This window comes from Microcebus murinus, chromosome 21 (assembly GCF_040939455.1).
Source record: "Microcebus murinus isolate Inina chromosome 21, M.murinus_Inina_mat1.0, whole genome shotgun sequence".
NCBI classification, from domain to species: Eukaryota; Metazoa; Chordata; class Mammalia; order Primates; family Cheirogaleidae; genus Microcebus; species Microcebus murinus.
Window position 1 is genome coordinate 36,734,902 of NC_134124.1, and position 72,089 is coordinate 36,806,990.

General features: G+C 44.3%; 1 protein-coding gene and 1 pseudogene across 1 annotated transcript; both read left to right on the top strand.

The window, feature by feature from the left end:
• Positions 1–28,992: 28,992 nt before the first annotated feature.
• LOC142863111 (polynucleotide 5'-hydroxyl-kinase NOL9 pseudogene) lies at positions 28,993–45,372 on the top strand (annotated as a pseudogene).
• An 18,039-nt stretch (positions 45,373–63,411) lies between these two features.
• LOC142861031 (MAP/microtubule affinity-regulating kinase 4-like) lies at positions 63,412–66,033 on the top strand. Its single transcript, XM_075996297.1, has 2 exons — positions 63,412–65,363; positions 65,794–66,033. The coding sequence occupies exon 1, from the start codon at positions 64,204–64,206 to the stop codon at positions 65,347–65,349; it is 1,146 nt and encodes a 381-aa protein (XP_075852412.1). The 5' UTR covers positions 63,412–64,203; the 3' UTR covers positions 65,350–65,363; positions 65,794–66,033.
• The last annotated feature ends 6,056 nt before the right edge of the window (positions 66,034–72,089 follow it).

Sequence of the window (72,089 nt, forward strand, 5' to 3'; positions counted from 1 at the left end):
ACAGATGAATGCAGTGCAACCCCTGCCCTCCAGGAGTGCCCAGTCGCCTGGTTAGAGGCAGAATGGAGAAGTGACTGAGGGCTTCCCCAAGGGATGACCATCCAGGTGAGACCTGAGTGATGAACAGGAGGCCAGCAGGTGAAGAGAGTATGACTACGTGCGGGTGCGGGGCAGTCTGGGGAGAGCACGCGTGGAGGGCAGGGAGGCACAAGACATTCCAGACTAGGGACCAGCAGCTGCAGACTCGGGGGCAGGAAGGCAGGGCCAGTGAGCTGGTGGAGACAGGTTGGGGATGAGGCCAGGGAGGAAGCAGGGGCCAGATGACACCAGCTTTGGGGGTCTTGGATCAGGAGCTTAGATTTTATTCTGTGTACAATGGAAGCTGCTAGAAGACTTTGAACAGGAGAGTGAAGTGCTCCAATCTAAGTTTTTCTCTGGTTTCTCTGGTAGTGGAGATCAGATCAGAGATGAGATAGGAGAGGTGGGGGGAAGTGGTTGTCATTAGCTGGGTAACAAGCGCTGTAGGCTCCGCCCATGGTACCAGCAAGGGAGATGCCAAAAAGCGGACAGATTTTTGGAGAAAGAGTGACCAACTATTCTGAGGAGATTGAGCTCAGAGGGTGAGTCCAGGAAAGCTCCACAAGGGAGGTGGTGCTAAGTAGGGTTTGGAAAACCGAATAAGAGTTTGCTCATCAAGTGAAGACTAAGGGGTTTCTCCCAATAGTGAGATCAGCATGTGTAAGGTCAAAGAAGAGTGACCCTGAGTGGCCGGGTAGTGCTGGAACACAGAGTAAAGGGACTGTGGCAGGAGGGGGAGCGTGGGAAGGGGCCATGGGGGGCACCCGATACCAGCCCAGCGCTGAGACTTTACTTCACGGACGTGGGAGCTGGAGGTGCCACATACTCAGTTAACACATTTACTTCCAATGAAAGGACTGGGAACCACTTTATAGGCAGAAGGCATGAATGAATGAGTCAAACGCACTGCAAAATCCATTTTGTAAAAATCAAGGGCTGGTGATGCCAGAAGGAGCAACCCTACTGTTTCCTGACTGCTCATTCTACTCGTTCCCTCCGTTGTCGGAGTCCCCGGGGCAGAGGCGGCAGCAGGAACCGAGGCAGGGCGAAAGCGCCACAGGGAGGAACAGGGAGATGAGCCCTGACGCTGCTCTTGCACCACACCCAGCCCGAAGGGGTGTCCTGACTGTCACAGGAACAGGCAGGCTGATCTTCCAACCTAACAATGACACATTTGAAAATTTAACACACACTTTTTTCTTAATATGTATATAAAAAAAATTAGCTCATCCTACTCATTGTTTTACATATGGTGCTGCTAAGATGGAGCAAAATTTAAATAAGTATACGGAATGAGTCAACCGAAACAGTAAGCAGAGATTGCAGAAGCAGCCGTTGACTGTAGCGTAAGGACTACAGTTCGGGAAGCACTGAGAACAACGAAGTCTCTGGGGCGAGGGGGATAAGGCTGCTGCAGAGCTGCATATCCGGGCGATGTGAAGAGGCTGGCATTTCTGCTTCATAAAGGGACAGAATGGGATGCCAACAGAGGACACTGGGATTCAGTGTAGCGATGAACTCCACCTTGCTCTCCGCAGCACGCTTCCGCGTGACATTCCTGCCCAAGGCTGCCCGTGCTGTGCGCTCACACCGCACGCCTTCCCCCAGGTGTAAACTCAGACACAGGAGGGTGCTGGGCTCTTTTCTCTGAGCTCCGTCTCCCAGTTGCTATTATGGGTTGGCACAGAGGCCCTTCTTACTGGTGAGGTGGGCACTTTTACTCTTTTTTTTTTTTTTTTTACAGACGAGAAAACTGAGGCTCAGCATGATGAGGTCAATTGCCCAAGGTCACGCAGCTGTGGCCTAGGCAGGATTTCAGCCCAAATCTGGCTGTTTCCAAAGCCTGGAGGTTGAATGAACAAGCTCAAGGGAGTCGTGCTGCAGCCTGGAGGCCAGGTTGGGCTGCAGATGTGTTTCACTGGCTGGTTCGGTGTTTAATTCTTTGCTAATTGGTTGGCAATGTCTAAGGACTGGAAATTCCATATGAAAACCAATTTTCCTGACTTCCCTTGAGCAGAGCAGGATGATCAGGCACCCTGGCCACACGGTGGGGCTGCCCCTGTAGCCAAGGCCTTTTCTTTGTGCTTTTCCACAGGCCCCACCAGTCCCTGTTGCCCCTCTCACCCACCCTCCTCGTCCAGAATCCACGGGGCAGGCATCGGAGTTGGAATGTCCACACTGCCTTGACCATGGTGGACAACAGGACAGCCCGGATGTCCCGTGCAGGAAAGGTCTGCTTTATTTATCTGCACTCAGCCTTGGGCTCTGCTCGCTGAAGCCTAAGCACAACGCACCCCTGCGTCTGCATCCTCAATGGGGAAACAGAGGCCCAAGAAAAGAAGGGATGCACTATTTCCCTATTGCTGCTGTAACATAACATGCATTTGCTACCATAAAACACCACACATTTATTTTTTGTAGTTCTGGAGGTCATAGGTACAAAATGGGCCTCACGGCTAAAGTAAGGTATCAGGAGGGCTGCCTTCCTTCCCGAGGCGCTAGGAGAGAACACACTTCCTTGCCTTTTCTAGTGTCCAGAGGCTGCCTGCACTCCTCCCTGCGGCTTCTCCCTCCATCTCCAAAGCGGGCAAGCACAGCATCTTCACATCCCTCTCCTGCCTCCCTTCGTTTTAAAGGCCCCTGTGATTACACTGGGCCCACCTGGATGGCCCAGGACAGTCTCCCCAGCACAAGATTCTCAACCACACCTGCAAAGCCCCTTCTACCACCAAGAGTAACATATTCCCAGATTCTGAGGGTTAGGACCTGCACGTCTTTGGGGCCTTTATTCAGCCTGTTGGACGGAACTTGCCCGAGGTACTGTGTGAGTAATAGGAACAGCAGGGAGCAAAACTCGGGGCCACATTTTTCTCGGTTTCTCTTCCAAATACTGTGCAGCCTCCATTAAAAGAGCAAGGATTTGGGGGAAAACTAAGTAAGGAGACCCCTAAATTGCAGGGAGCCAGGGGATGTGGGTCTTCAATGGTGGAGCACAAATGAGGCCCATAATAGGAACAAGAATGGACACAAGGAAGCTCTTTGGTCCTTGGTCGTGCTGCTGTGCTCACCCGGAAATCTCCCTGTGCCTGCCTCTCTCAGACCACAGCCTCCAATCATGCCCCTCCCATGAAATTTCCTGAAATGCAGATCTGAACTCTTCCCTCCAAACCTTCCATGGCTCCCACAATCAAATCCAAGTTCAGTGTCCAGACTTCAAAGGTCCCGCTACTCGGTCCCCATCACCATCTCCACCCTTCTGATCTGGAAGGAGCCCTGTCTTGGGGCCAGGAGCCCAGTGGCCCTCTTGCCTTGAATACGTCAGCACATCCCCACTTCACATACAAATTCTTGTCTACGTGACATAGAGACCTTGTGCGATCCTGTTTTACAAGTAAGGAAAAGTGCCCAGAGAAGTAAAGTAATTTTCCTGACAACACACAACTAGTAAGAAGCAGATCAGAGGTCTGAACTCAGCTCCTTTGCCTTCCGAGGCCACTCACTGGGCTCTGAGCCCAAGGCCTGGCCCGTGCTGTGGGCTTGACACATGTGCAAAGGGAATGAGGACTGCAGGCTCTCCTGAGCAGCTCAAAGCTCTGCATCCAGCAGCCTTCTGTTGGGAAGTCTCATAAATTAAAAGCCAGTGATGTCGCCAGGCTCTGACAGTTTCCCTGATGCTGGAGGAATAATTCATGGCATACGGCCGGCATTGTAGATGGCAAAGTCTGCTAGGATTCAGCTCTGGCCCGGCCCCGGGACGCAGTCTGCAGCCCTGGCAGCTGTGCAGGACTAGGCGGGGCGTGGCGGGTGGGGATCCTCTCCCCACTACCCACTGTGAGGTCAGGTGAGTGTTGTCTCCTCTCTGCACTGACCCTTCCTCTCCCTCCATGACTTCCCCGCAATCGTAAATGGGGACAATCTGGGCAAGCAACCTGAACGCATCCCAACAGGACAGTGTGCAAGAGGGCGCTGCAGCAGGCCCCGGCACCCCTAAGGGCTCGATAGCCACTGGTCAGAAGTCATTTCATGAGCAACCCAAGTTCACTGCAAACCCTCCCAGCCTTTCCCCTGGGTGCAGCTAGCACAGCTACAGTTGGCAAAGCCCCTCCATTGCTTTATTTGCTTGTAGCTTGCATTATTATTTTCATAAACCCATATACAGGAGGAGGGAGCCAACCAGGGCTGTCTGCACAGTGCCTGGACATTTAGCCTAAGCCTGGCTCTCTCCACTCGGTCAAGTCCAGCTGTGTTTGGCTCATGGAGCACCTATGGTAACAGGAGCATAAATTCTCCAAAGCCGCCTCCTTCCACCATCTTTGTTCTCGCGTAGTTCGCACAGAGATTTGTTTTGCCAAGTCAACTATTTTTGTCCATTCAATTTCTGTTAACATACGCCAAGTATTTGCAATATACATACATGTAATTTCATGTGGACAAACTCTTTCACCAAATACAGTTTGATAGACTTTTTGATTAATTTATATCACAAACTTTCCTTCTTTTTAGTAACAGCTCTAATTCTGAGTCTCAGATTCGTCCTCTGTAACATGGAGTGGTGATGGAGATGCTACTGCCTACCCCCAACGGGTGCTTTGGAAGTTTCAGCCATTCATTCAACACATTTCACTGAATATCTGGAATGCGTCAGGCAAAGTGCTAGGAGTCCGTGATAGGATGGTGAACAAAATTAGCATGGCTCCTGCTTGGATGAAGCTCAGAGCTGAGAAGGGGAGACAAGCAGTGGCAGTCATGAGAGTATACAACAACACACTGTGCCTCCTCTAAAGAAAGAGACTGGGGAGCTGCAGGGAGAGTGGGAGAATGCCATAGAATTCAAGGGCAGGAGAGGGGGATGGTGGTGGGCAGCTTCCAGGAAGAGGGCACAGCTCTGGGAGGCCTTCCAGGAGGTAGAATTTGTGCAAGTCCCTCCCCTGCTCTGGGCTCAATTTCCCCATCTGTGGAATGGGTGTGGCAGTGTTTCTACTTTGCAGGGCTTTTTGAGGATGAAAGGAGGAAATGCACCCAAGGACATTTTCCAGCTGGGAGGAACTGTTCAGTGCAGAGCAGGCACCACACTTGTCCCGTCCACACGTGAGCAGGGCCGGTAGGTGCAGGTAGGCTGGGTATGCAGCAGCCATGGGGGACACGGGCTGAGATCCCAGCTCTGTTGTTTGCCAGGTTGTCTGCCCGAGGCTCACCTTAGGTGGATAAGAACTCGCAGCACAGGCACCTCAGCTAGAGAGGAATGCAAGCCAGGCACTGCTGAGGGGGCCTCCAGGGCCGCAGAGCACCCGGGGGGACCCACACAGGGTTTGACCAGTGGACACTGAAATGGGCTTGGGGGCACAGCGGACACCTCGGTGTGTTCCCGGTGGAGCTTGCCCTCCTCCCTCGTGGGGCTGGTGAAAGATCCATAAACAGACCTTCCCAGCCCCTGAACAGCATGGGGACAAACACAGCCCTGGAGGCCCTCAGCCTCCGGATTTCCGGGGGCTTCTGGGCTCCATCTAGATGGCACTGAGCAGGGTCCTGTCGCCGGGCTGGACGCTGGGGAGTCTTTCCAGACACGGTGGGGGGGCCTTGGGGACCGAAGGGCTGTGGCTGGCCCTGGCGGAGAACGTGTCAGGCCGTATGTGCCAGTGACAGAGGGAAGGTCTCTGCGCCAGGCCCGGGGAGGGGAGAAGAGATTCGCGTCTCCCACGTGTACAGGGCTGGGAAAGCAGGGCGGAAGCACAGCGCCGGCATGGGCGGGCTCCTTGGGGCCGCGGGGGCGCGCGGGGACTGTGCCCTGACAAAGGCGGCCCGGCGCGTCCGTGGGCACGCGCTGCCCCCTGGTGGCGACGCCGCGCACGCAAGCGACTCCTTTGTCTCGCAGCTCCGGCTCTCCCAGGCTTGGGGACTTGCTGGAAGCCCAGGCTTCCAGACTCCAGCTGGCCGGCCACAGTGCCAGATCGAATCCCTGCACCGCCCGCTCAGAGCCTCAGTTTCCCTCTGTGTGAAATGTGGCGAGGAGCGCACCGACCCGGGATCGTGTGTGGGGGTGGGGAGTGTGTCACCTGTGCACAAGCGGCCCTCACGCTGCTCGAGGACTTCTTGCCACATGCCCCTCCGGGGCGCACACGTAGCAGCTCCCGCATCGGCTGACCGGGTCCTGCTCTCCCCCTGCCTCGCTTGTAGCCCCTGAGTGAGCACTGCTGAGGAGTCCACTCACACGCACCCTTTCTTGAGCTTGGGGACAATTTCCGAGATGTGGGGAGCGGGAGGCAGGCGCCCTCCCTTCTCTTCCCGCCCCTGGGCCTGGGCACACCGGGCCCAGCACGCCTTCCCCGGCCCTGAGGCTGTCGGTTTGCAGAGAATCACGAGTCGCGCGTTGTGCGGTGTTTCGGGACTTGGGCCTCGCCCCGACCCCAAACACGGTTCCGCGGCGAATTCCATGCGGCTCCTGGGAAGGGGCCGACGGGGGAATGGCCTCCCCTTGGGAAGATGTGGAGGGGACCTGTGTCCATTACCTCCCTTCTTGGCACAGGTCTGCCACAGACTCAGACTCACCCTGCAGCCACTGCTTCCTTCCTTCATTTGATCATTTTACCTCCCGCCCAGATCCAGGAAGAAGAGAGAGAGAGGAAAAGGATGGAGGGAAGAAAGACAGGAGGAAATAAAGCAGTTTGCCGGGGCTGTCACAATACCACAGACTGAGTGACTTAAATAACAGATGTCTGCTTTCCACAGTTCTGGAGGCTAAAAGTCTGACATGAGGGCGTGGCCTGGGTTGGTTTCTGCTGAGGCCACCCTCCTTGGCTTGCAAAAGGCCACTGTCTCCCTGTGTTTTGGGGTGGTCTTTCCCCAGTCCCTCTACATTCTAACATCTTCTTCTCATAAGGATTCTACGCACACTGGATTAGGGACCACCCTGATGACCTCATTTAACTTAATTACCTCTTTAAAGATCCTGTGTCCAAATACAGTCACATTCTGAAGTGCTAGGGGTTAGACTTTAACATGAATTTTGGAGAGACACAACTCAGCACGTAACAGAAAAAAAGAAAGCAAGAAACAGAAAATCAGCACTGTCTAGTATTATAGCTTGCCAGTATTTATATGAGGTAGTGACTAGACCATAGATTGTGGCTCTAGGACCAAACATCACCCATAAACATAACTGACAACATTTAAAAGTCCCATGAGTATCTAAACTTCTATCTCCTCCTGACAGTGGGACCCTGTGTCTCCATTCTCATTGCATGGAACCTGTTTTTGGCAGGGTGCTAGCTCTGTGGTCCCCCACACTGACCGCTGGCCCATCTCACTCCTCATTGCCACCTTTCTAAGACCATCAGGGAGTGAGCTTGAGATTCTTACTGTGGGAGAAAAGCATGTGTCACAGCCCCGGTGGGCTTGGCCAGGAAGGGCAGCCCTCCAGGGACTCAGGAATGTGCACTGGCAGTGGGGAAAGCTCGGATCTAGACAGATGTGGGGTCAATTCCAAGTTCTGCCATCTATATGCTGTGTGTGACTTTGGGCAAGTGGTTGCCCTTCTCTGAGCCTTAGTTTCCCCCCTCTGTGAAATGAGCATAGTAATGCCCATTTAGTAATGCCCATAGTAATGCCCAGGGCTGTGTTAGGACTAAATCAAATGAAGTAATTTTTGCCAAATGGCCTGGCACACAAAAGGCCCTCAGTAAATGCCAGTCTCCAAGCCCATCCAGGCCTCAGTAGATTTCTTCGAGTGTGGAGCTCACCAGGCACTAGCTCCTTTCTTCATCACCACCCCTGGTGCTAATCAGGGGACCTCTAGCTTCAGAGAGCCTTTAAAAGTCAACATATTTAGTGGGTGGCAGTGGGTGAGTTCTGGGCTCAGAGTCAGGAATTTGAGATTCATGCAGCTCCAGCTTTGCAAAACTGGCTCCATAACCTCGGGCAGGTCATTGTTTTCTCCTGCCCTCCACTCTCCTACAGGTGGACTGAGCTGGGAACATGGTTGCACGGTGGGGGTGGGGGGGTGGGGGGGATGAGATTTGCCCAATGTCCCCTGTGTGCTGGGTGCTATTCGTACACCTAGCCTATGGCAGCCTGTCCCCAAAAGGCTCAGTCCCTGCTTAAACATCCCAGCAATCCATGTATGTATGGTGGGATTGTGCCCCGTGTACATAAAGGGGGACTGAAGTTCAGGCAGGCTGAGTCCCACAGACTAGAGAAAGAATATCTGGAACTTTTACCCAGGACTGTCCCTGCAGAGCCTTTTATTTTCCCTCAACAAAGCTGCCTTCTGAGAGGGAGGACAGAGCTGCCCGAGGGCGCCATTTATGGGTGGTCAGTCGGGCAGTTTGAGTACTCTGACCCAACTCAAACCACCAGAGGGTCGGGAATGCGTGCAGGAGTAAGCTTTCTACATGTGTCTCTGGGCACAGGTGGGCCTGTTTCGGGAGGAATATGGGTCTGGAGAGGAAACCAATACGTATGGGTATTTGACCAAAATCCTTTGATTCTGAGCGAGTCTTCCAGAGTCCCATGGAAGCCTTTCCTTCACCCACTCGCTCATTCAATCCTCCATTTACTCCTTCATTCATTTGTTCGGGATATATTTACTGAGTGTGTACTAGCCGTGCCAGACCGAGGGCTAATGACTGGGGTTAGTGAGAACGAAACCAAGCCACTGCCTCCGTGGCGCTTACACATGTGAGGGACACAGTGAAAGCGTTAAACCTGCCATGTGGCTGTGAGCGCTCAAGGGACCAGACAGCAGGCTGAAGGAAGGGGAGTCTGGAGGAAGTGGAGAGAGGAAGCACCTTTATGAAACATGCAGGGAAGGGGCGGTTCTGTCCTGGTGGCCTTAGCACAGACTGAGCTGAATCAACAGGCCAGCCTCTGGCTATGTGGGGAAGGGTGTGATAGGCAGAGGGAACAGAAAGTGCAAAATCTTTGAAGAGTACACAATACGCAGACGGTGAACTGAGGGCCAGGAGAGGACTTTGGATTTGACTCCATTTGAGATGGAAGCCACTGGAGAACTCTGAGCAGGGGTGAGACAGGATCTGATTTTAAAAGGATCATGCCAGCAACTGTGTGGAGAGTGGAGCCAGGAGGTCCCCAGGCATGCTGATGATGTGGCTTGCACAGGAGGGATGTGATGGGGAGGCAGTGCTCAGGCTGGAGGCTGAGTGGCCACTTTTGCAACTGACTGGCTGTGGGACAGAAGAGACAGTGAAGGATGAGGCAGAGTCTGGGCCTGCAGGTGGAGGTTGAGTCTGGCCTGGCCTGTGCCCAGCACTCATGTCTGTCTCATTCAGTCCTCAGACCATTGCCATGTTCACATCGACCCTCCCACCAGCACTCACAGAGCTCTGGGCCCAGCAACATGCAGGACATCAGAAACTGGACATGGCCACTGAGCTTGGTTGCGTGATTGTGAACCCGAGCTGGTAGCCTCACTCCAAATAGGCAGCCTTAGACACCCAGAATTTTGCTCAGGCACAACCAACACCTAAGTCTGGGTAAGGCTGTCAATGCCCCTGATGTGGCTAGAATGGGACAGCCTCTTCCCAGATGGAACTCTTGGGTTCTTGTCACTCTGAGCCCCTGCCTGTTGGCATACAAGCACCACTGCTGCTGACTAACATGGAAGGGTGCTGCCCCACAAATGAAGAATCAACACCTCATTTTGAGTGTGTGCATGCCCGGTGCGTGGGGAGGGGAGGGATTGGGAGGCAGGAAAGGGGACTTGCCTGCCTCCCAAATGCCAGAGTCTGCCAGGTAGCAATGCTTATAGTCAGAGGGGGATACTGAGGCTCCATCAACCCTTCCTCCACAGACAGTGAGCTTATTTGGCAAGGCCTAGGGGTTTACTCAGCTCTGTTGCCCAGGACCTTGCGTACATTTGGAACGAAGCACATATGAGTTGAACAAAGAGATCAATGGACTGGTTCTTTGTTTTGAAGTACTCTGCATTCACTGTCTTCCCGAATCTCACAGTAACTCTGGGAGTGAGTGCCAGTCTCATGGTGTAGGGGCTCAGAGAGGGGGGTTCTGAGCTGGAGGCGTCCCCCAAGTAGAGGCAGGAGTGCAGTAGGGGTGGGCAGGGTGGCTCAGATCCTCCTCTGTCTCCATTCTGCAGCTGTGCTGGATGAGCGAGGAGCACCTCGTGGCACCATTTAGGCCAGGATTCAAGTCCCTACTTGTCCCTTCTCGCTGTGCAGCACTGCGACCGTCCCTCCCTTCTATGCCCCTCAATGTTAACTCTGTAAAGGGGAAAACAGCACACACCTGAGAGGCTGAGCACAGAAGTGGGATGAGACCTATACTTGCTGACGTTCCCGAGGGCTCACCAGGGACTAGACACCTTCCTCACTAGGTCTTTATAGGCATCATGTCACTAATCATCACAAATCCCTATGAAGTCGATGCTGTTATCCTGCCAGTTTTACAGATGAGGAAACTGAGGCTCACAGTAGTGTGGTAACTTGTCACTCTGACTGTAAGTATTGCAGCCACCTGGCCTAAATGGAAATGTGCTGAGTGTCTATTATCTTGAAATCAATGCTTTTTGGGTTTAAGGATACTAAGGTTTGATTCTTTCCTCTCCTCATCTCCACCCCCAGGGGAGGGGCCCAGGGCCTGGGCGGCTGCCAGCTCCCTGCTGAGGCTGGCAGCTCTGTCCCCACTATGCCTGGCTGTGTGGTGCTGTGGCTGTGGCAACACTGCCCTCGAGTGGCCAGATGCAGCATAGACCTCATGCACTGGCTGGGGCTGCAGACCACAGAATCCTCTGCAAAGGATAGTGTCTCTGGGAGGAGCCAGAGGCCCCTGAATAATTATTGCTGAAAAGTCTCCCACGGGCCAAATCTAGCCTGCTACCTGTTTTTGTAAATGACATATTTTTGGAATCTAACCCTGGGGACCATCCATGGTGGCTTTCACACTACATCAGCTGACTTGAGTGGTTGCCACAGACAGTGTATGTCCCTGAAAGCCTAAAATATTTACCATCTGACCCCCTGCAGAAGGAGTGTGCTGACCTCCTGCATGCATAGGAATCTGCTCTAAGACAGCAGGGTTCAGCTGGCGGCCTCCCAGAGACCACTCTGCTCAATCCGGTGTCCTCTCTGATGTCCCTCCCTCCAGGCTTTTGCACACACTTGCTCTTCGCTCGGCTTCAACCCTTTCACGCAGGTCTGTATGACCCACTCCCTCACCCCTCCAGGTCTCTGCTCAAATTCACCTTCTCAGTATGGCTGGAAGTGAAATTTCACCCCTCTTCCCTATGTAGCACTCCTCATCCATCCTTTCCCTGGCTTGATTTTTTCCCCACAGCCTTGTCTCCTTGTGCTACGCGATCTTCATTTTTCTTATTTACTGCTAGCTATAAAATGCTAAATGTGAGCAAGGACATCTGTCTGTTGTGTTCACTGCTGAATGCCCAGCGCCCAGAACCATGCCTGGCATATGCCAACATTCCATCAATGCCTGAACTGGTACATGTGAGCTCACCACCATCCGTACACATTTTGCTCCCAATATGCTTGTATCTGTGCACGAATTTGCTGTCTTGAGGCAACCCACAGAGAGCGGATTGTGGCCAGGGAGGTGTGTGTGCCTTCTCATCCCCTATCTCGACAAAGCACTGAGATGCTCAACAGAGCACATTCCCCATCTACTTAACTCTTCCTGGCCACAGGCGGGCCCTGCAGAAAGGGAATGGCAGAGAACTGACCACTGGCCTGTGCAGCGCTTTATGTTCCAAGACAAGCATGTGACTATGCACAGGACAGAGGGGCAGCCAAACCAAATCATGAAACCATTACACAAAAGAGGAGCGACAGGTTTAGATCATGCATGAAGTGAGGAGAAGTACATCTTACAAGGGGCAAAATGATGACATATTTGGGGCTGAGATAGGTGTCCCATACCCAGGACGAGAGGAATCAATAAGGGATCATGAATCAAAACTGGCAGTGAAGGCCTGCCATGTGCCAGTGCCACAGCAGGTCCCTTAACTGTCATTCAGGGTAAGGTGAAGGATGAAGAAACGGATTTGGAGAGGGCACTTGCCCAGGATCACAACACACAGGGATACGTCTGGGTGTGCCTGTCTTCAAAGCCCATGAGCTTTCCAGGAAATGCTATGTATGCTGAAGAGCTTAAAACAGTGCTTAGCTTATAGTAAGATGCCTGAGTCAGTCCTGTGTTCATTAGGAAGACCTGCTACCTTCGATGAAGAAACGATGATAACTAAGGAAGGATGGGTATTGCCCTTGACTCGCCAAAAGAAGACTGTAGCTTCACATCTGTCCCACCAAGCCCTCCGTCCTGACCCTTTCTGTCATTACCTCCTTCTCTCCCCAGCCCCTCCCTCTTTCTCTGCCTAATTTGAAGTGAAGGACTATCCTCCCAGGGGTGGAGAATCTACAGCCTTCTGATTTCAAAATTGTTATTTTTTAAGTGCCGAAGGAGGCAAGAAAAGCCTCATCTTTCTCTGCTGCACCCTTTTAATAAAAGGATTTTTTTCTGTAAAATTTGGATTCCGTCCAAAGGCTGCACTCAAGGATCCAGAAGGCCATGTGTGAACCGTCATCCCTCAAGATGGTGCTGCTGCCACCAACCTCGCATCCTTTCAGAGACTCCCATCTGATCCAACCCCAGAGATGGGTGGTGTTTTCTGAGCACTGCATTTAAGATCACAGAAGCAGGTGGGAAAATGACAACTAAGCTTATTAGAAGATGACTTTAAATGCTCAAGAAAAAACTAAACATCTCCTTCAACTCCCTGGAGAAATTTCAAAAACTCTGGAGTGGCTCTGAGCACTACACATGAGCTACACATAAAACATCTCATGTCGAACACACTCTCATTAAGAGATCAAAGCTGGAGGGTGCTTTTAGGGGATTGAGAGGAGGCAGTGAAGTGACACAAATTAAACTCTGTAGTGAGGCCTTTCACATACACCACAGCAAGGAAAAGGGTTCCACATAAACCAGGTGGCAAAACAGGGCTTCTAAGAGGGAGGAACTACTCCTGTCCTTCAAGACACAGGTCTCCCTGTCTCTGTCCCAGAGAAAACTCAATGGCACTCTCTGAATCAGGCTCAAAAGAAACAAAACACTCAAAAGCCTGCAAAAAATGTGAGAAAATAAAATCAGAAAGTGTAAAATTATATATTGCTAGTTTACAGTCTCTAAATTTTCACACTTCAAGCAGAGGAGGTGTAAAGCGACAATAAGGATCTATTTCTGAGTCACCAAAGAGAGTAGGTTTGATCACAGATCCTGAAATCTTCTAAAGAATAGTGCTACATTGGCAGCATTTTAAAGAAACAAAATTGTGTGAAGTATATGGAGTGGTTTATATTAAACTTGTGAGAACTCCTTCCCTATCGTGAGACGGTTCGGGGAATAGGGGTGGGGTGAGGTGGCAGGCAAGGATGGATTGATTGAAATCAATTAGCCTGAGATTGTGGAACCACATCAGTTTGAGGCTGGGCTCTTCTGAAGCCACAGAGGTGTTGGGAGCCAGGAGACCACCAAGTCAAAGTCTTTGGGGAAACTGAGGTTCAGACCAGGAGTCCTTTGGTTCATAATCAAGCAGGAGCCTGAACTTCAGGAAAAAAGTTCAGAGCTATGAAGACAAGTTGAAAGCAAAGTTGGGAATGCTAGAGGTGTACCCATACTCTGTGGGGGCTGGCAGTTCGCTTTATGGGCCAGCACATGGATGGCACGAGGGTGTGCCACACTGCCTCAAAGGATCAGAAAAAAAGTAGATAAAACAAGATTGAGTATTAAACCCACAAGAGTTGCCTGCCTGCCCACTTTACAGGATAATACAGATGGTCAAATAAATAACACTGATTTCCCTTGATGTTTTCCCAACCTCATTTTGGTATCTTCCTACATTTTGCTATCTTCCTTACAATACTGCTTTAACCCATTTATGGCTATAATATTGGCCTTCAATTGTGAAACCATAATTCTGTTCCCAAACAGACAGACCATTCAAAACCTAAACTTTCTAAACACACTGGTAATTATAAGGGAATCCCTGTATTGAAGAGTGTGTCTCTCTCGAGGTGGCCATGAGTCTTCTGGTGGGCTTGCCATGACCTGGGTCTTTATCCCAGATTGCTGGAGAGCTCCACCACTTGGCCCTTCTCACCTCCAAATTTCTCCACTTTCTCCCACTTCCTTATTTTCCTTCTCCTCCTCCTCTTCATCCTTCTTGCTTCTCTTCATCTTTTTATATTTTTATCTTCTAAAGTTTATTATGTGAATGACATAAGTGATCCAGCTTAATTTTTGACAAAGGTTTTGCCAGTGGTCTCAACACATCTTACTGAGTTAGCTACTCCTTCTCCACCAACTTAGAAACCATTCTTTATTACATATAGAGCTCTTATAAATATATGTGGGTCAATTTCTGGACTTTTTTTCATTTCTGTCTATACCTGGATTTGTGAACAGTATTTTAATTACTGTAGCTGAATAATACATTTTTTCCAAGAGTGAAATTGCCATTACTATTTTTTTGTTTCTTAAAAATAACTTTCCTATTTTTACTTTTACAAGATATTGACTTAGCAATGAATATTGCTGTTTTAAATCAATTTGTCTGACAATGTAAAAATTTCTAATACTGAACCATCCTTGCATTTCTGGCATAGACTTTACTTAGTCATGATATTGGTAGAGTGCATTTGGTAATGGTTTTAGAATTTTTGCATCTATATTCAGAATTGAGATTGGCCAGTAGATCTTTCCCTATTTAGCATGATTTCTGAGAAAAATCATAACCAAGATTTGTAAAGTTGAACATTTAATTTCTAAGCTCTTCAAGGCTATACATTCCTAATGAGGAAAGATAAGCCAATAAAGCCAGCAAGTCTCAGCAATCTGCTAAATGGCTAGTCAATAACAGTGTGACAATGTAATCATTACAGGATACAACTATAAATATATAGGAGACTTTACCATCTTTCCCCAATCCCTTTGCTTGTTTAGCTTCTTTCTTGTCCCCAGCTCTCTCAGGAAAGAAAGGATGAAAACTGGGCAGATTCTGAAAAGAGCAGTCGTGGGGGGCAAGAACTATCCTCCCAGAGGACTCTGCCCAGTGAAAAGATGTAACTTGTCAGATGTCCACCACGCAAAGCTGCACATGACTGAGAGACCAAGATTGTGGGGACAAAACAGCATGGATGAGAGAGGACTCCTCAAGGAAAAATGTGACATTCCCCATTAGGGGATTTTTCCCTCTTTTGCTATTGCTTAGGCCTACAAACATATGGAATTATAAAGCCTGTGCTCCTTATAACCACAGTCATCTCCCAGAGCTTTCCTCACATCTCTGGACAAGTTCATCAACAGCACCCTACAGAGCATTTCATGGTAATGAACTAAGCATTCAGAGTGTTAACATTCCTCATCTCACTGCGCCTTCCTGGACCATACGGGGAAAAGTACTTTCATTTGCAAGTTATTGCTCAGCTATGCAAGTGAAAAAAATCTCATCTTCTTGGCTCCTGTCCTCAGAGTATGCAGACACAAAGAGCAGAACTCAAAACCCTCACTTGGTATGCATCTGGAAACCCATCAGTAAGAAAACATCCTTGAAATTTCTGCCTCCTTTCTCTTTCTATCCAACCCCTCAGAAATTTTGCTTTAAAGATAAAGAGAAAAATATGGATCTCAAGTATTTTGGCAAGCTAGGCTTTCCAAACTATTTGATCAAGATCTCTTTGCCACACTCCACTAATACTGAGAATAACTACAAGAAAAGTATCTCAGATGTAACTGGAACCATATAGTCCATATGTGATTCACATACGTGATTCCTTTTGGGTCTCAGGGCCCATAAACGTGGGTCTGCTACACCTTTTATAGTTGATAAAACTGAGACCCACATCAGTTTAGAGACTTGTTCAAAATTATGATTGGAGCCATAACCAGAACCTAAGCCTTCCAACTTCAGTATAGCACTCTTTCACCTCTTTGTGTCTTCAAGTCTTTCAACCTCATTATGACAATCGGTCCATTTACCACTTAAATGGGCACACAGATGTGCACATAGATAGGCATGTGTGTACACCAGGATCTATAGTGATGTCCCCTCTTTCATCCCTAATAATGGTCATTTGTCTTCTCACTTATTTTCTTGATCAGTCTAGCAGGGGTATATTTCTTATGGTAGGTTGCAGTCAAGAGTGTTCAAAATCCACAGCTCATCTTTTTCCCGAGTGATTAAAGAAATTCTGGAATAAAGTGAGTTACTGAGAAATTGAATTTGTGTCAAGCAAGGAAAGGAGACTGTAAACACTCCAACTATTAAGCCCAAACCGTCAGCTGGAAACATAAAAGGAGGTGAGTCAGGGCGTGGAAAGGGAAGGGGACAAGGCCAAGGAGCAGGTTGAGGAAGGTGCTCATCATGCAGAAGGCTGAGACTGCAGGTGTCCGGGCTGTGTGTGGCTGCGAGGTGACCTGGATTTTCGGCCAGGCGGATGCTGTTTGCTGATCACACAGCCCCCATGGGCACTGCCTCTGCCATGAGCTGTCTTGTTTCCTGGACAGTACTGGCTACAGGAGGAAAGGTTCAGGCGCATGACTAAATGAATACAGAAAGAGTGCCGAGAGTAGCCAATATAAACAGAAAGGTGCCCAGTGGTGCAAAATAGAAGGCTCCTGTCCAGACCAAACGGCACAGAGTGGGGAAGGACATCAAGCCCGCAGCAACAGCACAAGGGAGTCTTGAATTCTAGAGCTCAGGTCCCACCACCCCAGGCTCCTTGGAAGCAGAATTAAGTAAGTGTAAGATCGACTGTGGCCCCTTCTTGCCCAGGCAACTGGGCACCAGCAATCCTAACAGCAAAGAGGAGACTGTTATTTTAGAATCTAGCAGCTGGATTTTCTCCTCTCCTCGTGTCTCAGTTTGATCAGGATGCTATCACAAAACGTGATAAACAGAGTGGCCTATAAACAACAGTTCTGGAGCTGAGGGAGTTCAAGATCAAGTCAACAGCAGAGTTGGTGTCTGGGGAGGGCTTCCTAGTTTGTAGATGGCACCTGTTCACGGTGTCCTCACAAGGTGAGGGGTCTCTCTCAGGCCTCTTTTATTATTAATATATAAGGATACTAATGCCATTCATGAGGGCTCAACCCTCATGACACAATCACCTCTCAAAGACCCCATGTCCTAATACCATCACCTTGGAGGTTCCCAAATATGAATTTGAGGGGACACAAACATCGAGACTATAGCACTCAGGAGGCCTTCCTTGACCACCCTCCTCTGAATAACATTTTCTGTCACAGGTCTCACACCATCTGCCTTCTCTCCTATTTCAATGTAACACTTTTAGGCACAGAGAAAATCACAGGGCCTTGGAGAAAATATAATAGTAAAATATATATAACAACAACAACAACAACACCAATAGGTGATTTGATATGAACTTGGCACTTACTCTGGACCACGCTCTGTGACCAGCCCTGTATACGTATCTCCGTTGATTTTCACAACCTACGATATAGGTCCTATGATAGTCCACGTTTTACTGATGAGGAAAACTGAGGAAACTGAGGCACCAACAAGTCTCTATCCCAAGGTCACAGAGCTAATGGGTAGTGAGGCCACAATCTGAACCCTCCAAAGACTTAGTTGATTCTGTATGTAGTTCTGCCACTGGTTACCAGGGTCACCTGGGACAAGGTATGTATCTCCTACACCTATGGCTCCTTGCTAGTCAGATATTACTCCACCCATCCAATAAAATCGCAAGGCCTGACAAAAATAATGCACATAATGGGCCTGGCTGACAGCCTGGGATGGGGCAAGCACTTAGTCAAAACTTGTTGAATAAGTAAACAAGCATACAGTGGCTATTCTTGAACACTGTTGCCTTGTGGCCTCTCCTGAACTGTGTGTGTGATCGTCCCAGTCCTCACTGCTATGGGTGGCAACACTGGGGTCTCTACCCAGGGCACATCTCTCCCGTGGCCACCCCTGTGCTATGTCGTTGGGGGAATTGATTCTAACCTCTCAATCTACATGCCCTGTGTGGGGAGGAGATGAGAGAATTTATTGAGTCCCCCTGGACCAACCAAGGTGCTTCCTTTGGGTTTTTCTAGAAGAATCTAGACAAGATAAGCCCTCCAGTCTGTCTGGTAAGTTCTCAGGATGAGAGCAAGGGTCAACCGAGAGCCATCTCCCCACCATGCATAAGGAATCTGCCCCTGGAACAAGAAAAGGAAGCCAGAGTACAGAGAGAGAGAGAGGAAGAGGGGAATCCATCCAGCCTCTGAGTGCCTGGGCCCTGTTTAGTGCCAAAACCAGTCCCATCCTCACCCTTGCTACAGTTTGGTTTCATGGCCCAACAAAGCACCCTCTTTGACAAAGCTAGTTTAAGTTGCACTCCTGTTATTTTCAAACAAAACAAGTTCAACTATTATAATCACCTAGCCCACCACTCATTCACCAACAGACAGTTACTGAGTGCTAACAATATGCTAAGCACTGTGGACTTAGATTGGGGTGCGGGGTGGGCACTATGAAAGAAGAAAGGAAACAGAGTGACAAGTGCCTGCTAAACACAAGAGCAGGTGCTGGCCACATGCACATGCAATGCCTCCTTCAACTGCAGAAACTGCTTTTGCAGACACCAAAGCTGAGGTACAGAGAACATGCTCACTGTCATGCTCACAGCATCAACTGTTCTCATTAGTGCAGTGTCCACTACATGGCAGGTGCTGTGCGAAGCACTTCACAGGTATTAATCGCACTATTTCACGAATCCTAAGGACATATCATTAACTTAAAAGAAAAAAAAATGTTCCTAATAATTACAGTGAAACACTTGTTATCAGTTAAATTGTGTCTCCCCTACCTGCCTAAAATTCATATATTGAAATCCTAACTCCCAGTGACCTTATTGGGAAATAGGGTCATTGCGTCTAATTAGTTAAAATGAGGTCATACTGGAGTAGAGTGGGCCACTGCTCCAATACGACTTGTGTTCGTGTAAGAACTCTGAGAGGAGAGACAGACAATGCACAGAGGGAAATGCTATGTGGAGACTGGAGTTCTGCTGCCACAAGACAGGGACCTACTAGAAGCTAGGAATAGAGGCGTGGAACAGATCCGTACTCCAGAGGGAGCACGATTCTGCCCGTATCTTGATCGTGGACTTCCCAGCCCTCAGAACTGAGAAGACAGTGAATTTCTGTTGTTTCAGCCACCCAGTCTGCAGTACTTAGTACAGCAGCCCTAACAAACTAATGGAACACCGTTGCTTGGATGATGCACTAGACTTATGAGAGGTTAAAATGTCCATTATACAGTTATGAGATAAAATAGTTTGATATTCACAACAAATCTACAAACCTGCAAAGCCTAACAAAGCAATCCCCATTTTACGGATGGAGATATTGAGGCACTAAGTACCTTACTTAAGTTTCGTGTTGCGCATTGGTGGAGCCGGGACTGAATGCGATTCTAGGTTCTTAAAGAGTGCCCTGCACTGCCACCCAGAAGTTGCCGCCATAGCAATGCACACATGACGCTTGCACACAGCTCTTCTACTTTTAGACTGTTGACAACTGCGGTCCTCAACCCTCGGTGGCAGACCAGTACTGGTCTGTGGCCTGGTAGGAACCGGGCTAGACAGCGGGAGGTGAGCAGCAGGCAAGTGAGCAAAGATTCATCTGTATTTACAGCTGCTCCCTGTTGCTCCCATTACCACAAAATCTCTGCTTCCTGTCACATTAGTGGTGGCATTAGATTCCCATAAGGGCATGAACCCTACTATAAACCAAGCATGCAAGGGATCTTACGTTGAGTGCTCATGAAAATCTAATGCCTGATGATCTGAAGTGGAGCTGAGGTGGGAGTGGCTACAAATAAATATTATCATTCATTAGCAGAGAGGTTTCACTGCACAATATATGTAATGTGCTCGAATCCATGCCCCCCACCCCACCCTGCTCAGTCCATGGAAAAATGGTCCTCCATGAAACTGGTCCCTGGTGCCAGAAATGCTGGGGACCGCCAATTTAGAACAACTGCCAAAGTCTCATCCCTAGAGAAGAATAACTATATGCCCAAAGGGACTCTTCACTCTCTATTCCTCTTCTAGCCTCAGTAGACAAAAACAATTCAAACTGTAGCACTTGGCCCAGCTGCTTGCCTGGGGTTAAAACTGTGCTTCAAGTCCCAGAAATTCTCCAGGCTGCCCCTCTGTGCAATTTTAACCATGACGTATCAGATCACAATGGAGAACTCCTCAGGAGACCCAGCAGAACACTGACACAGGCCAGAGCTTGCCCTTTTTGTACAACAAACGGGACACAAAGTCCACAAAAGACTAACACAGAATGTTTTTCAAGTCTCCCAGGTGGCTTAGAGGACATTTGTGTCATGGTCTGACAACCCTGCTAAATTCTGAGCAAGCCTTTCACTCCTTCATCTCTTTGCCTATGTTCCTTTAGTCCTGAAAAGCATCTTGAGAAAAGTGCATTTTTAACACCCCAGAGAGATCACCCTTTTAGTGAGGAATGGGGGAAAATGTAAGGACAAATGATTCCAGAGTTTTTGCTTGAGAGTTCATGATACAGTGTCATGGCCCCTGCAAACAAGGCCAGCCAGAGACTGGCATTCACCAGCCTGCCAACAGGAAGGCAGGCTTGGGTCTGTTTGTTCACTACAGTCTCCTTGGTGCCTGCCCCAGAGCCTAGCACACAGCAGCACTCAATACACTTGGCAGATTTAGTGAGCGAGGAAAGCCTCTCTACAAGATTTTTGATTTACCCTTATAGACACTGGCCTAGATCTCTCCAAGATCTTTCCACAACCCCCTTGCCGTATCTGAAATTTTATCATTATATATTTATTTCTTTGGATTTAATAAAAAGTCTCCCAGGAAAATGCTCAATTTTTAGGAAGAGACAAACCTTCAGCACAGTGATGTCAGCCTCTCAACCAGGACTGAAAGTCAGACCTCTAGAATAAGATGGAAGGGGAGAAGGAGGAAAGAAGAATCAAGGATATAAAAACAGAGAATATCTGAAAAGAGAAGCAGGAAAAAGAAACAAGCATTTATGGAGGACCTGCTACGTGGCACGACTTTCCAGATAGCTTCCCCACTTAGGGTGACAAGCCATCCCCGTGTGCCTGGGACTTATTAGGCTCCCAGGATACAGGACTTTCAGGGCTAAAATCAGCAAAGCCCTGAGCAAACCAGGAGTTGGTGACCCTGCTTATGTCATCTTCGTTGATCCACACAGCAGACCTATAAGGTAGATATTAGGGGAAACTAAAGCTCGGGAAGATAAAGTCTTGCTTTAAAGTAATAAAGGAAGCTGCTTATTTGCAGAAGATCTGAATCAAGACATGTCCAATTTCAGAGTCTGAGCTTATCCAACCAGATTATAACACGAAATAAACCAACTTCATAGTTTATTCAAATACTATTCTCGCCTCCAAACGCTTCAAGATCAGTAGATCGTGGCTTGTCAACCTTGGAGAACTTGCTGGAACAGAATGAAGCCACATTCAGTGCCTGGCACAGTGAGCGTCTTCACTCAGTTGGGAAACAACAGTAGGGAAACCTGGGTCTCCCATGTCCCTCCCAGCCTCTAACCTGGACAGGAACCTCCTCTCTTGGGCCTCAGTTTCCCCAAGGTTTTCAGAAGTAGAAGGATCTCAAGTTACACAAAGAGGGGCAAGAAGGTGGAATGGCATGAATCAAGGCAGGAAGAAGGGACAGCCCGGAGGGTGTACAGATGTGACTAAACCAGACTGACTAGGGTAGAGAGTTTGTGCCAGAGCTGTGGGGCCAGGTGGCGAGAGGCTGTGCATGTCAGGATGAATCAGTGCTCCTCGCAGCCCACGAGGACAGAGATGATGCCCTGGGGTACAGGAGGACACCTGTAGGAACTTATTTATGTTTACCTTTTCTCATTATTCTTAAATTTCTATTTGTGTGTGCTATAAAATGAAAACAACTTATTACTGAAGTAGGGCACACACCATCTATAAGTAACATACACAGACTGGACTTTGAGGTTTTATATTTTGTTTTGACTTTTAAACAACTGAGGTCCACTCAATAAACTGGAAATCAGTGCATTTGGTGAATGGGAGGTTATTATTATTATTTTTTTTTAGAGCAGAGAGATGAAATGGCGAAAGTCCATACTGTAACTTTCCTTCTCCTGAGTTTTACTTCCACACACAAAAAAATCAATTGCACTTTTCCTTCAACTATCTTGTTATTTTTCTACATCATCTGAAGTTAAAGTAGCCATAGGTTTCTGTCCATTCTTATTTATAGTCAAGCACCTGGTCATCTGGGGTGTAACTGGAAGGGTACTAGGCCAATTCAGCCCAGCTGAAAACACTAATTGTCTTACATGTCAGGGGGGCTGCCATTTTCGGCATTTATGACTCTTTTGTGGTCATGCTGAGAAAAGGGCACTACGGTAATTATTTAGAACGTGCCGTGTACCGGTTGTGCACTGACACCGGGAGTATAAACGAGGAAGAGATAAAGTGAGAGAGAGGGAAGAAGGGGGGAAGCGGGAGAGGGAGATTCCACTGTTCAGTGGGGACACTAAAATTCAATGTCTTCCTGAAATTCAACGTAACAAGTGCTGGATATGTAGTGGGTTTTCAGTAAATAATGTTGACGAAAGGAAAGGACGAAAGAAGAGTTAAAGCGAAATAGGAAGTGTCTTCAGTCACAAAAAGTGCAAGGGCCTGACTGGGCCTGCGCGGAGCATGACAGCTTCATGGGGTTGCCGGCCTATGGGCCGTGATGTTTGAGGAGCGACATTGCCAGGCAGAGGAGGAGGATGGGGTTCCGGGCAAAAGGGGAGCACCCTCATATGACAAGAGGGTACAATCGGAATCACTGACACCGATTCCTTAATTCTAGCCACCACAGTGGTGCCATTCTGAGGGAGAGGGGTGCGGACCAGTGTTGTTGGACTGCTGAGGAACGTCGGCACAGGGATGCGGCCGGACAGAGCCACAGAGATGCGAAGGCAGCAAGCAGACAGGGACAGAAAGAGGAGAAAGCCTTTCAGGACTGGAGCCCAGGCCGGGGCAGGCAGATGGCAAGGAGGAACAACCCCCAAGGATTTCCTCTCAGCTTTGATTATGACCTCATCCAACCGCTAGAGTGTATGTGTGTCACTAACACAAAACCCACTGGAAGCCCAGGGAGAAATGAATCCAGGGAACTTGACCCCCAAGACTTTCTGGACACACCCCTGGAAAAGTCTTAAAGCTAAGTAATGCTACATGCAGATAGCGCTAGGTAAAGCAAGGCTGACTCTTATGACTGTCGCCAAAGGAAATACCACAACTCTGGTCTCTGGGTGCCTGCATCTCAGGACCACAGCATCTCAGTTAATCCTCAGAACATCCCTGAGGAGCAGCACCACTGCTATACCCATTTTATAGGGGAGAACACTGAGGGTACGACAGGTTGTCACCCAGTGCAGTTCACACAGCTAGGAGGTGACGGAACTGGGATTGAAGCCAGACCTCTCTGGTCTTCCATCCATACCATGACATACATTCCAGGGACATGACCTGCTGCCACCATTACTGAGTCACCACAGCAGGTGGGTCAAAAGGCAGACCAGAGCAATTCTCTAATTCATTAAACTCCATTTTTCCAATCCTTGATTTAGAGCAGATTATAATAGCCAGTAGAGGAGAATGGTGTCCTGCATTCCTCCAAACCGCAAAAGCTTTTGTTTGTTTTCTGACATATATTGCATAGGTTGCACTTTATTTGGAAGGGCTGGAGACCATTGTGTGTGTGTGTTTAATCAACCTATTTAGGTTCTCAATGTTGTTTGGCATTGGATAAGGATCTGAGTATACACGTTAGCTGACACAGGAAGAAGATGAGAATAGAGGTACAAAAAAACCCCAGCACATGAAGAGACCTAGAAAGCCCAGCTAAGTACACACTTTGCCACTCAAACACCCAAAGTTGAGGGACAACAGCAGTTTGGAACGGAGTAGGATCCTGCGTGTAGCAGAAGAGAAATCTGAACAACTCAACATCACATTAAAGCAAGTTTCAAAGTACTTGTTCTCCTGTTCACTCATCCACACATTTACCAGGAGCCACAGAAGTCCAAAACTTGTCCTTGCCTTTACAACTGACCCATACGGTAAAGACCTCTAAGTGAGTAATTAGAATACAATACACCCAGCGCTGGATCTCAAGTACAAAGTACTAGCAGAGGAATAAAAGAAAACAGAAAGGAAAGAGAAGACATGCAAAAAACATTTCTTCTGGATTTAAAAATAAATAAAAGTGCAGGTACAGAAGGGCATGCCAAGCCAACAACAGGGGCAAAAGGGCAAGAGAAGGTCACGGGATGGCAAAAGTTTCGATGTATGTGGCAGACTGGGAATTTGTGGAAATGGGAAGGTGTAGCAGGAGGAGACTGCAAAGGTAGATAGAGGCCAGATACTGAGCCACTAGCCACCAAGCACATCAAATGTGGGTCCTCTTAACTGAAATGTGTTGCAGGTGTTAAAATACATATCACGTTTGGAAGACTCAGTGAGAACAGAGAAAGTAAAATATCTTACTAAGATTTTTATATTGTTCACCTGTTCAAATGATAATATTTGGTAAACACTTAGCTAAATAAAATATGAGGCTATTAAGTGACAAATGTTCAATTTCCTTAAGTACTAAGTTTGACAGCTGTTATCTCTGACATTTTGCCCTGTGGCCCCTCCTAGAACACTCTCCCCATTCCTCTGGACTTTGAAGGCCAGTGGCCGCACACCACTAGGGCACACCCCTAGAACATCCACCCATCCCCCACCTTCGCAGGGCAGTGCAGGTGCACCCCAGGGGCAGACACCTCAGCCCACAGGGCAAGAAAGCACAGTGGAGGATGTGGACGGTGTCACCTCACACCAGCCCCTGAGGTGCAGAGCCTGAGTTCCACCTGGTGCAAAGTTCACCCTGGCTTTGGCCAAAGCCAATAAAGGATTGGGGGTCCACCTAAGGTCAGGGCCTGGGGACGTCACTCCTTATCCAGCTTCCTCCTGTGTCCTTACGAACCCAGGCACCATAAAAACTGCTGTGGAGAGCAGCAGCAGGAGAACTCGGATAAACTGTCACTCACACGTGGTGCCCCCTTCTCCACTCAGGTGACTATTCCAAGTACCCAAGGTCTCCGTGTACCAAGGACCGGGTCTCTCCCACGTGCCAGCTGGATCATTCCCTACCTGCCTGTCCCTGCAGCACGGTCACATCCGGATCCCTCACAGAGGCCAGCAGAACACTCCATTTCCAAGAGGTCCAAGTGCCAGCCACAGAGGCGCCAGCAACGCAAATCTCCAGCACGCAGAAACCCACCGGCCATCTGACACTGAAATAAAGCACCTCACTGAAGCAAGGTGAGAAAATGGCAGGGGCATGCCTGGGCTGGCCATTTATAGCCTCCTGTATTCAAATGAGGTGTTCTGGAATACCCATTCTGACTGGATATCATTAACCAATCAGAATTGGTCTATCAGGAGGTTGCTCTTCGCAAATAACCTTTCATGGAATACCCATTCTGATTGGATTAGATTGTCCAATCAGAATTGGACTCTTAGGGTTTTCTTATCCAATCAGAATGGTTATGACTTAACACTGCTTTCCAATGCGGGAGGTCGTAATTGGCCTACCCGTGCCTACTTTCGCCATTTTATCTTCCAGAGCACTCCGTCAGGTAATTTGAAGAGGTTCGTCTCAGGCTACCTGGCGTGTTGTGGCTTCCCCCGTGGTTGCTTGGGCTGGGGTCGTGTTCTCCAGCACCACCTTGGGACAAATCTGAGCCTCACAGAGTGACCAGAAGGAAAGGAAGGACTTAGCTGCCATGCAGGAGGGACGCTCGATGAGCTTCAGGTAAGGAAGGACTTCGTGAGAGGCCCCTGTCCTTTGCAGGGAGGAGGCTTGTACTCAGAATGGGGGGTCGCAGTGTGTGACTGGCACCCAGGGTTGAGTGGCACCGTGGCTGAGTCCTGTTATTGCTTTCCCTGGAGGGGTTTGTGTGACTCCTGGAGCCTGAGAGCCGCCATCCATGTGTGAGGACACAGCAGGGAGCTGGATCAGGTATCGTGTCCCCAGGCCCTGACGGGGTGGGTCCCAGTTCTTGGCTGGCTTTGGCCAAAGCAGAGGATAGATGTTGCAGAGTGGGTGTAAGGACATCAGGTGAAACTCAGACTCTGCACCCCAGGGGCCCGTGTGAGGTGACACCCACCACATTCTCCACTGTGCTTTCTTGCCCTGTGGGCTGAGGTGTCTGCCCCGGGGGTGCAACTGTAATGCCATGCGAAGGTGTGGTATGGATGTTGTAGAGGTATGCCCTGGTAGTGAGTGGCAACTGGCCTTCAAAGTACAGAGGAACGGGGAGAATGTTCTAGGAGGGGCCGCAGGCCAAGGGGAGGAAAGGGGTTCACTGGCCCCACCCTACACGGCCCGGCACAGTCCCCCAGCCAAGCCCTGCACAGTGCTCCTGGTGTCACCCGCCCCACACATGCTGCCAGGCCCTGGGCAGTGGGGAAGGATGGCCTGGTGGGTAGCCACGAGGAGCCTGCTCTCAAACAGGGGAGGGGGGCGAGCGTGGAAGCACACTGCCATCCCCACCCTGGCAGCCTCGCACAGGGAAGCCTTCACCCTGTGAGCCAGCAGGGTAGGAGGAGGGCTTTGGCTGGCCCAGCCAACCTGAGGGTGATTACCAAGTGCAGGCGTTGGTAGTGGACCTGCCTCTGTGTGACCCGCTGGACCCTGCCACAGGCGCTGCGGTCCCACGTGCGCTGGTGCAGGGCAGAGGCTGGCCAGGCTCTCACCTGCCCCTGCTTGTGGGTTCCCATGGGCCTGGCACTCTGGCCCAGCCCTCTGCTCCATGCTGCTAGGTTGGAGGAAGATCCTGAGCCCTCCTCATAGGAGGCTCCAGGCCTGTGATTGGAGGAGCAGGAGACAGCTGCTAAAATTAATTATTACCTAATCTTTTAAAATGTGATTTTCTTTTTGCTGTAGTTTGAAAAGCGTTTTTTTTCCCTTCAATTTAAAATTGGTATGTTTTGAAAAACTTTATCCCTACGTTTTCATGCTTTTTGGTTCTATTTTGAACCAAAATATTGTATTCTAACTGATAGTTTCAGGATATTCATAGCTAGCATATAGAAATACAATTGTCATTTTTAACTTGATTTCGTAGTCTGAAAGACTGCTAAACCTATTTGTTATGTGGTACAGGTTTTTAGTGATATCCTCAGGAATTTTTACACATGAAATTGTGTCTTGGTCATCAAATGGCAATTTTCCTATTTCAATAGCCATCTGGAGTCCTTTTCTTCATATTTCCTTACATGAGGTTTTTAGCAGAATCCTCCAGTGCAGTGTCGACTGGGAGTACTGAAAGTGAATGTCTGTATCTGGTCCCTAATCTTAGGGGGAAACAGTCTTTCCAGTAAGTCTGTTGTTTACTATAGGTGTTCTGTAGAACACCTTTATCAGGGTGTGGAAATTCTCTTCAAGTCCTGGTTTGTTTAAGCTTTGAATCATAGGATGGATTTAGTGAAATACACTTTTCTGTGTGAGATCGATCTGATTGCATCTTTAGCTTCCTTAATTTTAGAGACATGATATGTTATTTTAAACAGCTTTGAGATCTAACTCAAAGAAACACAAGAACCCCTGCATATTTACTGTGTTCAATTTCATGCAATTGGTTATATCACCTGTGATACATCACCACAATCCACATAATACATTTATTCATGTTAAGGCCACATACCACAACACGCACAGGCATATTGATGAAAATGAGGACACTTCTGAAAGTATGGGTGTGAATGTTGGATACATTAGTCATTTTCTTGATGCTACACAAACTATGTATTTGTGGCACCGTCTCGTTTGATCAAGGTATATAATCCTTTCTATGTGTTGGATTCTGTTTATTAGTGTTATGTAAAGGATTTCTTTGTACCGAAGAGGAATGTTGTAGAGTTTTGTTTTACTGTTATGCTTCTGGGTGGTTCTTATAGTACATATGGCCTAGTAGATTGAATTGGGATGGGAACAGAATACAGCACGTAGAGTATATTATGTATTTTTCCAAAGTACTTAGCGCATGTCTTTAATGTAATAGTTTTAAATGTATAGCACAAAGATTCATTGAAAAGGATAAGTTGGCATATTTACAGTCACCCCAGGTAACATCAAAACTATCATGAAATCGATTGGATATGGAAGAAACATACCACTACAACAAATGCTAACTGAACTTATTAGCAAGATGGATTAGTTAGACACATAGACAGACGAAGAACAATTTTTGCAGTAACCAGCTTATATACATTATTTTCAATGTCTAGGAAAAAGTTCTTGATAATTGCATGGTTTTTATGCTCCCAAAGTGTCAATAACAGCTTGAAAGCAGAAATCCTATGGGTTGTATTTTCTTGTAATTGTGAAATGCGGTCATTAAATATAAAATGACCAATTTTGAATTGAAAGTACACTTTCAATTCAAAATTGGTCAAATGACAGTGAGCTGGCACCATTTATGCTATCCTGGGTTAAGCTTAAGCCTGTTATCCAAAGTGAGGTGACACAAGATCAAGAAAATGGGCTCCACATCTACTCGCCATCAAATTGGTACTGACTGATTAAAACTATGGTGCTCAAATGGTGATAGTGGTCACCAGAGTTTGGGGGAGGGGGAGATACACATCTTAGGGTTGTGAAGACCATTGTAAGGGAGGGGCGGGGAGGGAATACCCCTAACCTTTCATAGGGAAAGGCAGTGATACACAATGTAACCCAAAGGTCAAAAAAAGGAAGAAAAACCACTCTTATCGGGTGGTGGGCAGAAGGGAGGGAGGAGGAGGGGAAGGATATATACTTACAAAATAGGTGCCATAGGCACCACCTGGGGGCAGGACACGCTTGATGTATTGCTAAGGCAGGGGGTGGGGGGAGGAATGGCAGGGGCAATATATGTAACCCTAACAATACTAGTACCCCCATAATATGATAAAATAAATGTAAAAAAAAAAAAAAAAGAAAGTGCACTTTAATATATCTCAAACCAGAAGCAAGCAGTACAGTTAATCAGAGTATATGCCTAAACTATGGACAACTTTGCCATCTTAACAGCAGCTTGTTTATGTCAGCAGCAAAGAAGCCTGGAGATTGAGTGGCAGTTAAGTCACGAAAGGTGTTTTCAAAGATGAGATAAAAATAGGATGCTATCCTTTAGTATTGAAGGGCGAAAATGAATTCATTAGGATTAAAGCATTTTAATGATGACAGTAGCATTGGTTGAGATTGAAGGTGGTAATATTTGTGATAAAGGTAGTTTTTCTTATTTTCTCTTCAGACATTTACTATATGGTTCTTTTCCCCATAAGATGAATGTAAATCTTTTTAGTTTTATTGCCATAAGAGATGTCTTTTTCTCTGTTCGCCTTGGGATCTCAGTCAACGCCAGCCTTCTTCTCTTCCACATTCTCACGTTCCCTCTTATGCACGGGCCCAAGCGCCCTGACTCAACCATTGGTCACGTGGCCCTAATCCACACAGTCATGCTGCTGACCCTGGCCTTCATAGTGACGATACTATCGGGTCTCAGGAAATTTGAGATGACATCAAGCGTAAGTCAGTTATCTACCTGTACAGGTTGATGAGGGGCCTCTTTGTTAGTACCACCTACCTGCTGAGTGTCCTCCAGGCCATCAGCCTCAGCCCCAGAAGCTCCTGTTTGGCAGAGGTCAAACACAAATCCTCACTTTACAACCTGTGTGGCTTGATTTTCCTGGGGGTCTTATATGTCACTAATATGTCCATTAGTGCTCGCTGCATACTCTCAACTGTTGCCAAACCCAGTGTGACCTGAGACAGTCTTCTGTTCATCACTGAATCCTCCTCCCTCTGGCCCATTAGTGACTTGCTCAGATAGATATTTTTCTCACTGTTGACCTTTTGAGATGTCTTCTTTATAGGGCTTGTGGGCCTCTGCAGTGTCTACATGGTGATTCTCTTGCATAGGCATAAGAGGCAGTCCCAGCATCTTCACAGCACCAACCTTTCTCCAAAAGCATCCCCCGAGAAAAGGGCCACCCAGAGCATTCTGCTGCTCATGCATTTCTTTATGGTCATTTACTTGTTGGACTTCATTATCTCCTTCTCTTTAGGAAAGTTGTGGAGCAATGATTCAGTTCATCTGTGTGTCCAGATGCTGGTGAGCAATGGCTATGCCACTGTCAGCCCTCTGGTGCTAATCAGTACTAAAAAATGAATAATCAAGGTCTTAACATTCACATGGGGGAAGGACAGTAAGTGTTTAATTATCATTGACAGAAAACATCTTATCTTAAATTTTTCATACCCATATTTGTAAAAATTTGTTTTTGTGTAAACATGGTGACTATGAAAGTCTGGAACTTTTTTTTTTTTTTTGAGACAGAGTCTCACTTCATTGCCTGGGCTAGAGTGCCATGGCATCAGCCTAGCTCGCAGCAACCTCAAACCCCTGTGTTCAAGCGATCCTTCTGTCAGCCTCCCAAGTAGCTGGGACTAGGGGCATGCTCCACCACGCCTGGCTCATTTTTTTGTTTGTTTGTTTCATTTTTAGTTGACTGGCTAATTTTTCTATTTTTAGTAGAGATGGGGTCTCGCTCTTCCTCAGGCTGGTCTCCAACTCCTGAGCCCAAGCAGTCCTCCCACCTCGGCCTCCCAGAGTGCTAGGATTATAGGCGTGAGCCACTGCGCCCGGATGAAAGTTTGGAACTTTTACATTAGCTTTTTGGAAAAATGCTAAGTAGTAATTTTAACTATTCTATTATTGTGGTGGATTCCCAAGGGCACTACTCAGGTGGTCTGCGAAGATGCTCCTCTTGATTCCTGAAATGTGTACTGAAACCAGACCACAGAAAGAATGTTAGTTAGGTGTTGGCGGTTTTTTCCTTCCTCATTATATAAGTTCTTAATAATCCTATACATCAGAAGATACTGAAATACTGCTTATATTAAGAAAGCAATTCAAATTAGTGCTGAGGGTAAAACATTGCCTATCATTTGAGGAATACATTCTAACCAAAATTGAATAGGCTAAGGGAGAAGATTTGTCCCTGCTCTGTGAGAAACAAAAGCCCAACCATCTGCAGCTGAATCTCCCCTGATGCATAACTTGACTTCTCACATTTCTAGAAAGTAGGAAATCCAAGATCAACATTGATTCAATGTCTGGTCAAGGCCCTCTTCTGGTTTACAGACAGCCGCTGCCTTGCTGTATCCTCACGTGGTGAAGAGAAAAAGACTAGGGTCTTGGCTAGACTAGGGTCTAGGTCTAGGCTCTTGTTTTTTGTTTGTTTGTTTGTTTTTTAATAAGGACTCTAATCCCATCATGGGGACTCTGTATTCATGACCTCATCTAAACCTAATTACCTCCCAAAGGCCCCACCTCTTAATACTATAACATCTGGAGTTAGGAGTCAACATATGGATTTTGTAGTGACACAAACATTCACTCCATAACAAAGTGTCTTCCAGATAGAGTCATTGAAAATGGAACCAAATCTACTCATCCCTTCAACAGTTTACTAAATGACTGCTATGTACCAGTCACAGGCTGTATCAGCCCATGGCTATTCCTCATATGTCTAAGGAGAAAGGGACAGAAGACTGTAATGTCCCTGTGATATTACCGGTATTCATTGATGAGAAGGCCCTGAGTGGCATTGTCACCAGCCTGTGATTGGTGTTTCGAATAAAACGCCAGTGTGTGATCTTAATCCAAGCCATAGATTTCAGTGTCCAACAGGCTGATTTAAGTGCTTGAGAAAATGAGGTCTAGATTCTCTTTGCCTCTTGATAGCACTCCCATAGGTAGTACTTCATGTTTAAGGAGGTCTCCGGTGATTCCCTCAGCTGCCCTGCAGAACTACTGCTACCACCACCACCACCACTATGGCAGTGATTTACATGAAGTGATACTGTCTTCATTCTAAGAGGATTGTGAAAAGTTAGATATGTCAATTATAATACATAGGGCAACCACAACGAATAAATGAACAAGATATTGCCACAATTCCAGTTGATAAAGTGAAGCACTAAAATGATTCAAATAATTCAAAAGAAAGCAAGAGAGGTACACAAAACCAGAAAACAACAAATGGCAGATCTCAATCCAGCCATATCAATATATACATTGAAAAGGCAAAATTAACAGCATGTATATAAAACCAAGACCCTACTATATGTTGCCTTAAAGGGAACACTTTATATATGGAGTGAAAGACATACATCATGTTAAGGGTGAGTCTATGAAGTTTCATGGGGCTTTATGAATATTAGATAAAATAGACTTTAAGACAAAGCATTGCCACAGGAAAAGATAAGCATGTCTAGTGATAAAAGCAAAAAAATGATCAGAAGATGCAACAAAGATGTATGTAGCTGTGACCATAGAGGCTGAAAATTTATGGATCAAAAATTGGCAAAATTAAAGAAGAAGAATAATTTCACACTCATGAGATTTTAAAATGCATCAGTCGATAGAAATGGATAAAAAAATCAGTAAACTCCTGAAAATTTGAACGATCAGTCACTTTGTTCTAATTGAAATTTATGAAGCAGTGCATTCTCCAAACTACAGGATACACATTCTTAAAAGTGTACTTTAAACACATGGTACACAAAGATTGTATTCTGAGACATAAAACAAGTGTCAATAAATTTAAGAGGATAAAATTATATGGAGTGTTTTTTTTACTAAACAAATAAGTGGAATACCATGAAGTTAAAAAAACTTACTCATAAATAATTGGGGAGCCAAAGACAAAATACCAGCAAAATTATAAAATATTTTAAACTATAACATAACAAATTCAACCCAAGAAAGTTGATAGAATGCAAATAAAGCAGTAATTATGGGGACAGTTACATCCTTAAATTCCAATATTAGAAAAGAAAAAAAAATCTTAAATTTCCCCATGAAGCCAGGGGAATAAGAGTATAGTTATTTTGAATTAGAAGGAAGAAAATCATAAGGACAGTAGAATGAATCAAGAAAAAGTCGGACAATTGACATAACCAACAAACCGAAGCTGTTTTTTTTTTTTTTTCTGAAGCTGTTTTTTTCAAAAGATCATCACAAATGACAAATCGTTAGGTATACTGCTGAATAGAGAAAGAGAAAACACAAAATGCCAGTATGAGAAACTAAAAGTGGATTATCATCACAGATGCCACAGAAATTAAGGATATTAAAATAATAATACTATGTCATGAATTTAACATCTTAGGTAAAATAGATAAATTTCTTTAAAATATGATTTACCAAAATTGACATAAAAAGAAATGGAAAATCTGAATAACCCTATATGAATTTTTAAAAATTGAATGTATAAAGTTATTCCATAAGAGAAAACCCTGGCACTGTATGTTTTCACTGGCAAAAAGTATCAAATATTCAGAGGAGATACATCAGTAATCCTACACATACTTTTCTGAAAATAAAGAAAAGAAGGATCACTTCCTATCTCACTGTATGAGGCCAGAATAATCCTAAGACTAAAACCTGAAAGTGATATTATCCCCCCAAAAAGACTAATATTTTGTAAATACAGACACAGAATTCCTTAGTAAATATCAGTAAATTGAGCCCAAGAATATATGAAAAGCATAATACATTATGTGAGAGTGTGGTTCCTTTGTGTCATCTAATTTGGTGTATTTGTTTAGTTGTTTTATATCTTAAGCGTATTTGTTTTAAAGTATAGTAATAGAAAATGCAAAGAACTAAGGAAATCAGAAAAAATTGTATACTAACAAAAATGAGAATATAAAAAAGGAGAAACAATTAGAAATACTAAACAAGTTCAGCAGCGTTGCAGTATACATGATCAACATATAAAAATCAGCTTTAATTCTACATTGTTGTTGCAAGGAACAATTAGAAATTGAAATTTTTAAATTCCCTTTACCGTAGTATAAAAAGAATAAGACATTTAGAAATGCACTTAACAAAACAAGTGTAAGACTTGTACATTGAGCCCTCAAAAACTGTTCAAAGAAATTAAATAACAGAAAGACATGCTATTTTTCTTAGGATGGAGTAATTGTAAAGATCCCTCAGCTGATCAATAGATTTAATGCAAACCATATCAAAATTCCAACTGCTTATTTTCATAAATGGAAATGCTGTTCCTAAAATTCATATGGAATGGCAAGTGATCCTACATAGCAAAACAGTCTTTAAAAATGCAAAGTTGGAAGACTTGCACTTTCTAATCTCAAAACTTACTACAAATCTACATTATCTACCTTAACCAAAAGTGAAGTACTGACACAGTGACACACATATAGATCAATGAAATAAAATTGAGTGTTGTCACATACCTATACATTTATGGAAGTTCCTCACAAGGTGAAATAGGATTACCATATCACTGCATGGTCCAATGCTAGGTGTGTACGCAAGTGATTTGAAAATAGATGATCAATGAAACTTTGTACATGACTGTTCATAGTCCCATTAGTCACAGTAGCCAAAAAGTGGAAAAAAACCAAATGTCCATTAACTTAAAAATGAATAAATAAAACATGCTCTGTCCATACAATGAAATATCCAACCTTAAAAAGGTGTTCGGCTTGTGTGACCGCTGCAGGTGAACCTGCATGGCAGACGCACGCTGCTGCACGAGTGGGGTCCTGCTGCTCCACGTGGCTACAGGCCACAAGGCCCAGCCCCAACTCATGCTTAGCTGCAGGTCCTACGGCTGCCTCTGGAACCTGCGCTGGTGTGGCCTGCGGCGCCTGGGGCGGTGGTTGTTGCAGGCGCAGGTGGCTGGCGAGAACTGGAGGGAGGGTGTCTGCCAAGTGTAGCACATGGGTGAGGCCCGAGGCCCAAGACCGCGGCCTTTAACCCGACGACGCCCCACGCCCCCCCCCCCCCAACTTGCTCTGTGCCTCTCTTCATCCTACCCCTGCGACCCGTGGGTCCGAGCTGCGCATTGCTTCTGCTGCCAGTCCAGCAGGGTTATACTTTTAGCAGGATCTGCCGTGTGACTTGCCTCTATGGCCAGGTACGGGTGTTTGGTTTTAACATCAGCCAAGGCCTGCCCAAGATGTCTTCTCTACCTAGACCACTCCCACCTGACAGTCAAGGCAGTTCGTTACTCTATGCCTGAGAAAAGCAAGAAGGAAATCCAAAGGGAAGCCTGGACTTTGCACAAATTTCTTCTTAACCTGGATGACAGATGTTGTTCCATGCAGAATTGTTCTCCTCTGTGTTCTTTTGTGTTGCTAGAACCTCTGAAAACCTCCACTGTAAAGTTCATAACCAGCTATCCAGGTTTATCCTACATTTTTACACAAGAGAGTCCAACTTTCCAGATTAATTCTGAATGTTTAGCTTTGAGGTCTGTTGGCATCAAAAGAGAGAAGAGAGAAAAAAGGCCTTCTTTTATATAAGAGTAACCTTTCAACACTGGAAGAGTTAGTCAATGTTTCTTGTGAAGAAGTAGATGGCTGCCCTATCATTCTAGTTTGTGGGTCTGAGGATGTTGGAAAGTCAACATTTAATAGATACCTGATCGACCAGTTCTTAAATAATGTTTCCTGTGTTGACTATTTGGAATGTGATCTGGGACAGAATATATTCCTCCTGGTTGCATTTCTTAACCTTACAGAACCAATTCTGAGACCACCTTTCACCCACCAGAGGACACCACAGAAGATGGTATATTATGGGAAAACTTGTAGAAACGACTATGAAAATTACATTGAGATAATAAAATATGTGTTCAGCTCTTACAATAGTCTCCTCTCAACATCAACACAATGGGCTGAGTGTTACATAAAGGGATTTTGCTTCTCATTGATCTGATCTGATTGCCGTTCAGTTTGGTTCTGCCCACAGTAAACACATGCCAACCCTCACTGTGGGCTATGTAGATGACAAGGGTGGCTTATACACAAAAAGCAAGTCCAAGATAAGAAATCAAGGCTTCAAACTTGCAGAATTTGCAGAGAATTTGGAATTTGCTGATGAAGATAAAGAGTCTGGTTGTGTTTACTGGACATAAACTAATGTGCATTCGTTCGGAGTTTGCATTCAGAATAACTCCAAGAGATAGAGAATTATATAACAAAATTCTTCGAGTCCTGAGTGTGCTAGGTTACCTTGGCCAGCTGCAGCCCCCCTTGCCAAAGCCACTCAGTCCTTTATATGGTCTGACACACTATCAGGTCCCCTTCAATGCAGTCACACTCAGTATGACACACTCTGATGTCACCCCTACCCACATCCTATACCCTGTCAGTGCCAGCTGGGTTGGACTTTGCAGGATCCTGGATGACGTCAGAGGGTACACCAATGGGCCTATCCTGCTTGCCCAGACTCCTTTCTGTGATTGTGTGGGGTTTGGCATCTGTTGAGGCATTGACATGGAGAAGCAGCTGTACCACATCCTCACCCCTGTGCCCCTGGAAGAGCCAAGAACTGAATTGTCTGCTTGTTGGAGCTGTTTCTGTTCCTCACTGTCTTCAAGAGCCAGCATGGGCTTCAAGGGACAATACCTTACATCATAACAGATTACAATTTTAAACTTCCTGGAGCATCAGAGAAAGTTGGAGCAAGAGAAGCTAAGGAAAGACATAGAGGGAAAACACCCGAAACCTAGGCTCTATTGAAAATAAACTGATGCTGATGTTTTTAGTGAGAGAAGACACTTTTCTACGGGAAAGCTTTGTCTCAAGCCTGACAACAAGAGACTTGAAGGGGTTTAGTGGTCGTGAATGGTGCTCTTATGTAGCAAGAGTGGTCAGTGTAACTTGTGTGATAGTTTCAAGTTTCACTTTTAAAGCTACATGAGCTAGAATTTTCCCTAGTCTTCTGCGTGGTCGCTCATGCTTGCTGTCTGGTGTGCTTTCTAAAGGGATTTAATGCAGCAGTGGAAGTTTGTATGCCATTGAAACCAGAATATAGTTGGAAAACAAGGTGTTCAGAAATGATACGTGCTTCAGCGTGAGTCATCCTTGAAAGCAGTATGCTAAATGAAGAAGTCAAACAAAAAGGCTGCATGCTATGTGATTCCATTTTTATGGCATGTCCAGAATAGGCAAACCCACATAGACATAAAGCAGATGAGTGTGACAGCATCTGGGGAAAAGGAACAGTGGAGAATGACTGCTTTCCTTTTGGGGTGTTGAAAATGCTCTGGAACTGGAAAGTGCTGATGGATGCAAAAAAATTGTTAATGTGAAAATTACCACTGAATTGTGCCTTTAAAATAGTTAAAAGAGTACATTTATGTCATGTGAATTTTACCTCAAACAAAGCAAAACAAAAAAATCTGAGCATAAGAATTGAGAAGACACATGTGCAAATGATCCCTGAGTATGTAATAAGATGTTCGATATCATGAATCATAAAGGACATGCAAATTAAATTTTAGTGGAATGCCACTACATAACCACTACACACATGTTGGTGGGAATGCACATTAGTATAGCCAGTACTTGTCTCAAGTAACTAAAAATAGAATTGCCATGTGATCCAGCAATCCCACTTCTAGGTATTTACCCAAAAGATTTGAAATAAGTGTGTTTAAGAGATGTCTGCACTCCCACATTTACTGAAACACTATTCATAATAGCCAAGTTACGGACTCGGCCTACATGTTGTGTCCATCAGCAGATCAATGGATAAAAGAAAATGTGATATTGATACATATTTTTTAATTGTGTGTGTGTATATATACACAATGAAATACTATTCCGCCTTAAAAAAGAAAGAATTCTTGTCATTTCTCAACAACATGGATGGAATTGCACAATGGTACGCTAAGTGAAATAAGCCAAGCACAGAAGAAAGGCAAATACCACATGATCTTACTTATAAGTGGAGTGTAAAATCATCACACAGGTTACCAGAGGATAGGAGGTTGTGGGCAATGGAAAGATGATAGTTGAAGACTACAAAGGTTCAACTAGGCAGGAGGAATAAGTTCTTTTTCCTTTGAGATAAATTGCACAGAGCGATGTATGTATTAGGTAACGGTGTATACTGTAAAATCTCTGAGTAAATTTCAAATGTTCTCATCACAATAAGTATTTGAGGAGTGATGAATATGTTAATCAGCTTTAAATATTTCACATTGTATTCATAAATCATAACATCACTTTGTACCTCATAAATATATATAACTATAATTTGTTAATTTATAATTAAAGATAAATAAAATAATAAAATTAACTATTAAAAGAACAAATGTTGGTGAGGTTTGGGAGATTATGTACTATCCGCTGAATACCCCAATGAAGATATTTTACACCTGATTATAAGTAACTATCAGTGGTATACACATATTTACCTTAATTTATGTTAATATTTTGTTTTAGAGTGAAACATACTGGAATTTATAAGAATTAGGTGAAATAAAGTAGAAATTTTATCAGTGTCTTCTCACACCCTTTTATCATTATAAAATGTCCCAGCTCATTCCAAGTAATGTTTTCTTTCCGGACTTTTGCTCTTTAATTGGAGTGTTTATACTATTGCATTGAGACTGTGGCTGTCAGTGGCTATCAGTCTTAACACTTTGCTAGTTTTCTTTTACATGTCCTGTCTGGATTTTTTTATTTGTGTATTTGTTTTTGCTTCTTCACTTTTTAAATTCACATTTAAAAAGGCATAATTGAGTGATTTTTAGTATATGCACTATTTTGCACAACCATTCCAGCTATCTAATTCCAGAACATTTTCCGTAACCCCAAAAGTACCTATAATCTGTGGATCTTCACCACCTCACTCCACTCCCCACATATACCATAGCAGTGAAGAATCTACTGTCTGTCTCTATGGATTTCCTAATTCAGGAGATTTCATACAAATGGATTTATACACCACGTGTCCTTTGTCTTGGATCTTTCCCTTAGTGTAACGTTTTCAAGGATCATTTGTGTTGTTGCATAATCAGTACCTCATTGTTTTTTATGGCTGTATAGTAATATTTCATTGTACGGATATACTATTAATACTACCTTTTATTCATCGCCTCACCAGTAGGAAGACATTTGGACTGTTTCTACTCTGTGATCATTATAAATAATGTTGCTAAGAACATGTGTGTGCAAGTTTTTGTTGGAACAACTGTTTAAAATGCTGTTGACTGTTTACCTAGGATTGGAATTGCTGGGTCATTTGGTAATTTCTTAATTTTTGGAGGAACCTCCAAAGTGTTTACCACAGTGGTTGCATCATTTTCCATTCCCTTCAGCAATGAATGTGGTTTCACATTTCTCTACATCCTTTCCAACACTTGTTATTTTCTATTCTCTTGAGTACGGCCATCCTAGTGATTTTGAAGTGATGTCTCCTTGTGTCTTTGCTTTGCACTTCTCTAATGGTTAATGATTTTTTGTATCTTTTCATAGGCACGTTGGCAATGTGCATATATTCTTTAGCATAATGTATTTTTAAATAATTTTCACATTTTAAAATTTGATTATTTATCTTACTATTGTAATTGGCCATAGATATGTAGATTTAGTTTTGGACTGTCAATTCTATTCCATTGGTGTATATATCTACCTACTATTATGCCAGCACCACACTGTTCTGATTATTGCAGCTTTGTAATAAGCTTTGATATCACGAAGCATGAATCTGCTTTTCACACTATGCAAGCACATGTTAATATTCAAGAAAGACACAAAGGAGTCTGGTACAAATTTCTAACAAACTCTTTTTTTCTGTATAGTTACATCTTTGCCCACTTGGACTCTTAGTTGGCACCTGTGTCCCTTTAAACGTGGGCCTGTTATGATCTTTATTTTTTAGTACTTTGTTACGTTTGGCCTTCAGAGATGTTCCAGGCTCATCTTGTATATGTCCCGCCCCAGGGCTAGAATAAACCATTTTTCCAAGGACACTTTTATTAGTTGATGATGAGAACCCCAAACTCTGGGTTCTCTGTGTTCTTGTTGCTTTTGGTGTGTGTTTGCTTATAGATACTAAATAGACTGAATAAGGAAATCTATGTATTGATATTTACCTGTGTATATAAACCTTTTTATAATTATTTCTGTATGTATCCATCTATATATATTAAATCTGGGTTTGTGCTGATGTGTCTGATTCTAATGAAGTACTGTATCATATTTGTTTTAAATTTCATTTCCTAAGTGTTCCTTGTAAAGTCACAATTATTTTGGAACCTTGGTTACTGTATACATTATTTTTACCATTTTGAACTATATCCCTTTATATTTTCTAAATACATGATTATGTTGTCTGTGAATAATGAGTGTATCAGTTCTTATCCAGCATTTATTTGTTTTATTTCTTTTTCATTCCTCTTTGTGCTGGACGAGACCACCAGTACCATATTGCATTAAAGTGATGAGAACTGAAACCCTTGATATTTTTCTTTAATGTAAGAAGGTAAGCTTTCAATACTTCACCAATGAACATGCTTTTAAATAGTTGTTTATCTATTGGGATATTCATTTTCAGGTTGAGGAAGTTCCCATCTCAGTCTGGTGTATTGGGGGTCATTTTTTACAATCATAAATTGGTGTTTTTTTGACTGCATAGACATCTCCTGACAAGATCATATGGTTTTACTTATTTATTATGTTCTTGGTGAATTATATTGATTTCCAATGTTAACTCAAAGTTGCCTTTCTGAAGTAAGTACCACTTATGATTTGTTATCCTTTTTCTATAATTCTGGATTGTGTTTTTAATATTTTGTTAATGATTTTTGCTTCTAAGTTAATGGGGATAGAGACCTCTACTTCACTTGTAATGTCATCGTCAGGTTTCGTGTCAAGATTTTACAGTCCTTGTGACAAGTGTCAACCGAAACAAACCAAACTGTAAAATTATTTTAAAGAGATTTATTCTGAGCCCAATTTGAGGATCATGACCCGGAGCCATTCCCAGGAGGCCTTGAGCAAGTGGACTCGATGTGGTAGGTGACAGTTGGTTTTATACATTTCAGGGAGACAGGGGTTACAGGTACAGTGATTAAGTCAATACATGGGAGGGATACATTGGTTTGCCCCAAAAAGGTGTGACATCTTGAAGGGGGGATGGTTACAGGTTATAGGTGGGTTTAAAGATTCTTTGGGTTGTAATTGGTCAAAGATATGAAGCTTTGTCTAAAGGCTTGGGATGTTTCAACATAAGGAGCTGTTATCAGAGATAAGTCACCGGACATACATTTGTTATATAAGTTGAGGACCTGCAGGTTTGTCTTGCATATGCTTAGGCCTGTTAATGGTTTACAACGGATTTCTCCAAGGAGAGAGGGGGGCATGGTAAGGCATGCCTGACCTCGTTCCTCTTGGCAGGCAATTTAGTTTTAGGATATTCCTTTGGCCACGAGGGGGTCCATTTAGTCAGCCGGTGGGGGGGAGGGCGCGTAAGCCTTAAAATTTTACTTTAGTTCACACAGGATTTGGCAAGTGAGCCTTCCTCCTCTGTTTTCTGAAGGAGTTTATGTAGATTTGGTAGTATCTTAGGAACATTTCATCTAAACTGTCAAATTTACTTATGAAATTGTTCATATTACCTATTTAATGTCTATATACTGTTTTCTCTCTTATTTCTCATATTGGTCATTTGTGCTTTCTCTTTATTTTTGACTCATTTTTCTAAAGGATTATCAATGTCATTAATCTGTTCCAAGAACCATCTTCATGCCTTATGAGTTTCCTTTGTTGTCTTTCTTCCTTTTCTATTTTATCGGTTTCCAATTTTAATCTTCTACTTTGTTCTACATATTTTTATTCAGTTTTGTTGCATTTTTATCTCTTCTTTATGTGGAAACATACATCACTTATTTTATTCTTTTCTCTGATACAAGCACTTAAAAATATTTTCCTTCCCACAGCTTTACTGAGTAGCTGCATCTATTGCACATTTTCACATTTCCTTCAGTTTCAAATGTTTTCTAAGTGCTTTTGTGATTGTTTTATTTGAAAAACAGTTATTTTGAAGTGTGGTCCTTAATATTTTAGCATTTGAATGTTTTCTAGACATTTGGTATCATGTATTTCTTCTTTGATTCTATATAGTTCATGAATAAAATAAGGATAATTTTAGTTTTTTGATATTGTGGGTAATGTTCAATGGCCCAGCTTATGAATATCTTGCTAAAGGTTTAATGTGCATTTAAAAAGGATGTACATTTGGCAGTTGTTGGCTGGAGTGTTAAATACCAAATAGGTAATGTTGGTTAATGTATCATTCAACATTTTGTTATCTTACTGAATTTTTGGCCAGTCGTTCTATAAATGATAAAGAAATGGCTTTTAAAATCTATGATTGTAGATTTGTCATTTTGTTAATTTTGTTTTGTCATATTCTTCATGTGGTTTAGAGTTCTGTAATTGTAGACATAATCAGTATAGTAGTTCCCCTTATCCCCTTACCCCAGGGGATGGACTCCAAGACCTCCAGGAAATGACTGAAACCATGGATAGTCCTACACCTGATTGCCATCAACCAGGACATGTTTCTGTTTCTGTTTATGTCTTATACCTACACATTTAATGCCCTTTTCTTCTTACCTAAGCACTTATTATGCACTGTGGCTATAAATTTTAGTTTGTGGTGCCACAGCAAAACTAGCATAAATTTCTGTTTTCCTCTTCATGATTTCACGGATAGAAGATTTATTCTTACCATAGGTCTTAGGAATCTCAGCATATGATTTTTTTTTCTTCCCTTATTAAGGCTAGAACTTACTATTTTACTTAAAGGAAGCACTTACTTAAAGCTTCTCTTTGGCATATCAGAAGTGCCAGCATCACTGTTCTTGAGCTTAGAGGCCATTGTTAACTAAAATAAAGATTACTGAACAGAGCACTGAGGTACCGTGATAGTGGATCTGATAACTGAAATGACTAATAATGACTGACAGGGTAGCACAGATAGTGCGAGATTCTAAACAAAGGATGATTCACATTCTGTGGGGGACAGTGCAAGATTTTACTGTGCTACTCAGAAGAGCACACAATTTCAAACTTATGGGTTGTTGATTTCTGCATTTTCCCATGTAATATTTTCAGATCTCATTTGCGCATAACTGAAGCTTAGGAAAGGAAACCATGGGTAAGGGGCGACTACTATAGTCAAATCCGGATTCTGATACTGTAATGATGGTGTATAAATGACTTATGTCTCTAGTATAAAGGTTACTAGACAAAATGGTTAAAAATAACTATAGTCACAATAATTTGTTAAGCGATACACAAGTTATAAAGGTACAAACTGTAACACTAAAAATGTAAAATGGGGGCAGGAGTAACAATGTAGCATTTCTATGTGTGGCCAAAATTAAGTTGCTGTCAGCTTAAAATAACCTGTTATGAGATGTGTTATGTGAGCCTCATGGTGAGCAAAAACTTCTAGTGGAAGAAAAAAGAGAGGAATCAAAGTGAATCACTACCGGAAGAAACTACAAAGAAAGATAGTAAGAGAGGAAGAAAGGATCTAGAAAACAACTAGAAAACAATTAACAACTGGTGATAGTTACTTCTTACCTATTATCTTGAATATAAATGGATTAAATATTTTAATCAAAAGAGACGGTGGCTAAATGGATTAAAACACACACACACACACACACACACACACACACACACACACACACACACACACACACACACACACACACAAGACCCAACTATCTGCTGCCTACATGAGGCTCGCTGCAGCTTTATGGACATACATGGACTGAAAGTGAAGAGATGGAAAATGATACTCCATGAAATTAAAACCCAAAAGAGAACTGCGGTAGCTAAACTTCTATCAATCATAATAGACCTTACCTCAAAAACTGTAAGAAGAGATAAAGAAGATCACTGTAATGGTAGTGTGTCCAATTTGTTAAGAGGATATAACAGTTATGCATATATATATGGCTAAACTGGGGGCACCTAAATATATAAAGCAGATAGGAATAGATCTGAAGGGAGGAAAAGGATGTAATACCATAGTAGTAGGGGACTAAATAATGTGTCAGATGAAGAAACTGAGTCTGTGAAGCTGTCCAAGGTCACACAGAGCCTGGGGCAGGGATAGGGGGGAGATCTGGGTGTATGTGACACAGACCATGGAGCATTAGTCACTTATGAGGTCTGCCCCCTCCCCTGAAGCACCTTCTGCGGCAGGTTGGGGCTCCACGCTCTTCCTACTGGACTTGGATTCAGGTGTCCATTTCTTCCTTATCCTCATGGGTGGTGCCTTATTGACAGCCCCTTGGTTGTGGGCACTACAGTGACACTCCACAGAGCCCCCAGCCCCCTTGGCACTTGGCCGGGCCCCCACCTAGGGTGGGGAGGACACCTCTGCTCTTGCTCCGTCTAGGCTCTTTCTTTGCTAACCAGCTTTGTTGATTGGTTTTCAGCTCCCTGTTTTCTGAGCACCTACTAAGTGCCATGCTCTGGGTGTTCCCTGGCAAGTGAGAGTGATAGAGAGACAGACGTAGTCACTCTCTTTGTGGCGCTTCTGGGCTAGCAAGACAGGGTATCACAGGCCGTGCAGTGCCCATGATAAAGCATGCTGTGGGTGAGCAGGCCCAGGTGCTATGAGCGCAAGCCCACTCCTAGGAACTAATTGGCAGTATGGTCCCCAGGAGAACTGTACAGAAGACAGGTAGCTAAGCCAGTTTTGGGGTATCTGGGAGGCTGTTTAGGGGAAGCGTTAGGGGACATATGCATTGTCAGAACTTGGGGAATGATCCCCTTAAGATGTGTACGTGTCTTGAGTGTAAATCTGAGCTTAGGAAAAAATAACCATGAGTAAATATTGAATTGTAGATAATTATCCGTGTGCTCAAACATTTAGAATGAAGTGTGCTGATGTCTGCAACTTACTTTCAAATGCATAAGAAATAAGATCAATTGATGGATGAGTACAGGGAAGGGAAGGCAGTAAGAGAAACAACACAGTATCATTTGTAGCATCTAGGTGACAGGTCAGTGAGTATTCACAGCCTAATTCTTTTTTTTTTTAATTTGAATTTTTTAGCTAGCAAGTGCATGTATTACTTTAATAAAGACAAAAGGTTTTTATTCAGCATATAATGGGGGTACTAATGTTAAGGTAATGTATATTGCACTTGCCTCCCCAACCCCTCGAGTCAGAACTTGAAGCGTGTCCTTCCCCCGGTTGGTGCTCATCATACACAGTATGTATGTGTATACCCACCCACCCCCCAACTGCCAGACACCCGATAGATGTTATTCCTATATGTCCACTTAGGTGTTGATCAGTTAATATCAATTTGCTGGTTAGTACATGTAGTGCTTCTTTTTTCATTCTAGGGATACTTCACTTAATAGAATGGGTTCCAGCTCTAGGCAGGAAAATATAAGAGGTGCTATATCACCATTGTTTCTTATAGCTGAATAGTACTCTATGGTGTGTGTGTGTGTGTGTGTGTGTGTGTGTGTGTGACATTTTATTAGTCCCTCATGTATTGATGGACACTTCGGTTGTTTCCACATCTTTGCAATTGTGAATTGTGCTGCTATAAACATTCAAGTGCAGGTGTCTTTTTCATAGTGACTTTCGTTCTTTTGGGTAGATACCCAGGAATGGGATTGCTGGATCAAATGTTACATCCAGTTGTATCACTTTAAGGTATCTCCAAATTGCTTTCCACAGAGGTTGAACTAGTTTGCAGTCCCACCAGCAACTTAGGAGTGTTCCTATCTCTCCCCATCCATGCCAACATTTGTTGTTTGGGGACTTGTTAATAAAGGCCTTTCTCTCTGGAGATAAGTGATATCTCATTGTGGTTTTGATTTGCATTTCCCTGATGATTAGAGATGATGAGCATTTTTTCATGTGTTTTTTGTCCATTATTCTGTCTCCTTCGGGAAACTTCCTGTTCACATCCTTTGCCCACTTTTTGATAGAGTTGTTTGATTTTTCCCTGTTGATTTTCCTGAGTTACAAATAGAGTCAAATAGAGTCTATTTATCAGCCCTGTATAGTATATGTAGTTTGTGAAAATTTTCTCCCATTCGGTGGGTTCTCTGTTTGCTCTCTTGACAGTTTCTTTGGCTGTGCAGAAGCTTTTTAATTTGGTCATGTCCCATTGGTTTATTTTTGTTGCTGCTGTGATTGCCTTTGGGGTCTTCATAAATTCTTTGCCTAACCCAGTGTCTGGAAAACTATTTCGAACATTTTCCTCTACAATTCCAATAGTTTCACACCTAAGATTAAAGTGTGTTACCCAGCGTGAGTTGATTATTGTGAGAGGTGAAGGGTGTGGGTCCTGTTTTAGTCTTTTTCATGAGGCTATAAAGTTTTCCCAACACCATTTATTTAAGAAGGATTCTTTTCACCAGTGTATGTTTTTGTCTGCTTTGTCAAAGATTAGTTGGCTGTATGAGGATGGTTTTATATCTGGGTTCTCGGTTCTGTTCCACTGGTCAATGTGTCTGTTCTTGTGCTATACCCAAGCTGTTTTAATTACTATAGCCTTGTAGTATAGTTTGAAGTCTGGTAAGTTGGTACCTCCCATTTTATTGTTATTGTCTAGGTTTGCTTTTGCTATATGGGGTCTTCTCTGGTTCCATATGAAGCATCATATAATTTTTTCTGTATCTGTGAAAAATGATGATGGTATTTTGATAGGGATTTCATTGACCCTGTAAGTCACTTTGGGTACTACAGACATTTTAACAATGTGGATTCTGTGGATCCATGAGCGTGGTATGGTCTTCCACCTGTTTATATCCTCTGCTATTTCATTCTTCAGTGTTTCATAGTTCTCCCTTTAAAGCTCTTTTACCTTCTTGGTTAAATATGTTCTTAGGTACTTTATTTTCTTAGTTGCTGTTTTTAAGGAAATTGAGTCTTTGATTTTGTTCTTACTTTGACTGTTGTTGACGTATATGAATGCCTCTGATTTCTGTGTATTCATTTAGTATCCTGAGACTTTAGTGAATTCATTTCTCAATTGAAGGAGTCTCTTGGATGAACCCTTGGGGGTTTCTAGGTATAATATCATATCAGCAAAGAGTGAGAGTCTGACCTCTTCTGTTCCCATTTGGGCGCCCTTAATTCCGCTCTCTTGTCTGATTGCTGTAGCAAGGACTTCCAGCACTATGTTGAATAAAAGTGGAGATAGTGGGCAACCTTGTCTTGTTCCAGTTCTAAGTGGGAATGCTTCCAATTATTCCCCATTCTGTATAATGTTGCCTGTAGGTTTGTCATATATGGCTTATATCACTTTTAGGTAAGCCCTGTCCATGCCTATTTTGTTGAGCATTCTTGTCATAAAAGCATGTTGAATTGTGTCAAATGCTTTTTCTGCATCTATTGAGAGGATCATATGGTCTTTGTTTTTCACTTCTGTTTTATGGTGAATTACATTTATGGATTTGCATATGTTGAACCATCCCAGCATCCCTGGGATGAAGACCACGTGTTTGTGATGGATTATTTTCTTGATAAACACCTAGATTCGATTAGCTAGAATTTTGTTGAGAATTTTTACATCTATATCCGTAAGGGATATTGGTCTATAGTTTTCTTTTTTTGTTGCATCCTTTTCTGGTTTTGGTATCAGGGTTATATTCTCTTCATAAAATGTGTTGGGTAGGATTCCATCCTTCTGGATGTTATGGAATAATTTCTGCAGGATAGGCACCAGATTCTTAGTAGGTGTGGTAAAATTCTGGTGTGAAACCATCTGGTCCAGGACTTTCCCTTTTAGGAAGGTTTTTTTTTTTTTTTTGCCCATTATTGGATAAATTTTTTTTTTTATTTTTTTATTTTTTAATTTTTTTTTTATTTTGGCATATTATGGGGGTACAGATTTTAAGGTTTCAATAAATGCCCATTTCCCCCCCTCCCCCCAAAAGTCTGAGTCTCCATCATGACCATCCCCCAGATGGTGCACATCTCACTCATTATGTATGTATATACCCGCCCCCCTCCCACCTCCCCAATACCCTATTACTGTAGCACCTATGTGTCCACTTAGATGCTACTCAGTTAATACCAGTTTGCTGGAGAATATATCTGGTGCTTGTTTTTCCATTCTTGGGATACTTCACTTAGTAGTATGGGTTCCAGCTCTAACCAGGAAAATATAAGATGTGCTATATCACCGTTGTTTCTTAGAGCTGAATAGTACTCCATGGTATACATATACCACATTTTATTAATCCATTCTTGGATTGATGGGCACTTGGGCTGTTTCCACAGCCTTGCAATTATGAATTGTGCTGCTATAAACATTCGAGTGCAGGTGTCTTTTTTGTAGAGTGTCACTGGATCATTTGGATAGATGCCCAGCAATGGGATTGCTGGATCAAATGGTAGATTCACTTGTATCGCTTTAAGGTATCTCCATATTGCTTTCCACAGAGGTTGAACTAGTTTGCAGTCCCACCAGCAGTGTAGCAGTGTTCCTCTCTCTCCGCAACCACGCCAGCATTTATTGTTTGGAGATTTTTTGATAAAGGCCATTCTCACTGGGGTTAAGTGATATCTCATTGTGGTTTTGATTTGCATTTCCCTGATGATTAGAGATGTTGAGCATTTCTTCATATGTTTGTTGGCCATTCTTCTGTCTTCTTTAGAAAAATTTCTGTTCAAGTCCTTTGCCCACTTTTTAATGGGGTTATTTGATTTTTTCTTCCTAATTTTCGTGAGTTCTAAGTATATTCTAGTTATCAGTCCCTTATCGGATGCATAGGATGGAAAAATTTTCTCCCATTCTGTAGGTTGTCTGTTTACTTTCATGACTATTTCTTTGGCTGTGCAGAAGCTTTGTAGTTTGATCATGTCCCATTTATTTATTTTTGTTGCTGCTGTGATTGCCTTTGGGAACTTCTTCATAAACTCTTTGCCCAGGCCGATGTCTAGGAGAGTGTTTCCAAATTTTTCCTCTAGAGTTCTAATAGTTTCATATCTTAGGTTTAAGTCTGTTATCCAGCGTGAGTTGGTTTTTGTGAGAGGTGAAAGGTGTGGGTCCTGTTTTAGCCTTCTACAGGTGGCTATCCAGTTTTCCCAGCACCATTTATTGAAGAGAGATTCTTTTCCCCAGCGTATGTTTTTGTCTGCTTTGTCAAAGATGAGATGGCTATATGAGGATGGTTTTATATCAGGATTTTCACATCTGTTCCACTGGTCAATATTCCTGTTTTTGTGCCAATACCATATTGTTTTAATTACTACAGCTTTGTAGTATAGTTTGATATCTGGCATATTAATGCCTCCCATTTTGTTTTTGTTGCCTAGAATTGCTCTTGATATTCGGGGTCTTCTTTGGTTCCATACGAAGCGTAAAATTATTTTTTCTGTATCTGTGAAGAATGCTGATGGGATTTTAATAGGTATTGCATTGAATCTGTAGATCAGTTTGGGTAGTATAGACATTTTGATGATATTGAGTCTGCCGATCCACGAGCATGGTATGGATTTCCATCTGTTTACATCCTCTGCTATTTCCTTCCTCAGTGTTTCATAGTTCTCCCTGTAGAGGTCTTTTACCTCTTTGGTTAAATATATTCCTAGGTACTTTAATTTCTTTGTTGCTATTGTGAAGGGAATTGAGTCTTTGATTTGGTTATCAATGAGATTGTTTTTGGCGTATATGAATGCCTCTGATTTCTGTGTATTGATTTTGTATCCTGAGACTTTACTAAATTCATTGATCAGTTCCAGGAGTTTCTTGGTTGAATCCTTGGGGTTTTCTAGATACAATATCATATCATCAGCAAACAGTGAAAGTTTGATCTCTTCTGCCCCTATTTGGATACCTTTGATTCCATTTTCCTGTCTGATTGCTGTAGCCAAGACTTCCAGCACTATGTTGAACAGAAGTGGAGATAGTGGGCAGCCTTGTCTGGTTCCAGTTCTAAGTGGGAATGATTTCAATTTTTCCCCATTCAGTATGATGTCGACTATGGGTCTGTCATATATGGCTTGTATCATTTTTAGGTATGTCCCTTCTATGCCTATTTTCTTAAGTGTTCGTATCATGAAAGGGTGTTGAATTTTTGTCAAAAGCTTTTTCTGGATCTATTGAAAGAATCATGTGGTTTTTGTTTTTGCTTCTGTTTATGTGGTGAATTGCATTTATAGATTTACGGATGTTGAACCATCCCTGCATCCCTGGGATGAAGCCCACTTGGTCGTGGTGGATTATTTTTTTCATAAGTGTCTGGATTCGGTTAGCTACGATTTTGTTGAAAATTTTTGCATCTATATTCATTAGGGATATTGGTCTGTAGTTTTCTTTTTTTGTTGCATCCTTTCCTGGTTTTGGTATCAGAGTAATATTCGCTTCATAAAAGGTATCGGGGAGGTTTCCGTTCTTCTCCATGTTGTGGAATAGTTTCTGCAAGATAGGTACTAGTTCTTCTTTGTAAGTATGGTAAAATTCAGGTGTGAAGCCATTTGGACTGGGACTTTTCTTTTTAAGGAGATTTTTAATTGCTGTTTCTATGTCAGCTGTTGAGATTGGTCTGTTCAGGGAATCTATTTCTTCCTGGTTGAGCCTAGGGAGGCTGTGTGTTTCTAGAAATTTGTCCATTTCCTCCACATTTTCCAGTTTGTGTGCATAAAGATTTTTGTAGTATTCATAAATTGTATCTTATATCTCATTGGGATCAGTTGTGATATCTCCTTTTTTATTCCTGATGGAGCTTATTAGAGATTTCTCTTTTCTGCTTTTCGTTAGCTTAGCCAATGGTGTGTCAATTTTGTTTATTTTTTCAAAGAACCAACTTTTTGTTTTATTAATCTCCTGAATAGCTTTCCTGTTTTCAATTTCGTTTAGTTCTGAGTTGATCTTGTTGATTTCACTTCTTCTGCTGGGTTTGGGGCTGGTCTGTTCTTCTTTTTCCAGCTCTTTGAGTCGTTTCATTAGATTGTCTATTTATGATCTTCTTGTCTTTTGGTTATAGGCATTTATGGAGATAAACTTTCCTCTCAGAACTGCTTTAGCTGTGTCCCAGAGGAGTTGATAACTTGTCTCTCCATTGTCATTTTCTTCATAGAACTTTTTTATTTCCGTCTTGATTTCTTCATTTACGAAGTAATCATTTAGTAGGAGGTTGTTTAATTTCTACGTTTTTGTGTAGAAATGTGAGTTTCTGTTAGGGTTGATTTCTAGTTTTATTCCACTGTGATCTGAGAAGGTACATGGTATGATTTCTATTTTTTTAAATTTCTTGAGATTTTCTTTGTGTCCTAGGATATGGTCAATCTTAGAGAATGTCCCGTGAGCTGATGAGAAGAACGTATATTCAGTGGATTTTGGGTAGAATGTTCTGTAGATGTCTGTCAGACCCAATTGTTCTAGAGTTTTGTTTAAGTCCATTATTTCTTTATTAATTTTCTGTTTGGAGGATCTGTCTCGTGCCGTCAGTGGGGTGTTGAAATCTCCGGTGATTATGGAGTTGCTATTAATCCATTTGCTTAGCTCCAGTAAGGTTTGCTTTATGAATCTGGGTGCACCTAAGTTGGGTGCATATATATTTAAAATTGTTATCTCTTCTTGTTGGACTGTGCCCTTCACCATTATATAATGACCCTCTTTGTCTTTCACTACTTTTGTTGGTTTAAAAACTAAATCGTCTGAAATTAGAACTGCCACACCAGCCTTCTTTTGGCTTCTATTTGCTTGGAATATTGATCTCCACCCTTTTATTTTTAGTCTATATGCATCCTTGCAGGTTAGATGTGTTTCCTGAAGACAGCATATACTTGGCCTGTATTTTCTTTTCCATTCAGCCAGCCTATGTCTCTTGAGTGGAGAGTTTAAGCCATTCACATTTATTGAGAGAACTGATAGGTAAGGTAGATTACTGATCATTCTGTTGGGTTGGATGTTGTTGCTATGATTTCTGTCTTGAGCCATTGTAATATCTGGCCTTTAATATCTTTGGGTTTTGGTTGTTTTTATATTCGTGGGTTATTATTATGATGTTCCGTGTATAACGCTGTTTTGAGTACTTCTTGTAGGGCTGGTCTTGTCTTGGTGAATTCTCTGAGCCTTTGCTTGTCTGAGAATGTTTTTATTTCTCCTTCATGTACGAAGCTTAGTTTTGCAGGCAATAATATTCTAGGCTGGGCACTGTTTTGTTTCAAAAGAGTGAGAATGGGGCCCCAGTCTCTCCTTGCTTGTAAAGTCTCATTAGGGAAGTCTGATGTTATTCGAATTGGCTTTCCCTTGTATGTTACTTGCTTCTTTTGTCTTACAGCTCTTAGAAGGGCCTCTTTAGTTGATACTTTGGTTAGTCTGATGACTGCATGTCGTGACGTCTTCCTGTTTGCGTTGAATCTCCCAGGGGTCCTCTGAGCTTCTTGAACTTGTATATCAAGATTTTGAGCAAGGCCTGGGAAATTTTCCTTTATTATATCTTCAAACAGCTTGTCCAACCCTTGAGTGTTCTCTTCTTCCCCTTCTTGTAACCCTATGACCCTCACATTAGGTGTCGTCACATAATCCCACAGCTCTTGTAGGCTTTGCTCTTTTCTCTTGTTTCTCTGCTCTATTTCTGTGACTGATTTATTTAATTGGAGGGTGTTATCTTCAAGCTCTGAGATTCTTTCTTCTGTTTCATCTACCCTGTTCTTGAGACTTTCCACTGTATTTTGTAGTTCCTTGAATTGATTCTTCATTTCCAGGAGTTCGGTTACACTTTTCTTCAATGTGTCTATTTCTTTTCTCATATCCTGGAGACTTTTTGTGGTTTCTTGGTGTTGGTTATTGAGTTGTTGTTGCAGCTGGGTGAGTGTTCTTATGTTCCACATACGAAATTCCTCTTCTGTCATATTGGTTGCCTGATTTTGGTCGGTGTCCGTTTCTAGGGGGCTGGTGCTCCTCTTTGGGGGTGTGTTTTCCGTTTGGTTCTTCATATTTCCTGAGTTCTTTCACTTATTTCTTCCCATGTCGATCAGTTGTTGTTTCTTTCCTTAGGTTATTGTTTGGGTATTCACACACCTTGTCTAGTTTCTGAGGCGTTAGGTGGTGCCTGTGGGTGAAATTGGACCACTCCCTGTATATTGAGTCAGTGGGTGCCGTGGAAAGGCTGTGCAAGATGCCGTCCCTGTCAGTAGGTGGCGTTTGCTTGGAGGAACAGGCTATGGTGTTGATTTTGAGTCCTGTTATCAGCTCTCGTTCTGGGCGGAGCTGGGTTGGGTAAGCCTGCCCTCAGGCCGTTAGCAGGGGTCAAAGTTCTGTCATCTGCTTCCAGGGAAAGCTGTCAGGGCGGGGCTGGAATGGTCCCGCTCAGCCAGAAAGTCTGGGTGTGGGGGTGGGGCTGTCTGAGACCCGCAGTCTGCAGCAGGCCTCACTTCTTTCCACCCTCCCCAACTCCGCAGCTACTCCTGGGCCTCTGCCAGCAGGCCAGACCACAAGCCACCAGGCCTCCCCGGACTGTGATGCCGGCGGGGAGGTTCCTTGCACAGGAACGCCACCTGGGTTGGGCGTACGGCCTCCTCCTTGGAGGAGGGTTGTCCTCTAGGACGCCGATCCGCCCCTGGAGGCACACAGACCTCAGTAGGCTGTTCACGTATAACCCTTCTGTGCCCCGGGCAATGCTAGCCCTCGGTGCAGGGGATCTGGTCTGCAGGTCCGACCTCTGGGTCCCAGAGTTCAAACTGTATTCCCACCAGGGAGAGGATTTCCGGTCCTAATTCACCCACAGGGAGCCCAAGCTGGGTCTATGTCTCTCAGCCTCTGAGTCGGCACCGTTTTCCTGGGAACACGGTGCCAGCAGCACCTAGGAGGGCGGGCGGAGTCCCAAACGGGAAGGTCTGGTTCCCTGGAGGTGCCTCCGGCTGGTGGCTGTATTGTCTCTCTGGGCAGCCGCGGGTAGGGTCGGCGGAGGGGAGGAGGAGGCAATATGGCGCCTGCCGCAAGGCTCGGGTCTGTGCACACGGAGGTGCCCGGAGGAAGTTGGGAACCTGGTGCCACGTCTGCTACAGGCTCACCGTTGGCAGGCGGCGGCAGTCTCTGGGCTGGTGTCCGCAGGTCTCTCCACCCGCTGGGTAGCCCACCAGCAGTCCCGAATGCAGGGGAGGGGAAACGGCAAATCCACCTAACCTTGCTGCTGGTCTCCGGGCTGCTCCGGTGGTCTCAGCCTCCAGTTCTCCTTCGCAGCCTCCTCCCGTTGAGTCTCCCGGGGTCTCAGGTACCCCTCCTTCGGGCCCTTGTCCGCTGTATGCTCGTCTTCTTGCTTCTTTCCTCTAGTTTCTGCTAGAATCTGTCTTTTCTGCAGAGACCCTCTGTCTGGCGGTGTTATTCGTCCGCCATCTTGCTCCGCCCCCCAGGAAGGTTTTTTTATTGCTGTTTCAGTTTCAGTACTTGTGATTGGTCTGTTCAGGAATTCTATTTCTTCCTGGTTACGCCTAGGGAGGCTGTGTGTTTCTAAGAAATTGTCCATTCCTACACATTTTCCAGTTTGGGTGCATAAAGGTTTTTGTAGTATTCATGAATTATATCTTATTTGTCCGTGACATCAGTTGTTATTTCTCCTTTATTGTTCCTGGTGGAGCTTATTAGAGATTTTTCTTTTCTGCTTTTTGTTAGTCTAGCCAAAGGCGTGTAAATTTTGTTTAATTTTTCAAGGAACGAACTTTTTGTTTTTTAATCTTCCATATAGTTACACTGTTGTCAATTTCATTTAGATCTGGTTTGACCTCAATGATTTCACTTCTTCTGCTGGGTGTGGGGTCGGTCTGTTCTTCTTTCTCCAGCTCTTTGAGACGATTCATTAGGTTGTCTATTTATGGTCTTTCTGACTTTTGGATATAGGCATTTATGGAAATAAACTTTCCACTCAAGACTGCTTTAGATGTGTCCCACAGGTTTTCATAACTTGCGTCTCCTTTGTCATTAGGTTCAAAGACTGTTTTAATTTCTGTCTTGATTTCCTCATTTATGAAGTGCTCATTCAGCAGAAGGTTGTTCGGTTTCCATGACTTTGTGTAGAAATGAGACTTCCATTTAGGGTTGATTTCTACTTTTATTCCAGTGTTATATGAAAAGATACATAGTATAATTTGTATTTTTTAAAATTGTTTGAGACATGCTTCGTGTCCTAGGATATGGTCAATCTTAGAGAATGTGCCTTGAGCGTATGAGAAGAACATATATATTCAGTGGTTTTGGGGTAGTGTCCTGTAAATGTCAGTCAGGCCCATTTGTTCAAGAGTTTTGTTTAAGTTCATCATATCTTTGTTAATTTTCTGTTTGGAGTGTATGTCCTGTGCTATCAGCGGGGTGTTAAAGTCGCCTGCTAATATGGTGTTGTTGTTGATCCATTTGTTAAGATCAAGTAGAGTTTGCTTTATGAATCTGTGTGCACCTAAGTTGGGTGCATACATATTTAAAATTGCTATGTCTTCTTGTTGAACTCTACCCTTCACCATTATATAGTGACCTTCTTTGTCTTTTATTACTTTTTTCTTTATTTAACCCTTTGTACTCGGATGTCGAGTGTGTATAATGTCGAGTGGATAATGAGAAGAAAGCAAGTGAGTGCAAAGGGATAAAAAGTAAGTTATCTCAAATGAAAACTGCTACACCAGCCTTCTTTTGGCTTCCGTTTGCTTTAAATATAGTTCTCCACCCCTTTACCTTTAATCTAAATGCATCCTTGCAGGTTAGATGTGTTTCCTTAAAGCAGCAGATACTTGGCTTGTATTTTTTTCTCCATTCAGACAGCCTGTGTCTCTCGAGTGGGGAGTTCAGCCATTCACATTTATGGAGAGAACTGATAGGTGGGGCAGATTTCTGTTCATTCTGATGGGTTGAACTTTTTTCCTTTATTTCTCTCTTGAGCCATCATGGTATCTGCCCTTTGATCTTTAGCTTTTGAGTGGATTCACATTCGTGAGTGTTTATTATGCTGATCCGTGGGTAACACTGTTTTGAGTACTTCTAGGAGGGCTGGTGTTGTCTTGGTGAATTCCCTCAGTCTTTGCTTATCTGAGAATGTCTTTATTGATCCTTCGTGTACAAAACTTAGTTCTGCAGGGTACAAGATTCTAGGCTGGCCGTTATTGTGTTTCAAAAGAGTGAGAATGGGGCCCCAGTCTCTCCTGGCTTGTAAGGTTTCAGTAGAGAAATCTGGTGTCATTCGGATTGGCTTTCCTTTGTATGTTACTTGCTTCTTTCGGCTTACATCTCATAGAAGGGCCTCTTTAGTTGATATTTTGGTCAGTCTGATGACTGCATTTCGTGGCGTCTTCCTGTTTGCATTGAATCTCCCAGGGGTCCTTTGAGCTTCTTGGACTTGGATATCTAGATTTTTAGCAAGGCCTGGGAAATTTTCCTCAATTATGTCTTGAAATAGCTTATCCAACCCTTGCGTGTTTTCTTCTTCCCCTTCTGGCATCCCTATAATCATCACATTAGGTTGATTCACATAATCCCACCTTTGTTCTAGGCTTTGCTCTTTTCTCTTATTGCTCTGCACTATCTCTGTGACTGATTTATTTAATTGGAAGGTATTATCTTCAATCTCTGAGATTCTTTCTTCTGTTTGATCTACCCTGGTCTTGAGGCTTTCCACTTGTTATGTAGTTCCCTAAATAGATCCTTCATTTCCAGGAGTAAAGGGTTATCCTGGCAACAAAGGGGCTGGACCAATTCCCAGTCCCAAGCCACATTGCCACCTCTTCCCTGGGTGCCCCAGTTACTCTGGCTTGCTATTTCCCAGAACGCCTCCTGGCCATTTTCTGTGGTCACACCCAGACGATGGACCCTACGAGACACACATCCTGCAGAAGCTGCCTGTGATCCCTAAGTAGCAGGTGGGCGTGGACAGCATTGTGCATGTCCCTCCTTTGTGCCTGTGAACTCGTGGCTGTACTGTGGCTAGTTAGGTCCCTGTCACATCTCCCCAGCTGGGCAGCAAGGTCTTCACAGTGTGGACATCTGTGTCTGCTCCATCTCTGTGAACCCAGCAGAGCTTGGCCAGGTAGCTGGCATAGAGGCTTCCCAGAAGGAAACCCAGAGTGCAAAGGCACAGAGGTGTGATGGCATCTGTGGCAAATGGGACGATTCACTGTGTTCAGTATGAAGGCCAGGCTGGGGTGGATGATGAGTCAGCAGGGGGACAGATCACTGAAGGACCCCAAATTCCACTGAGATCCTGGAACTTGCCCTGCTACTATTTAATCATCTTCGACCTGTCCCCCTGGGACTCACTACCTCTACCACTCATTGCAGTTGTCAGAGAGCCAGCCTTCCCCACAGGCTGGCAGCCTGCCAGGGCAGAGGGTGCGACTTCTCCCTAGATCCTGTCTCCCAAGCCTGAGCCTGCAACCAACAGTATCCACGAGTGTCTGCAGAGTGAACTGACATGTGAACTAGCAAATACAGGTTGCAGCAATGACTGTTAGCTGTCCTCCAAGTTCCCACACTCCCCTGTCCCCTAGGCAAAGAAACCCTGTTTTTCATAGGGTGGTAAACTGCACAGAGAAAATATTTCTCAGGTTCTCTTAGAGCTAGAAGTGGCCAATGGGCAACCCTCAGATCAATGAAACTTAGCTGGAAATTGTTCTTCTCAACTTCTGGTAAGGCTAATAAAGGACACTAGGTCAGCTGAGAGCCCACTGCATTCTCCTTCAGGGTATGTGGAATGCAGCTGTGAAAGTTAGAGCTGCAGCAACCACTTTGGACTGTGGGGCGACCTAGAGGATACAAGCCATAGAATAGGATGCTGATGTGAAAGACAGAAACCTGCATCCCTTATGAATATAGGGCAGCCAGACCAGCCCTGTAGGAAACCTCATGTGTGACAGGCAAATAAACTTCCCTGTTGGTTAAGCCCCTGTGATGTTGGGTTTTGTTCCCTGTGAATATCCTTGATCTTAACTGCTATCAGCCTAGCGAGAACAGCTAAAAGATATGAGACGCACACTAACCTTCCTCTACCATTTGTCCAATCAGGAAGCCACCCTGCTAAGGGACGTGTGTACCATTTCTTCACCCTAACCTTCCAGCTCATGACAGTGAGCTCAAACATTGGCCTTTGCTGTTCCAGCCCAGCAGCCAGAGAGGGCCCTGAAGAACCTCCTCCCCAGGTTCCTGGTGCAATGCTTCCTCTCTTGGAAGGTGTGGCAGGGCATCCCCCAAAATGCCTGCTGTCTACTTGGGGATTTCTGTCACCTTCAGTCTGCTCTCAAAACACTCACACCTAGTCCAACACTCTGCTCACGGAGGGGATCTAGGACTCCTCATTTTAAACTAACTCCCCCATCACCCCTTCATGCTTTCCTCTGTCGGTGGCCAGCAGAGACAAAATACATTACTTCTTCCCATACTTTATGGAATATCTCTCTCTCTCCCTCTGCTTGAATGTCAGGTCATGGGGACAAAGCTTTCTGTGTGTTTTCTGCTCTGCGGCATCCCAGGCCTGGAGCAGGCGCTGGCATAGGAAGGTGTTAGTGGATAGGTGCCACATGGCTGGATGGCTGGAGCAGGAGGGACAGGGCCGACACCTGCAAGGGTTGGGTATTTGCTCTGGGGGTCAGGAGGCCTCGGTTTCTGCCCTGGCTGGGTGACCCTGGACACATTTCCTCACTCGTTCACTCTAAATAAAACCACACGGGGTTGGTGTCTCCTTTGTATCAGGCACTATGCCCAGGGCTAGAGGGGCAGAGTTGGAAGATCCTAAGGTCACTGAGCATGCTTCTCATGAGAGTGGGACAAAAAAAACAACATATTAGAAACCATAAAGAGCACCACTGTCTGTGAGGATGACCCTGGGTGGCAGGAAGTGCAAGGGCTTCCTGGCCCAGCGTGGGAGGATGGGGGCTCCTCCAGGGACAGGAACTCCCCACCAGCTAACCCTCTCTGGGCCTCTTGTGGATGAGGCGGGGTTCAAACACAGCAACAGGTGAGTTCACCAGCCCACTGTGTGCAGCCCTTGTGTGACACCTTCTCAGCCACCCTCGGAGGAACGCCCGGTTGTTTTCATTCATGTTTACTAACTAAGCCTTGCTGAGCGCTTACTTCCACCCAGGCTGCTTTCTAAGCCCATTCCATTTATTAGCTCAGCTCATCCTCATTACCAGCCTACCGGGTAGGTGCTGTCTGGCCCCATTTCACAGGCGGGAATGAGAGGCGAGAGAAATTAAATGAGCAGAGTACAGAGCTGCTGCGCGGCACACCTGGACGCGGCCTCGGGAGGCTGTTGTGGAGGTTGGAGCCGTGTGCTCTGCGTGCGCGCGCCACGACCGCCTCCCTCCTCAGGTGGGAAGAGGGAATCACAGCCATCAGGCAAGTGGCAGAATCCACCTGGGACCCAGGTGCCGGGAGGGCCTGGAATCTTACACACCAAAGGCCACTGTGCCAAAGCTGGGGACCGGTAGGGACCCTGAAGGGTAACGCTGGAGTGGACCAGAAGCTCCCCTGTGTTCGGACCCCTGTTGGAAACATTTCGAAGCCTTTGGAGCCCACAATCCTGCCTTGGTCAGGAGAGCCTGGCAGGTCGGCACCCTGCCAAGCCTGCCAAGAGCTGTCTTGCGTGATCACGTGATTGTCGGCAACCAGTGTCGGGGCTCTGCTCCTTCTACACCAATTCCTGCTTTCAGCCAGAAAATCACAGGGACACCGAGCTAGGCCAAAAGCTATTCTGAGCAATTAGGTTCTCACACACATTTGTCAGAGCAAGTGAGTAATTCCCACCAGGGAAGGACTGGGCAGGGTGCGTGGTGAAGGGCAGAGCCCTTGGCTCACCTTGGGGAGCAGGGAGGCAGCGACCTGGCCCTGTTTGTAGCTCACCAGTAGCCTGATGGAGCCCTGGGCCTCGGGTGTCACTCTGAGGATGCTGCACTGCTTAGACCCTGGTGGAAGCCTCTCCACACAAAGAGGACCACACGGTCACCGTGAACTTGCTTTTGCTGGGAAAAGCACGACAGGCTGAGGGTCTCTCATCCTGGGCTTGATATGCCATCTGATGATTGATTGATTGATTGATTGATTTTAAGACAAAGTCTCACTTTCTTGCCCAGGCTAGAGTGAGTGCTGTGGTGTCAGCCTAGCTCACAGCAACCTCAAACTCCTGGGCTCAAGCAATCCTTCTGCCTCAGCCTCCTGAGTAGCTGGGACTACAGGCATGCGCCACCCTGCCCGGCTAATTTTTTCTATATATATTAGTTGACCTATTAATTTCTTTCTATTTATAGTAGAGATGGGGTCTCGCTCTTGCTCAGGCTGGTTTCGAACTCCTGACCTCGCGCAATCTGCCCGCCTCTGCCTCCCAGAGTGCTAGGATTACAGGTGTGAGCCACCCTGCCCGGCCTGATCTGGTGTTTTTAAATTAAAATTTTTAAATTTCAGCATAGTTCACATGAATATCCAATTTACGGTGTTTTTTCCACATATTGAACATACCCTGTATCCAGTACCCAGACCAAGAAACAGGCTATTGGCACCCCAGAATCTCCTCGAGACCCATCCGATGTCTAGCCCCTGGCAAAGGAAACCACTATCCTGACTTCTACCAACGAACTCAGTTTTCCTTGATGGTGCATTTTATATAAAGGGAATTACTGAGCGTGAACTCTTCTGTATCTGGCTTCCTCCGCTCAGTGTTGTTCGTGAGATTCCGCAATTGTTGCACATTGTACATCCTTTACCCACATTTCTACACATTATGCCGCTGTGGGAATACGGAGCAATGGATTTACCCGTACTACTGTGCACACTTCGGCTCCTTCCAGTTTGGGGCTCTGATCCACAGGGCTGCTAAGAACATATGTGCACCTTCGTTTTTGGGAACACACTTAGGCACTTCTTTCGGGCGTGTCCCTAACAGTGAGACTGCTAGGCCATCGGACACACATGATTACTGCCAAATATGTTTCTCAAAGTGGTTCCATCAATTGAAACTGCTACTAACAGTTTCCCTACATGCCTGCCTTTATTTTCTATTAATGTGTTTTAATTAAAGTTTTAAAACCTTATTTGTTTTGATTCTCATAAAATACGCATAGCAAGAAAACCTCCCACCTTTGCACTTTTACATGGAGAGTTCGGTGGCGTGAAGCACACGTACATCCTTGTGTGAGCGTCACCACCGTGTGTCCACACAACTCACCTTATAGCCTCAACTCTGTACCCAAGAAGCAATAACTTTCTAATTCCCGTGCCCCCTCGGCACCCACCCTTCTACTTCCCATCTCCATGAATTTGATTACTGTGGTTACCTCCTATCAGTGGAATTAGACAGTATTTACCTTTTGCGACTGGCGTATTCACTCAGCACAATGTCCCCAGGTTAATCCACGTGGTAGCATGTGTCAGAATCTCTGTTCTGTGTAAGGCTGAATAACAGTCCACTGTATGTATTGAACATATTTGGTTCATCATTCATCACTGGTAAACACTTGGGTTGCTTCCCCCTTTTGGCTATTCTGAAGAACACTGCTATGAACGTGGGTGGACAAATACATCTTTTAGATTTTGCTTTCGGTATATACTGAGAGGTGGGATTGGTGGATCACATAATATTTCTGTTTAATTTTCCGGGAAATGAGCATAGTTTTTTCAAGAACAGTGACACCATTTTCCATTCCCTCTACCATTGCACAAGAGTTCCAGTTTCTGCACATCTCTGCCAACACTTACTGTTTGTCTGTTTTGTTTTGAGAAAGAGGCTCACTCTCTTGCCCAGGCTAGAGTGCCCTGGTGTCGGCCTAGCTCACAGCAACCTCAAACTCCTGGGCTCAAGGGATCCTCCTGCTGCCTCAGCGTCATGAGCTGTTGGAACTATACGCATTCACTACGGTCCCTGACTATTTCTTTTTGGTTCGTTGTTTCTGTTTCTAATTGCTGGATATTTTTTTCCTATTTTCAGTAGAGACAGGGTCTCCTACTCGCTCAAGGTGGTCTCGAACTCCTCACCTCGAGAGATTCTCCTGCCTCGGCCTCCCAGAGTGCTAGAATTACAGGCATCGGCCACCATGCCCGGCCACCAACACTTAGTATTTTCTGTTGTTTTTGATAGTAGCCATCCTAAGGAACGGGAAGTGGTTTTTCATTCTGGTTTTTATTTGCGTTATTCTGATGACTAGTGAGGCTCAGCATGTTTTCATGATTATGTGGGCATTTGCATATCATCTTTGGAGAAATATATTCAAGTCTATGTTTTAATCGGGTTGTGTGTTTTATTGTTATCAACATGTATGAGTTCTTTACGTATTTTCGATGAGAACCCCCTATCAAGTGTATGATTTGCAGGTATTTTCTCCCATTCCATAGGTTGCCTTTGGCTCTGCTGTGTTCTTTGATGCACAGGATTTTTAAATTTTGATGTAATCGAGTTTAACTACTTTTAATTTGTAGCCTGTGCTCTGGGGGTTATATCCAAATCATCAGTGCCAAACCCATTGTCTGAAGCTTTCCTCCTATGTTTTGTTCCAGGAGTTTTATAGTTTTAGTCCCTAACATTTAGATCTTCAATTTTCTGTGAGTTAATTTTTGTGTATGGTGTTATGTCAGCGTCCAACTTGATTCTCTTGAATGTGAATGTTTAGTTTCCCAGCACCGTTTGCTGAAGAGACTGTCCTGTTCCCACTGCACAGTCCTGGCAATCTTGTCAAAAACCACTTAGCCACCCATGGTGGTTATTTCTGGGCTCAGTGTTCTACCTCATTGCTCTGCAAGTCTGTCCGTGCCAGGAACACCCTGTTTTGTTTACCGGAGCTTGTAGAGTTTTGAAAACAGGAAGTGTAAAGACCTCCAAATTTGTTCTTTTTCAAGATTGTTTTGTTTATTTGGGGTCTTCTGAGATTGTATATGCCTGATACTTTGCTAACTTCCTTTAACTCTTAGAGTTCTTTTTGGGAATCTCGTGTTTTGTACATATAGGATCATGTCCTTTGAAACCTGGTAACTTTACATCTTCCTTTTCAATTTGAGTGTCTTGTATTTCTTTGTCTTGCCTAATTGCTCTTTCAGTTGTTGGCATCACCACATTACGTGTGTTTTCATTGTGTGTGTAAAACCATCAACTCATCATAGGATTTTTTGACACATTAGTGTATTAGATCATGTCCAAAACAAAAGTAGTACTAGCTTTTATAACTGTCCAAGTATTTACCTTTACAGAGGTCTTTATTTTTTCATAACGCTTTGAGTTCCCATCTAGTGCCCTTTCTTTTTAAGCGGAAGGACTCCTTTCATGGCAGGCAGGGCTGGTGATACTCAGCTTCTGGTTAAGGCGGTGTCTTAATTTCTTGGAAATTTTGAAGCACAGTTTGTGTGATTTGGGCTCTTGGTAGATAGGCTTTTTTTTTTTTTTTTCTTCTAAGACTTTGAATATTTCAACTCCCTCACTGCTGGCCTCTGAAGTCTTTGGTGACGTATCTGATGATGATCGTGGGGGAAATTATGACAACATTTGTCTTTCTGGCAGCTCTACAGATGTTAACAATGGACTTTATTTATTGTGTATCACACAGTACAGAACCCGTTTTTATATTATGATGATGTCTGCTGTGTTGTGGCATCACCTTGACACCAATCAGAATTTAACGAAAAGAAATTGAATATTTCCAGGATGCATACACACGATGAGGTCTTTCACAGCCTAAGTTATTATAGATTTTCAAACTCTAAATGGGAAGTTCCCGGAAGCATTGTACGGATTTAAATTTCTAATAACATAACTATCAATGTCTATAACCATGGAAACAAAAACAGTTGTTTTCTTTAAAGAGGAAAATGTTCTTGGCACCAAAAAATGAAAAAGCTACTGTAAGTTTTACCCAGCCATGATTGGCCCATTTCTTGCTCTGACCTCATAAAGAAGCATTGTTCCCAAATTCCCAGCACCTATATAATCCCGTGGCTGGGCCAAGGATTTTGGTCCTTGTTGCCTGGGAAGCTGCTTTTTGGTGACGGGTGGAATGAGACTGTAGTGCTATTGGCTTTTCCTCATTAGTGAGCATTAATATAATTAGTATTAATGGCCTATTTAGCATTATTTATTAATATCATTAATGTAGTTCATATAGTTAACACTATTATGACCCTTAACCCAGTTAGTATAGTTGGAGCATGCATTAGTTAGTAATCACAGTTAGTGCATACTTTGCGTAGAGGGGACCATGCCGCGGGCCTTGGCCTCCAGTCTCCCCGTGAAGAAGGTCGGCAATTATAAGCTCATCAGGCAAATCGGCTCCGGCAGGTACAGCCAGGTGTTCAAGGGCATACACACTCCCACGCTGACCAAGGTGGCGGTGAAAATCATCTCCAAGAAGAACCACCCCAGGCCAGAAAGTCTCGAAACAGAGACCGACGCCATGAGGGGCCTGACTCATGAGAACGTCATCATGCTTCTCTATATCATCGAGGATGAAGACAGGTTCTGCTTGGTGATGGGGTACTCCAACGGTGGGAACCTTTCCGAGTACATAAGGAGTCGTCAGCGCCTGAGCGAGGAGGAGGCCCGTCCCATATTCCGCCAGCTGCTGTCCGCTGTGCGATACTGCCACACAAAGCACATCGCCCACCGCGACCTACAGCCCAACAACATCCTACTGGACAAGCGCGGGAACATCAAATTAGCCGACTTCGGGGACGCGACAACTTTTAATGAGGGGGATTACCTGGACACATATTGTGGAAGCCCCGCGTTTATGGCCCCGGAACTATTACTGCAGGAGAAATACGTGGGACCGGAAGCAGACGTCTGGAGTTTGGGCATCGTCCTGTACAATATGGTGGCTGGGCGTGTTCCGTTTGCTGGTGACAACTGGGAAGAACTGAAAACGAATGTCACCCAGGGTACCTATGAGACACCTGATTACTTTTCTGCAGAATTAACAGCACTTCTGGGGAAATTTCTCACCATTGATAGCCGGTTGAGGCCCACCATCCCGGAACTCATTGAAGATCCCTGGTTCCAGGGCCAGGAGACACCGAAGCCAAAAAGGAAAGCCGCAGTGCCCGTGAGTCCTCTGCACACCTGGTGGTTGAGACCCGGTATCCCCCAGCCTAGGCCGCCGCCCTCCGTGTCCACCACAAGCAGCAGCAGTGATGAGGACCTGGAGGCATTATACAACTCTCTCGAGTCTGTGCCGCCACATGAGAAGAGCTCGCCCTCTCTGGAGGAAGGGGGCCAGGGCCTGACGGGGCTCGCTAGGAGGCTGGGAAACTTCCTGTTGAGAGTCTGCTGCATCCTGCTAGCGAGAAACATCTGCTGCGGACGAAGACCGCTGAACAAGGTGGTGCCAGAGACTCAGGACCACTGAAGCGGCGTGGACAGGTATGTGGGGTGGTCCAGCCCCACTTTCTGCACCTTCTGTTATTTCATATGGTCTTGCTGGCGTTATTTTTAACAGACAAGTCATAGATGTACGCATGTCTGCGGTACAGTGTAAAGTTTAGGTATACGTGCGCTATGTGGAATGGTGACATAAAGCTAATTAATATATCCGTCACCTCAGAAAGGCAAACGCACCGTGATATCACTTGTTGAATGGGCAAAGCTGACCTCATGGAAGTAGAGCAGCTTGCTGGTGATGAGACGGTGGGGGGTGGCAGAGGGAGGGCACTGGTAATTGGTCACCAGACAGAGTTTCACACAGACGGGATGCCCTGAGGTGTGTTGCACAGCAGGGTACAAGAGTCCATGAGAATGTCCTTCACATTTCAAAATACCTGAGAGTCACCTTCACATGTCTTCTTGCCTTTAGAATGGAGAGCAAGAGGACCCTGAGCTGCCTGGATCTTGACAACAGGGAGTGGGAGGTCGGCCAGGCGAGGACTCACAGCTCCGGGTGGGAGCCGGCCAGAAGCAGCTCGTGGCTGTCAGAGGCATCCAAGCACATAATTGTGATCTGTAGTGCGGCCTGCAGCCCTGGAGAGAAGAGGGCCCCTCCACCCACACCAGGTCCCCTTGTTCCCCAGTGTAGATTAAATGTATGCTTAGTCGCCCAGTGAGTGGTCACGCAGTGCTGCTGTTCTTAAAATCCATCCCTAGGTCGGACGCGGTGGCTCACACCTGTAATCCTAGCACTCTGGGAGGCCGAGGCTGGTGAGCTCAAGTGTTCCAGACCAGCCTGAGCAAGTGTAAGACCCCGTCTCTACTGAAAACAAAAATAGAAAGAAATTAACTGGACAACTAAAAATATGGAAAGCATTATCCGGACATGGTGGTGCATGCCTGTAGTTCCAGCTGCTCCGGCAGGTGAGGCAGAAGGATTGCTTGAGCCCAGGAGTTTGAGGTTGCTGTGAGCTAGGCTGACACCATGGCACTCTAGCCCCGGCAACAGAGTGAGACTCTGTCTCAAAAAAAAAAAAAAAAAAAAATCCATCCCTGGCTCTCACTCCTTCGGCAATGCCTGTTTTGATTTTTTTGTTTGTTTATTTATTTTGTTTTTTAATGTCAGCACACATTACAATCCAAATATGGGAGATTCGAATACATTTGAAATGTTTTGTGAAGTAACTTCATGTCTAGGGACCCATAGTTCCAATTCTCTGGAAGCTTTTTTCCTTCTGAGCGCTTCTGAACTTGCAAGTTCCTCATTAGGTTGGCTGACCTATGTTCCTGGCTCATTTTTACCTCAAAGTCTCAATGGATCATTTTGTTAAGGAGGTAGAATGTTCCAGATTGGTATTCTGTTATAGCCTTTCAGTTCTTTCTTGAGATCAGATGGATGTTAAAGGATCAGTCAAACCTGTCCTATCTCGTTAGTTGACTTTTTGCAGTTTCCAGAGCAGAAGACAAAAGGGGAAACTGAATAGCACTGTCCTGGATTCTGAAGTTTGTAGTTATGAATCCATCTTGTGCCAACCAGGAGAAAGAGGTGAGGGGAGAACTGGCCGCATTTTAATCTGTTGCTTTCTTTTATATTGCTTCAATTCACAGAACACTTTTGAAGGCCATATTCTGTTTGATTCAGTGAGAAGTAGTGTGAGCATTCCCTTTTGTGTAGGGTGATAACAGATTTGTTCAGAGGGTCATCCCTGTGAAATGTTGCATCATTGCTGTTGGTTTTTCTGATTACAAAAGAGGCAGAGGGAAGATTTGGAGGAGGAGAACTTAAATCTTGCAAACGATAACTTTTTCTGTTGTTTTGGCTCTGGTTTTAAGTTAGAGGTCGTATAGGTGAAGAAAAGTGTGTGCAAAATAATGGCATAGAACATGACAATAAGGGCTTCCTTGGGTAAGATAAGAAAGAACTACAGTGGATGAGGAGATTTACTTTTATTTCCTGTTGCAACCTTTATTGTGATAGAAAATTGTAACATTTTTTTCAAGAGTAATAGTGGTGTACTTAAAATCGGGAGAAACCCAGAGAACGGGATTAACAAAAAGGCAAAATGAGAATTTCCTCAAGGCTTAGTCTCATTGATTAGTCCAGTTGATTTTGATGCCACTGCAGGGTGTTTTATGGTGTTTGTCTCTTTTTTAAAAGAGCAACTGAAATGAACAGAATGTGACTTTCTAGACTTTGGATATTGGGCTCTATAGATTCTTAGATTCAGCAGGTCTAAGTCTTTAAAAAGTCAAAATACGTGAAAACAAAACAGGGACCATGAGATGCAGATATTTAGCTCATTTGTCCTGCAGATGCATGATTGATTTGGAGTAGGTGAGTTCTGGCTTTATCCATCACACATCACAGTACATATAAAATATAGCGAGAACAGTTATAATAGCAAAAAATTAATAGCTATCTAAATTTGTCCCAGAAGTCAGAATTGAACTATTGTCTTGGTTCCCTCCTATCCATGTGTTTATAGAGAAGCTGGGAATATTTTACTGGTAACCAACTTGATTTTCACCCTGGGTTATCTTTTGTATTTTAAATGTTCCCCTGGCAGTTGTATTCTATATGGGAATAGCTGCTTGAAGGACAGACCCTTTACTGCCTTGAAATCAGACTGGCTGTCAGTGCTGCTACTTATGAACGTGAGCAGGTGGCTTAGTCTCCCATTTCTGAAACAGGGGAGTTATAGCTGTCCTACTTGAGTAAGGTAATGCTTGGGAAATCACTGTGGAAACTTACAGAAGTGGTAGGGATTCTTTTGAAGGGTAGCATTTGAAAATAAAGGAAGAGAGAAGAAATTGCACTGGACTACGTACTAAATGCCAAAGCTTTGTCAGGCACTTAACATATATATGTTAGCACCTTTAATGCTCTGATTGTGGTCTTTGTTCCATGAATGAGAAAACTGTGCTGCTAAGATGTAACCTCTGACGTGTGTGATGTTCAGCTCCAGTAAATGGTGGCACCTGGGTTTCAATTCGAGTTTCATTCCAAAGCTTATACCTTGTCCACTACCATGTGCTGTCTGATTTATTATAAAATATTTGATACAAGGTAGATTTCTGTTATCCAGTGGTCTGAAATACAGGTTGGAATTTAGGCTTTGAGAAACCTTTAAAGTGGCCCTTCAAAGGTTATAAGGGATGGCAAATGTGTGCCTTCTGTGACAGATATCCACAGACTTCTGGCCCCCAAATAAACCTCACGGCTGTGTCTTTGGGGGTTCTATTACATCCAGAAGTTCCCTTATTTGTTCGATGAGAGGGCTAGATGAAACGATTTCTGAAGATTTATCGAGCTCCAGCATTCTGATGGTAAAAAGGAAATCAAACACGCATATAAATTCTTCCCTCCTATCCTCCCTCCCCCTCTTGGACACCAGGCACTAAGCACGTCATCAGGCTCAAGAAATATATTTGCTAGATCAATTTTCTTCATTCATTTTTCTAATGCAAAATACATTTAAGAGCCTGGAGTAGCAGAACTTCTTAGAAGAAGAGAGAATTACTTTCCCATTTAACCCTTCCGCCAACCCTCATGAACTTGCTTCTAAACATATTATGAAATTAAGTTTACAGTTATGAATCTAAAGTTTAAAAAAGGAAATGAAATATGAATGAGGACGATCAGGGAAGAAATTTTAATAAAATGCGAGTGTTATGAATATTAGCATGATCGTGCTGGTAATCTTCTGAAATTTCAGATCTTACAAATGCAGAATTCCTCCTGTCACAGCCTTTCTCCAGCTGTATAAGCCATCAACACTTAGAACTAGTTTTGTCTCCATTATTCATGGGTTCATAGTATAGAACCAAATTGTGTTCTGGCAACGGAAAACCAAATATACACTACTATGGTATTGCGTTTCTTGATAGAGTAAAACAAAACAAGCCCTCTGAACATTTTGTTTGTCTTTTTGAAAAATAATATCCTGAAGCGTGTTAAACCGAGGAAAACCATGTGAAAGCCAGTGTTTTCCAATATGCACAAAGCCTGCATCTGTGCCGGTTTGCAAAGCAAACTCCTAACCTGTTTTGCTGCCTTTGTGGAGTTTGATTAGTATAATTAAATAGAGTGGGCTTTCAGGAACACTGAAAACCTCCCAGATGGATGCCACACAGCACAGCTAATATGTTTCTTCCAGGTGTAGTCTCAGAAGAGGGTTTCTGTTTACAAGTTACACTGGCCTTGGCCTGAATGACCAAGGAGAAAGTGTGCTTTTAACAAGACCGAGTGGTGATCCTGATATTTTGCTCTTTAGTTAATGATGTGGATCTTATTACTCAATGGGCTTTTTGTAAATGAGATGCTCATATAAAAGTCATTTCACTTGCAGGGCTTTCTCTCTCTTTGAGAGGTTTGCTTTCTCTGACTTTGAAATGCAGTGAAACCCCTTTAGGAGAAAAAGCCCTCTCATCGAAGATTTCAGATACACCTGGACCGTATCATGCTCCTGAATCCTAACCACTGCATAGAAAAGGCCTGGGATGGCACCATTAGCCTTTCAGGTCAATAGCCTCCTCCCCTCGGCCCCACCTACCACCCCATTCCCATCACAGAGAATTTCTGGCTTCCTCGTGTGTGTGATTTACTACTGGGTAAACTGTGCAATCTTACGGTTGCTCCCAAAGGTTCAGTCAGATGGTGCTTCTGGACTAGAGAATTCTGTACTCGTATAACTAACTCACTGTGCACCATCCAAACGCTTTCTTCAGAGCTTCATTCTGAAGGTGACGAATGTCATGGAATATTTGCATTTTCTGAACCTTGTGTGAGCAGGAACTAACGTGAACACAGACTTTCCCTCACGGGTTTCATCTTGTCAGCAGTGAAGGAATATCCCTGGCAGGCACTGCCAAGTACCTGGATGACTCCTCCAGGGGGTGTTATTTTCCAGATGAAACCAGAGTAAGGAAAGTCATCAAGCTAAAATGGCAGAGCAGGAATTTGAACCTAAGCTTTCCAGAGTAGAGTCTGTGGTCCCTCAGACCCTCCTTCTCTCCGTGCAGCAACGCTCTGAAAGACGGTGCGACTCTCTGGGCACTCCTGGCTTTCACGTCACTCATGCTCGTGTGACCGGAGTAAGACAGTTGTACTAACGACCGACAGTAAGTGCTTCCTCTTAGGAGCCACTGAAAAGTAATAAGCAACAAATCATAGTGCCCGAATCTGACGGTTAGATGGAGCTCCTAAAGGCTACCAGGTTTTCTTTTGTTTGGGAAACTTAGCTGAATCGGTGACGATCTGAGTCTCCTAAAATATTTTCTGTGGTAGCAAATGCTTGTGTTCTAAGGGGGTAACGTTGTGAAGAGGGTGGGAGCAGTCATGAGAGTCAGCTAGAGCTCGGTGCAAATCCCAGGTCTGCCACCCACCTGTGGGCTGTGTGACATTGAGTTGTGTATGTAACCTGTGTAAAACTTAGTTGTTTATCTGCAAAACAAGAGAAATAACTCCCCTCACTTGATAAGGCGGCTGTGAGGATTAAAGCAACACAAGACTGACTTAGCCCAGGGCCTGGGCTATTTTTAATGCTCAATAAATGTGAGCTAACTTTACAACCTTACAGACTCTGGGTTAATCCACGGAACCTGTGACACAGTAATGCCGAAGATATTATTTGGTGAGAAAGCTTGTGGCTTATTTTCTTGCACCTATTACCTCCCTGTATGTCCATAACTGTCATCTATATCCATCTATTTTTTACTGAGCAGATGGAAGAGAGAAAGAGGAAAGTTTCATTTGGCAGTGCAGACACTTAAAAAATGTTATTTTAGTGTCCCTGTACCAAGTGCCCACTAGCTGCTACCCCAGATAACAAAAGTAAAAGGCAAAGCAAGTTATTTTGGCTCAGGTTACTTTGTGTTGATGTAGCCTTGGGAAGATTCACATACACAGAACAATATGTATTACGTTTTCTTTATCTTGAAAGTATAAACACATGCTTTCCTAGAAGGTAAATATGGGGGGAGGGTTAGGGGTGGGGAGTGATGTGTTTTCCTTGTGTTGAGGGATTGGAGTAGGGGTGACAAAATAGGAATAGCTAATTAGTAATGCTTGATAGACACTGTTGAACTTTGATTCAAAAGGGAAAAACAACTGTGCTACCAAAAAAATCCTGTGTAGTAAAGCAATGAAACAAATTCTCCAGGTAATTGGAAATATATTCATGTCAGGTCTGTGTTGAGTGTGGAACTATAGTTCATAATGTATATTTTGAATTAATTATACTGTTGTAGGCACTCATAGTTTCCATGTCTTGAAGGAGCACTAATGATTTCTGCCAGCCTTTTCTTCCTCTGCTTTAGGTGAACTGATTGACAGGTGATTGCTTTTGGCAAGAAACAGGAAATTGACCAAGTAAAAGTGCAAATATTTTTTATTTTGAATTACGAGTAGATTGCTTATGTGTTCCTTTTTACATTCAGGTTTGCTTTTGGCTGCCAATATAGGTTACGAGCGCTTCGTGACGTGAAAAGCAACACATCAGCATTAATTTTTGTACCTTGAGTTGTGAAACGGAAAGAAACTCTTGATCATTTGAAAGACATTAATTTCCTAAAATACTAAATTATGTAATTATGGAATGTGGTGATAATTCTCTTATCATGGGCAGAAATAAAAGCAAAGTAGCTTTTTAAAAATCATTTTCATACATTTCAGATGAGATCTCCCCAGGGTAGCCTTTCAGTGCCAGGGGTTACATAGAGAGCTCT

What these genes read in the sequence shown, in the direction of transcription:
- LOC142861031 (XM_075996297.1), top strand. Translation starts at nt 64,204, where the DNA reads ATGCCGCGGGCCTTGGCCTCCAGTCTCCCCGTGAAGAAGGTCGGCAAT.